The sequence below is a fragment of the Lotus japonicus genome, chromosome 6, assembly GCF_012489685.1.
Source record: "Lotus japonicus ecotype B-129 chromosome 6, LjGifu_v1.2".
NCBI classification, from domain to species: domain Eukaryota; kingdom Viridiplantae; phylum Streptophyta; class Magnoliopsida; order Fabales; family Fabaceae; genus Lotus; species Lotus japonicus.
Window position 1 is genome coordinate 17,715,284 of NC_080046.1, and position 71,628 is coordinate 17,786,911.

A 71,628-nucleotide genomic window follows, 5' to 3' on the forward strand; every position below is an offset into this window, starting at 1 on the left:
AGCGGCAGCGGGGCGTCAAAGTACCTCTCCCTTGTGAGGAAGCTGAAGGTTCGTTGTACTGACAAAGTGGTGAAGCAAGGCATGTCCATCTTGAACGATCCCTAACAACGATAATCTCTTGGCCTAGATGGTCCTTCCCTAGTTCTCTTTCTCGTCTCCTATATCGCACACTTGTTTCTTATTTTCATGACATGTAATTTTCTTAATTGTGTTATTTCAAATATGTGCTTCTTCATTTATACTGTAATTGTTGAGAGTCGACTTTATATGAATAATGATTGCTTGTTTCTCGATGCAGAATGGACTTTGTATGAGGAGGTTACATCAATGCATACATTTTTTTAAAAACTGTGTGGAGATATTTTTTTAAAATTTTATTATTATTAAATTAAAAAAGTATAGTTGAATTTATACATTGACATTTTTTTATTGGAAATCAAAACTCAAAAGTATAATAACCTCTGTTTTGATATAGTATCCAAGAAGAAAACAATCAAGAAAAACGGGTCTTATTTTTATACAAAAAGTGTAACAACCTCTGCTTTTAATAATTATTAGTGCTTTATTTTTTATGTAAATTATTGTGATTTATATATCATATAAATTATTTTACTATAAAAATTAAATACGGTTCAATCTAAATCCATAATTGTTTTAAGGTGGAAATAAATTAAATTTATAAGAATCATATGTGATTGTTATAGCTTATCCAAAAAAAAATATGTGATTGTTATAAATATAATTTATATGAAAAAATTATTAGAGTTTAATTGTGATGCACTTTATCATTGTAATTTATTTTTTGCTTGTGATAAGAAAAAATAGTGAAATGGAGAGAAAACCATCCAGGACTACTGCGCAGGGTGTCAGTAGCTTGCTAGGGAGGCTAGCAGAGACTCACTCCTTGTTCTTTTGTAGAGTTGATGAGATTGTCAATCAATTTAATTCAGAATAAAAAACTTTCATTTTTTTAAAACAGGTTACCTATTAAATTAACTTGAAAAAATGAAATAATCATTTCAAAAAATAATGATGCTGTAAATTAAAAAATACCTATTTGACTTAGAAAATAAAAATATAATTTTGAAAAAAAAAAAAAACTAATATTGATGTTGTAAATTAAAAATAAATATTTATTTGCTCATCTTACCCATTTTATAACCAATCTAATATTAATTATAATGTAAACAATTTAAATATCAAACGAAATTTAAATTTTAAATGTAAAATTAATATTGACTTCCCCTTTTATATCTTGACATATTTTCGGTTTTGGATCCTTGATTGGCTAGAAAAATAATTAATGTGTTATTATTTTCTATTTTGTTTTTATTTACTATTTACAAATTTCGTATACATTAGTGGAGATTTTATTCACGTAATTCATTAAAAAATATTTTGGAGTAATAATTGATTTTGAAATGTGTATGATGTGCAGATAAATATTTATAAATAAAGTCAACATTGTTTTTTAATTGATGGGATTATAAGAAGATGAGGAGGAAAACACTGGTTTCGTTTTGTTTTTCTAGAAAAAAAGCTCAATTTTGTTATGAATAAAGAGTACACAAGTATGTAAAGAGAGGAAGAAAGATGTATGAGAGATAGAGAAATAGTCTGATGGGGATGCTCTGCTAGGTGCAGACTCCCTTGTATTTATATTATTAGGTTTGGAGTGTTGAACAAGTATACATGTGGGTCTGGCCCATGGATTCTTAACTCAGATGGGCATCCATATATTCATAACACTCCCCCTTGGATGATCATCCCTTAAGAATGTGCCTCATTAAAACCTTACTAGGAAAAACCCAGTGTGGGATAAAAACCTATTGAAGGAAAAAGAGTACATCATTCTATAGTTCGTCTTTGTACATTGCCTCATTAAAAACCCTACCATGAAAAACTCAATGGGAAAAAACACGGTTAAGGAAAAAAGAGTGCAATGCATTTTAATTGAGATCTTTGAGCCGACGAACTCCCATATTCCGGACAAGCTTTCCAAATGTTGTAGTTTGGAGAGTCTTCGTAAATAAGTCTGTCAAATTATCACTTGAACGAATTTGTTGGATGTCTATGTCACCATTCTTTTGTAGATCATGAGTGAAGAATTTCGGTGATATGTGCTTTGTTCTATCTCTCTTAATGTATCCTTCTTTTGTTTGAGTAATGCATGCAATATTATCTTCATATATAGTTGTTGGCGGCATCTTTCTAGAGGACATATCACAAACATCAAGTACGCATTGAATCACAGATTTCAGCCAAACGTATTCTTGTCTTGCCTCATGTAATGCTAATATTCCTACATGATTAACTGAGGTGACTGTTACAGTTTGTTTCATAGATCTCCATGAAATAACCGTTCCTCCACTTGTAAACAAGTAACCTGTTTGAGATCTCTCATTATGTGGGTCAGACAAATATTCAGCATCTGCATAGCCAACTAGGTCAAGCTTGGACATATAGGGGAAAAATAAACCCATATCAATTGTGCCTTTAAGATAACGAAAGACTATTTTATGTATGACTAGCAATATACATTAATGATCTGATTGATCATTAATGACCAAGTAAAAATTCATCATCTTCATACTTGTCTTGCATGAGTATCTTGGAACAAAAATACCTTGTCATTTGGATACTCAATTGGTAAGGCTAGACAAAAATTTCATTCCCAATTCTTTTATCTCCAATTCTCTATTTAGCAAATCTGCAGCTTTTGGGAGCTTTTCTGGAGTCCCAATAAATCATTGTCATAAACATTAATTATGACATAAACAATCTCATATCTCATCATAAATATGCATGAGTTTGTTGGGTCATTTTGTGGCCGTCCTTAAGTAAATAATCATCTAGATTGCTTCAATCTAGTAATTTGTTCATTGTTGAGAACACGAATTGTGTGCTTTAGGCATCTTACAATCTTCAAGGAGTTTTATATAGATATCAATCTCAAGTGAGCCATACAAATAAGTTGTAACTCCAAGCATCCACCATGATTGTCACATGTGTCTTAAATATGACAACATTATTTCACTTTACCACAAAGACTCTTTAAGCCTTATTGTCTTTATACCTTTAGGGTATAGACATGAGGTCTCAAGACTCTTAAATTCAGCAAATGAATTTCTTCTTTCTATTTATGGCCAATTACACCCATTCATTTTCGGGTTCAAGATTCTTGCACGTATTTCTAATATTGAGTGCTACTTCATCATGTCGACAATTCTTCATGTTCTTGGTTCCTTGTTTTAACTTGTAGAGACATAATCATATGAGATCTCTTAAATAAATAATTGCAGGTACCTGAACCTCTTCAGGAGGAATAAACATTTTGTAGTCTCTACACTTTTCAAGATGGTTTGTCTCCTCAACAAGACCATCATCCTTCTCTAGGATATATCCTTTTGAACCAAGTTTTAGACATGCCTTAGTCTAATAATAAATTTTCCAACTGGGGTATTAAGTTAGAGAAGGGTATTTGCAGCATATAAGAAATTTAATAATTCCTTTTAGGTCAGAGAATGCATCTTTTGAACTTCTGGTTCATAGTGCGAGTATACATATGCATTCTTTACAAATTTTCAGAGCTGCTTAATTTCCTCTCCCCCTAATGCTGAGAAACAACAAGTAAGATATGAAATATCTATCGGTAATGGCTCAAATTGATTACATAATCTCAGCTTTCCTTGTGGTCCCACCTTAATGCGTTGTGGTGGAGCAATTCAAAATATATAACGCACATAGAAAATTCTTAGATGGGAGATATTAGGTTCCTGACCATGAACCGATTGCAATGGGGAGAATTCTAATGAATTGTTGGCTTGATGCGTATCAATGCTGCTAATTGCAAAATCACATATCCATAAATAAGGATATTTGTTCTCATATGTAATTGTGTAGCTATAAATAGGAGGCATTTAACTGAACAACTCAGCTAGATCATTTGAATACGAACATGTGCAACTAGATATTCAAAATCAGGTCATTTACCAACTTGATCAAGGTTGGAATTTTCACTCTATCAACATTGAGAGCTGATGGCATATTTAGCCATTTAGTCGATGCATCGATAAATTTATGAAATACTTAAATGACCTATAAAATGAGTGAATACGTGCACATGTATCGCATCAAATATACTCAAGAGTATGCGGGATTCAAACTCATATATTTTACCAATTATTAATTGGTCATGAGAACAATATATAAGAATTCATTATATTGAAGAATCTTCAGGTTCTTCGATGAGTGCTCATATGAATTCATATACTTTCGCATCATAAGACTCGGGATTGTCTAACCGGTCATGCCAATCACATTCAATTTGTTCCATATATAGAACTTTCTCATTCAAAATAGGACTTCAATGTTTGAAGTACAATTTTCTGGCATTTTAAATCCTTTAAGGATTTTGATATTTTCAACCCATAGTTTATCGTTACATCAATTAGATGTAAATAAAGTCCTTCAAGACTTTCAAATTAATAAGAAATATGTGTACATGACAGTTGTGTCACAAGATGAGTATTACATCTTATAATTTCCTTTAACTCATATCCATCGCATGGGAAAACGCAATAGGTTTGACACATTTACATGTTTGGATTACTACTGATCCGAGCAATATCTAGCAACAATGTTTATATATACTCTTTATATTTGTATACTTTGATATCAATTTAGGGGGTGATAAGGGGGGCAGAAAGCATGAGATCATGCGCCAATGTGAGACTCTAACTCACACTTCAATTGTCAACATTCTCCCCCGAAGTGTGAGTCACAACCATATTATTATGCTCCCCCTCAACAAGCTATTAGCAATTGCACTGCAATTCGCTTCATCACTGTGTCAATAGGACACGTCGTTTGACCACTACATTGTGTCAAGAAGACTTTCGATATGAGGCGTCATTATCATGGTCACATCAACCATTGATTCAAATACCATTTTTAGGATTGCAACCGCATCTGGGGTTGTTTCTTCAAAAAATATAAGATTATTGATCAATGAATCTTTTCAAGAGTGTCAACGATCCTTTTAAGATATTGCTTTGAAATTTCATAGGCTTCTTCTAGAGAGCCACCACAAAAGTTTCATTTCATGAAACAATATCATATATGCCATTGGATGTCCTTCAGGGACATTTAACCATGCGTTGATCTAAATGATCACAACTTTTATCATGTTTGTTGAAATATTCACTTCAGAGAATATCTCAATCCTTCCTTAATATAGCTACTTTTGTAGCTTACATGATAGACACATGTCTTTCAATCAACTTGATCATTTATAATCATAACGATATAGTTCTTCAAGAACTATAATGTATTGACAAAAGACTATAAGGTCTTCCTCTTTTGTTTATTTCAAACAGATAAGTTTGTTTGAATATTCTTTTATGATACAAGAAGGAATTCCAAATACATGTAAATAAATTTATTTATCATAAATAACTAAAAGAATTTTATGAAAAACTCATAGAATTATTCCTAAATATATATTCTTCATGATCTCATGAATATTTACATGAATAAAAAAATCCTTTAAGATTTAATAAAGATTTATGTACTAATTAAAATAAGTACATCAACATACAAATGTTTCTACGTGTATTTAAAATCAGAAATTACCATTTAATTCTAATTTTACTAAGACCACAAAATTAATTGATATTAGATAACATATTCCCCATATTATATTATCTAGACATAAAAACAAGCTTTGCCATGTTTTGAATCTTTACTAATAAATTTAATTATTATAATGAAAAAAAACTGGAAAAAAAAACTATTATATTGAAATAACACGGCCCAATATTTTGTTTTGTTTTACAAACCAAAACAATATCCAATCATGATCATCTCTATATATCTACAATTTGAATTTAAGATGATTAGCAATAACAAAAAGAAACATGATGATCATATAAGTATAACATTTTATCTGGTCATCGTGAAGATAGAAAAAAAAAAATTGAAATCGACACTAAACAAGAAAAAAAAAACCGTGATCTATTTTAAATTAAAATATAAGATATCACAATTTAACTTAATCAATTATCATAAAAAGATTTACGTAACAAACTATATAAAAAGTAGTCAATTCATTAAAGAGATCAATTCAATTTAAATAATTTAAATATAGTATCTTTTATGAATCTTTTCTTGATCTCTTCCCGTTATGATATATCTCATGACCTTTCTTTATCTCTTCCATTTCTAGTGGAAAGATTCAATAATATTTCATTCACGTCAAGAAAGGAATGAAGAATGATCAATATTCCATAATAGTTATCATATATCTCATGACCTTTCTTTATCTCTTCCACTTCTGGTGGAAAGATTCAATAATATTTCATTCTCGTCAAGAAATGAATGAAGAATGATCAATATCAACTAAATGATATGTATAGAGATATATAGTAATTTCTCTCATACATTCAAGTATCCAATAAATCTATTGAATCTTTTTGGGATTTAATATTCATATAAATTTCTAGTTCTTCATGAACCGTTCTTTGTGTATTCATGTTATGGTACTTCTTGACTCATAGCTCAAAGAGAATATCAGATATGATCTTCAGGAATCATATTTAAAAAAAAATTCTACTACGGTACTTCTTGACTCGTAGGTTATGAATCTTCAGATCCATATTTTAGACAATCAACTACGGTACTTCCAGACTCGTAGGAATTTTCAGGATTCAAATTTTTTTTTCTCAAAATAATTCAACTACAGTGCACTGTAAGACTATGAATCTTCTTGATTCATTCAAAATAATTCAACTACAATGTTTCTGGATTGTAAGGCTATGAATCTTCTTGATTCATGCAAAATAATTCAATTACAGTACTTCTGGACTGTAAGGCTATGAATCTTCTTGATTCATGCAAAATAATTCAATTACAGTGCTTCTGGACTGTAAGACTATGAATCATCAGGATTCATATTTATTATTATGGTACTTTTGGATTCATAGATAAATGATTCGAAGAAGAAGGAGAAGAAGAAAGAAGAAGAAAAGAAAAAAAGTATAACCTTCCACATGGATGTGATACTTACTCTGGAAGTGATACTTACTCTTTCACTTAGAAATTATGGAGAGACTATCGTGTTGATAACGTGTTATGAATAAAGAGTACACAAGTATGTAAAGAGAGGAAGAAAGACATAGTTAAGTTTTACCTCATCTCACCTTACCTCACCTCATCTAATCCTTATTTCTTAGTATTTTAGTTAGACTTTAATTGCAAGTTTAGTCCCTGACATTTACAAAAATTACAATTTTAGTCCTCTCTCCATAGGCAGTGCCATGTCCCCGCCACATAAGTCTCTTCCGTTAATTAATTAGACAAAAAGATTAACGTTGCAAACATGAGGAAACGTGAGTGACTAGACTTGTAATTAAATTAGGTGAAAGACTAAAACCATGATTTTTATAAACGTTAGAGACTAAAGTTGCAATAAATCCATGAAAGAAAAAGGGAAAATAGTTAATACATTTGTTCACATGTATCTATCTGATTTTCACCACATGAAAATCTTTTTCACATTAATTAAAATTAATGGAAAGTTAACTGCTTCATAATGTGTGATTGGTTGGTTGTCATAGAATGCAATGCATATCCGTTATAGTGAAAGAAAAAATCAAAAAATGGACAAGTCTTTTATACGTTTTAACTGAATAGGTATGGTGTAGGACCCATAAGATAATGCACCATAGAAGCAAGCAAGCAAGCAACCACAGTTTTAAACAACTTCTCTAATCAGCATTGGTCACCATTAATAACATTAAAAACTTACCAAGAAACTTAAAACTCCGGAAACCCGACCCGAATACGACACCGTCTACTGAAAGCGAAACTCAACTAGTTTATCTTGTAGGAGAAAGAAAAAAAAAAGAAAAACAAGAAGAAAGAACACGAGTTCTCTTTTGTACCGTCGCATCTCACATTTTCGTTCCCAAAATCCATTGCGGTCTTTTCACAAACACCTTGTGTGCGCTTCACGACGGACGCAACCTCAATCAAATTCAAAGAGGTATTGAAATCTTGTTGCTACCTGATTCTGATGCTTTTTTCATCACTGGTTGCTGAATTCACAGCTTCACTCCGATTCTTCTTTGTCTTCATTTGATTGATTTCCGATTTGCTAATTGAGGGTTTTTGTTTTTGTTTTTCTCGGAATGAACGATCGTGGGTTTTGCTGTAGATTCTGATGACTCCTGATTCTGATCGTTGTTGTTGTTGAGGATTGGTTTTGACCACGATCATCACCAACCAACCAACCAACGTTTGCCTGCAATTTCTGGGTTCTTGAGCTGAGCTAGGATTTTATGGTCGATAATAATAAGGACGAGTATGCTCTCTTACCACGTGATGATGGAGCATGGTTAACACTATTCGCCTTTTAAGGTGACCCATTTCTAACACTAAATTTTCTGTGATTTTGAGGTATATAAAGTACATTACTAGCTGCCTCTGTTTGTTTGTTCTGGTTGTGAAATACTGGTATGAAGTGTGTTATGAAGTACTACGTCAAAATTTCTGAAAACTAGGGTGTGACACAATATGATATGTATGTAAAACAATAACAATTTTGCCTTTTCCTACTAGTGGGTGGTTACATGAATCATATAACACCATAACTCCATAAACACCCTATCATGTATAAATTTTATAGATAGGCTATTTTCTCCTTTTACTTTCCACCTCTAATTATTAATATATCAAACAACAAGATATATTATATGTGAAAGTAAGAATATAAGCATTAAAGTGAATACATCATAAGAAATGTTTAAAGAAGACACAGGTTTTGAAGGAGTGAAGTAGCAGATACAGATTGTTTTTAGTTAGAAGAAAACCAATCGACTTAGTGACAAAACTTTGTATTCTACATGGACTGATATGCATTTTTGTGATAACTTACCCATATGTTTCGAATTAGCACTACATCTTAGATGTACGGCAACTGTTTAAGAATGCCTATTCATCATGGTTTTACGACGTTCATTAGCAAATGGTTTATTAGTACTGATCGTTCTTACAATGGTAGGCGTACTATTGCCTCAGTTGAGCCCTGAATTAAACAGTGACAAGGCATCGATTAGGTGTGTTATCAGTAGATTGGGAGAATTTGCTGAGCATATAGTTAATGAATTTTTTTTCTTAAACACTTTGCTTTGAACATTTTCATTTTCATTTTCGAAAATTTCTTTTAAACATGTTCTCCACTCAATGGCTGGGTAATCTAAACTAGCAAACGATTAAAGAGAAGATGAAAATTAATACAAGTTTCTATGAAAATTTGAATGGTCAATAGTAACATCCCTTTTGCAGATTCTGGCTTCCTAAGTGTTTGCAGATTGGTGTGTGGTCATTTAAACTTCATAGTGGTTGAAAATTGATCCAACCAAGATGATAACAGATTCGGGAAAGGGAAACAAATATAACTTGAAAAATATTTTAATTTTCCGGAGACTTGTTTGTGCATCATCTAAGTAGTTGTCTGATTAAGCTTGTAAAAACAACTTATGACCCATCTATAAATTCTTGAGTTTAGTTTAGTAAGCTTCTCAGATTAGCTTATGCCATAAGCTCTCATGACATATGCTTTCATGTGATAAGCGCTCATTAAATAAGCCCTCAATTAAAATGTTTGACCTAGTGTGGCTATGCCTCAAGGTCAAGGAGACCCTCTTCCAATACTTGTCCTTTTGTTTCTAGTTGAAAAGCTGTAGTTCTATAATTATACTTTTGGTCTGGTGTAGTTACTGTTTTGTGTACCCTTAGAGCAGCATTCTCCATAGGTTTTACTTGTTAACATTTTGATCAAATAGTTTGACGCATATGTGGGGCACTCATAAGTTTGAGCAGCATGGTGTGCCTTAAGCATGCTACTTTGCCTAAAGATTTATTAATTCTGCAGTTTTGGTTGCTAAATTCTAATCCATCATTTTTTATGGAATTAATGTATGCTAGATTTTCCTGCTCCTAAGTGTAAGAGGAGCAACCACCACACATCGATTTTTTGATTCGGAACATCTTCTGCGATGGCTTCCCTTCAGCTGTTGAAACTAACTCAGCATGGCCAGAGCTTTCTGGCTTCAAGGAGGTATTAAACTGCATATGTTTCTTCTTGTAATGATTAATTTTAAACCTAGCTTTGAATCTGACTTACCATTTTATTTACCACAATTTTGTTTGCCAATTGGCCTAAATACCAAGTTTACAGTTTAATCAGCTATTTTGTCCATCATGTGTAAGTATGTTCTTGTGCATGGTTTCCACCCGGATGGAGGTTTTTTTTAGATGATGCTTCTACTATTACAACATCCGTATGCTGAAATCTGTTAATGCTACTGATAGGTACTCACATATTACATGGTTTAGTTAGTTAGGTGAGGAAGTTATCACATAATTAGATAGTTAGTTAGAGGGTCAGTAAGGCTTGTTGCCTATAAATAAGGGGGGTTAGAGAACATGAATCATCTCGGTATTTAGTTGGTCCTGGGTTTAGGGAGAGTATTGGATCTCTCTCTTGGGTTTGGGAAGGGCGTAGGTCTCTTCTCTTGTATCTTCCTCTAAATCCCAATTGGGGGGGGATTAGGGTTTATCATCAATAATACATTCCATATTTCTGGGTTCTATCAGATACTTTTGTTTAAACTTTTAGAAACTTGTAATTATGAGGTAATTGCCATTGGGAGTTGGACCCTAAAGAATTGCATAAGTATGATTTGCAGTGTGTAACAACTAACATGAACTTAGGAAACTTGTGACGATGAGGAGGCTCCAGGAAAGAGACAAATCTTGTCTTGGCAGATGCATTAGTGCAAAGTTCCATATTGTATCTTAAAATTTCTTGTTCAATGGTTCTGCTTCTTTTTAAGGGAATACATGTTATTCTGGAATGATTTTGCATGAACTATTGAATTATCCTCTGCATTGATTGTTGCTATCTTTCCTTGTATTATAATTTGTATCCTCTCATTGATTGCAGGTTTGTAATCATTAAATCATTAGGTTGCTTAACAAATTCGCATATATACAGTAATATTCTTAATTATTTATGCATACGGTTAATGACAGGAAAGCTTTACTACTTGCATCTGGTATCTTAGTTGCTGGTGGAACAGCTGCATATATGCAATCAAGGTTTAGAGCCAATAAACATGATTTATTTGGCCAATGCAATGGCCAACATAGTGATAAAGAAGTCACAGAGGACGAGGTTATGAAAGAAACTACTCCGCCAAAAAATAAACAAAAGAAAGGGGGAGCGAAGTCACTTCAAGTCCTTGCTGCAATTCTTCTTTCTGAGATGGGAAAATTAGGTGCAAGGGATCTTTTAGCTTTAATTGGCATAGTGGTAAGGCTGTTTTGTTGTGGATGATTATGCTGCGTGTTTTTCTTCATTTTTTTTTTTATAAATGAGTCATTTGAATACATATTCAATTTTCCATCATGGTATTCGATTCCATCTATTTATCTTTGTGATTATTTAATCTAGTCCTGACGTAGTGACACCTCCCCTGCCACAAGTAATGTAATGATGCACTTCAGGTGAATGATATTGATCAAAATCAGATACTTCGTTAATTCTGTCATTCATATTTTGGGGCCAATGTAGACTCTGCTGTTACTCATACCTTCGGTCATTGTGTAGTCAGATATGCTTCTCCTGCTGCTACTCTTATTAAGGAGGAACAAGACTCTTATGTGTTGTATGTATGCTGTTGTTTCGTTCTAGTTAGACTGGGAACTGTGGTTGAAAATCTATGCATTGTTTTCCTTTTTCTTATAAAGAATTTGAGTGTTTCATGAAAGAGCAGAGTGGAAAATGGTTTAATATTTGTATGTTGAAAAAAGAGTGTTGGAGTTGAGAGGGTTTTAACTTTTGAAATATCAAAATAGCACTCATAAAGAGAAGATAATGAAAGATTAGCAACCGAAAAAGTTTTCATTATTCCTTTCACTGCAATGTATTATGTCTGTGGCTTTATGTTAGGCATGAGCCTGTGCATGATAGGGAGAATACAGTGTGAAGGTCGGGTATATTCCAGAAGGAACAGACAGCAGGGTGTCTAATGAGTAATGAGTTAGTTAGTAAGTACAAGGGGGATTTTGGTGACAATAAGAGTATTTATCATTTCTTAGTGTGCAGGGGCATTTCCTTTGTAATAGGATTTCTCCTCATGTGGCTCTATCACTTGAATCACATCACATTACCTATTAGTTGGTTCACTCCTGTTCTGTTTTTCTCTCTTCTATCTTCACATTCTGTTCATCAATAACTTTGGTGCATCTATCACTGCACAAAAGTTCCTAGTTTCTTTACCTTTCCTATACCTGGTGATAGCTACATGGTATGGAAGGAAAAACAGAAGACTTTCATTGTCAAAAGCTTAATTATTATCCTATGTGCTTGGTTCTGAATTTAAATATAAACATGGTTTGCCTGCTTTACTATTGTTTGTACTTGTAAAGCATATAAGTTTGCCCAGATTGCATCAGAATGCATTTTGCACTTTGGTACTGCCTACTGGTAGAAAGCGAATTCTTAGAATATCTGTATGTGAATGTGGAAGTAAATGAAGTTGAGGGGATAAAATAAAGATGGAGTGTTTTTAACATTTTATCTGAATGTCAAAACCACAAGACTGGTCTATTTTCCATACAAGAAATATATGAATGGGAGAAAATGTAGACAAAGAAATATGTTTGTTGAGTGCCTCTCAAGAAGTGAATAATAAATAGGTTAAATCAATTTTCAAATTTCATGTTCTTGCAGGTGCTGCGAACTGCTTTGAGCAACCGGCTTGCTAAAGTGCAAGGCTTCCTATTTCGTGCTGCTTTTCTTCGACGTGTACCATTGTTTTTCCGGTTAATTTCAGAAAATATTCTTTTGTGCTTCCTCTTATCAACCATTCATTCTACATCAAAGTTCATAACAGGAACTTTGAGTCTGCATTTCAGAAAAATATTGACAAAGCTTATCCATTCCCACTATTTTGAGGTATAAATTGTTGAATTGCATAAAGCTATTTTAGATTGTCTGTGTTAAACTATTTATCAATATATGCATTCCTAGTTCTGACTTCTTACTATCTTATGTAGTGTCTGTATTCAGTTATCAACTTTAATCTTTTCTTGATCTGTTGTTTTTCTTATTTTTATTGCTTTTACATGTTTATATGCTAAGTCTGTTTTTATCTCTATTTGTGATGTTTGAGAGTTCACTTTGGAATATTTTCAGAATTTGCCTGTTGGCGTCATTAGGTCTGTTGCTATGTTCTGCTGCTTAAAGAATATGGATAATAGTTGGTTTTCGACTGTTAGCCTGCTGGGTACTTGAATATGAACTTATTAATAATTATGAATTAATTGAAAATGGGAAAGACTTGATGGTCCGGCTGGTAATTATCTGTCATAGGTCTAAGATATTGGGCTGGTCCTGACCAAGGATCATTCTAGAATCTTTTCTACATCTTTGTGCATTAAGTGGAAGTTACTTGAGAAGGTTCTTTGAGCAGTTATTCTATCGTCTTAAAGTAGAATGAAAATTCAGTATCCAATGGATTCTTTAAATTCCAAATATGCAATGCCAGTACTCATATTTTTAATTGCGTGAGTCGTCTCAATTGTCTGAGTAATGTCTAAATTGTGTTTTAGATTTTTAATACTTAATTTAGTTCTTACGATGTTTTTCTGTTGATCATGTTTTTTCCTTCAGAACATGGTATACTACAAAATATCACATGTGGATGGTCGTATTACTAACCCAGAGCAAAGACTTGCCAGTGATGTGCCGAAGTTCTGTTCGGAATTAAGTGAAATTGTACAGGATGATCTAACAGCAGTGACTGATGGAATTCTATATACATGGCGGCTGTGTTCTTATGCTAGCCCAAAATATGTCTTCTGGATATTGGTATCTCTATAATTGAACTGTATTGTTTAATAGATTTCTCATTAGCAGCTTCTATTCATTTGTTGAGTTTTTGCTGATAGCTGGAGACTATTAGGATCTAGATCTGATGTTAGAAACTTAGAAATTAATGCATTTCTTCTCAATGTACTGTTTTTTCCTTTTCAGGCCTATGTACTCGGAGCTGGGACTGCGATCAGAAACTTCTCTCCTTCGTTTGGCAAACTTATGTCCAGAGAGCAGCAACTGGAAGGAGAGTATCGACAGCTTCAGTCACGATTAAGGACTCACTCAGAAAGTATAGCATTTTATGGTGGAGAGAGGAGAGAAGAATCTCATATTCAAGAGAAATTTAAGGCATTGGTTAGGCACATGAATAGAGTGCAACATGACCATTGGTGGTTTGGCATGATTCAGGACTTTTTATTGAAGTACCTTGGTGCAACTGTTGCTGTTATTTTGATCATTGAACCGTTCTTTTCTGGACATTTAAGGCCCGACAGTTCAACTTTAGGGCGTGCAGAGATGTTAAGCAATCTAAGATATCATACCAGTGTTATAATTTCCTTATTTCAGTCTCTGGGAACTCTTTCTATCAGTGCAAGACGGCTCAATCGTCTCAGGTATGTTTGATCTTTCATTTCTGGCTATTTTAGAAGCTGATGTAAAAGGCTTTGATCGTTCACTTCTTGCTGGGCATGCCTTATATCCAAGTCCTTCATAAGATTCATTTTGTCTTCCTACATGTCCTCACTTATCTGGTTGTATTACAGTGGGTATGCTGATCGTATTTATGAGTTAATGTCTGTATCAAGGGAGCTACACTTGGTGGATGAGAAATCTTCACTGCAAAGACAAGGGAGTAGAAATTGCATAAGTGAAGCTAACTACATTGAATTTTCTGGTGTCAAGGCAAGTATTTCCACTCAACTTTCTATCAACCTTGAATTCATATTGTGTATGTCATGTTTAGAAGTGATGGTGCACCCAAATTCAGGTTGTGACCCCCACTGGTAACGTCTTGGTGGATGATCTGACCCTCAGGGTTGAGCCAGGATCCAATCTTTTGATTACAGGTAGCCCATCTGATCTCTCTCAGGGTTGAGACAGTCTTGAAAATTGATGTTACTTTGTTATGCATTTCTTTTGTTGAGTCATTGTAAAATATGATCTGTGATGGTTGATTATCTGACATGTTATTGATGATTCTTTGGCTGAAGGTCCAAATGGCAGTGGAAAGAGCTCTCTTTTCAGGGTTTTAGGCGGTCTTTGGCCAATGATATCTGGACATATCGTGAAACCTGGCATTGGTTCTGATCTTAATAAGGAAATTTTCTATGTGCCACAACGACCATACACAGCTGTAGGAACACTTCGTGATCAGCTAATTTATCCTCTTACTGCAGATCAAGAGGTTGAACCACTCTCAGATTGGGGGATGGTGGAGCTATTGAAAAATGTAAAGTTCATATCTAACCCATGTCTCTCCATGTCACATAAATATGTAGCAGTTTATTGATTATTTTATTTGTTATTATTCATTGAAATTGCATGTGTATATGTTCTAGGTTGACCTTGAATACTTGTTGGATCGTTACCCGGCTGAAAAAGAGGTAAACTGGGGTGATGAACTTTCATTGGGCGAGCAACAGAGACTGGGCATGGCTAGACTTTTCTACCATAAGCCTAAATTTGCAATTCTTGATGAGTGCACAAGTGCTGTCACTACGGATATGGAAGAACGATTTTGTGCTAAAGTTCGAGCTATGGGAACATCATGCATTACCATATCACATCGTCCAGCGTTGGTTGCCTTCCATGATGTGGTTTTGTCCTTGGATGGTGAAGGTGGATGGAGTGTACATTATAGAAGGTTGGTATTTTACTTTGCTGTTTGTGATTGTTCTACTTTATTGTTATTGTTAACGAGATTAAGATTTCAATTCCAGGGAGGACTCTTCTACTGAAATGGGGATTGATACAATGAAGGAAACAGAAACCAAACGACAGAGTGATGCAAAAACTGTTCAACGAGCATTTGCCATGATCAATAAGGTTTAGATATTTTCTGGTTTTGGTTATTATGATGTCTTTATAGTTTTTTATTTTTCATTGTTTTGATGATTTCCACACTCTTTCCCCTAGGATTCTGCATTCTCAAGTTCAAAGGCACCGTCGTATATTGCAGAGGTGATATCTTCATCTCCATCTATGAGTCATACAATATCACCATCTGCTGTTCCCCAACTCCGTGGTAATACTAGGGCATTACCGCTGAGAGTAGCTGCCATGTGTAAAGTATTGGTGAGTACTTTTCGTCGATTAAATGCTCTGACAAAGCTTTTAGTTTCATATTTTTGGGTAATGTGTGTGTGTGTGTACTGTGGTTTGACACTTTCATCATAGAAAAGTACTTATTACTTGTAGATGTTTTTCTAGTTTATTATTTACAAAAATACTTAGATATTGATATTTTGCTGGTAATTATAAGCCCAAGCATTAGTGCATAAATAACTGTAAATCTTTAATGTACTCAAGTTAACCCATGGAACCTACAGATCTTTTATATGGTCACTGGTAGTGGAATTATGTTGAGAACTCAGGGAAGAGAAATGGAAAGTTGATAGGAAAAACAAAGTAAAGGAGCAGTTTTATTGAATGATCTAGAACAGAAGAAAGAATTATCCTCGAAGGGTTTCCCTTACAACAGAGCCTTTTGCTTCGTTTACCCAATGCTAACCAATCTGTATGATCCCCCTAATATTACATCCCCTTATGTAACTAATCCCCTCTAATTAACTAACTGCTGTAACTTCCCAAGCTAATTGATCTAACTTCCCTAACTACTTTTCCATCCCCTTCTGTTCTGACAAATTGTTGTTAGGTTGGCTAACTTTCTTAACTTCTTTTCCATCCCCTTCTGTTTTGAGTTTATTTCATAAGCTGCGCAGATTAGCTTATAAATAAGCACTTATGCCTACTTATAACCTATTTTGAGCTTATTTCAACGAGCTTTCCAAACTAGCTTATGAATAAGCCCTTATACCATAAGCACTTAATTAAGTTGTTTACCCAAACACACCCTTAATCTATTACTTCGATATATTTCAGGCGCATCTTTTTTATGTGGGTTGCTATCTTTCAGGTACCCACTGTACTTGATAAACAAGGTGCACGACTATTTGCTGTTGCTATTCTTGTTGTTTCTAGAACATGGGTCTCAGATCGTATTGCATCGCTGAATGGTAAATTTCAAGTCTTTGACTTTTCATGATTTGGAGATTCCTTGTGTATATAATGTTAAAAGAAAACTTATGTTCTCAGGTACTACTGTGAAGTTTGTTTTAGAGCAGGATAAAGCTTCCTTTATTCGGTTAATTGGTTTAAGTATTCTTCAAAGTGGTGCATCTTCTTTCATTGCACCTTCTATAAGGTAAACTGTACAGATCTATCTGGAATCTTAGTTTATTTTATCTCCTACTGGTAATGCTATTTCTTACATATGATTGCTGATGAAACTTTTGATTGGTTTCTAAAAGAAGTTTATCATTGTTTATAGTAATTTTTCTGATTTATAAAAGATTGAAAAGTTCAATAGTTAGTTTGAAGCATTGAAATAGGGTTAAAAAAAGTTAACTTGGTTGTTTAACTAGCCTTCCAAATAGCGAATTTGAATATAATATATCTTGTCCAGACACTTGACAGCCAAGCTGGCCCTAGGGTGGCGGATTCGTTTGACACAACATCTACTCAATAACTACTTGAGACACAATGCATTCTACAAGGTAATTGAATATCAAATATTCATTTGTTTTTTAAGCATATTTTTTATTTTGTGCTTCAATGATTAGTTGCTATTTGATACAAGGCAACATATTTTTTACTATTTAATGTGGAACTTTTTCTTGAAATAATTTTGTTAAAAGTTATGAATTTTGATAGCTCACAAGTAAACATATAATTAAATGAGCTACTCCATCTACTCAGTGATTGCTCTGTTGATTTTTAAACTTAAAAAAAAATTATAACGTAATGTTCATAACATATTTATGCTTTCTAAATTTGCTTATACTTTTCTCATGAGAATGAAAATTTTGAAGACATAATTAAATTAAAATCATGTTAATGTTAATTTGTGTCTTGTTATTTTCTTGTTATTTGTTTTTGTTTTTTCATTTACTCTAAACATTTAAATTGAACCCGCCAGTATATTCAGACATTTGAAAATTAATATTTGGCTTGCGTACAACTTAGTCCCTAACATTTAAAATTAAAAGTGTATTTATCCCCTCAAACTTATTAAAGTGTGTAAAAAACACTTCTGTTAATTTTTCACTTTTCTGTTAACTTTTAATAAAGTTTATCACATGACATGCACATGACATCTTTTTCTCCCTAAATTACCCCTCTAGGTTATCCACTTCTCCCTTACTCCAATAATGTACAACGTTCCATATTTTTTAATAAAAAATTAAAATATATTTAATACTTTTTAAATTATTTTTTCCATACGTAAAATAAATAAATGTGTAATATTGTGTTAACAGTTTTTACAGAAGTTGTTAATATATATAAAAAGATATTTTGAACTTAAAAAATATAGAATTTTTTTTGACTTAATATAATAATCAATTGAACTAAAGGTAAATATATATCATTTGTGATTCATTATTTTGTTGTCTTTTAGCGCCATGTTTTCTGTACAAATTGCCAATTCTACATTTGACGGAGATATGGAGATGCAGAATCCTACGTTTTATTTAAATTTCTTCTATCAAATGAGCAGCAACAAACAATTAACACACCTGGTGTCTGATTGCTAAATCCTACATCTTATTACACAACCACCTCCTTTTTCTTTTCTTTAAGATATTTTTTCTCTCGCACTTCCCATCCATTTACGTTAAAATGACTGTTATATTATGGAAAAAAATGTTTTATATTTGAAGTTCAAAATATCTTTTTATGAATATTAAAAACTACCGTAATCCAATATTAACACAATAATATTTTTATCATTTATTTATTTTATTGTTGGTAAAAGTAATTTTACATTTAAAATGTTTTAATTTTTTATTAAAATTGGAACTTCTTACATAAAGGACTAGGGGAGAGGGTGGGTAATTTGAAGGGGTAATTTAGGGAGAAAAGATGTTATGTGCATGTCATGAGATAAAGCGTTACAAGTTTATAGAAAAATTAACAGAAAGGTTTTTTTACACTCACTTCGTGAGCTAAGGGAAATGAAGGGATTTGCAGGGTAAAGGGCCAAGGTTCAAACCCTTGTGAAGGAACTAATTTACTAACAATTAACAACTAACATTTGCCTATAAAAAAAAAATTAAGTACATTTAAGGAGATAGATACACCTTTTTAAAGGCTAGGGTGTAGGGACTAAGTCGCACGTAAGCTAAACTTGTTAATTTGCTTATTCCCCTTATTATTGTTGGCAATTTTAAAAAATATTTGATGATAAAAAAATATAGGCTTAATTGCACTTTTGGTCCCCCAACTATCGCCTTTCTGCAAAATTGGTCCTTAAACTTCAAAATTAGCAAAACTGGTCCTCCAACTATACATGACGTTGCACTTTTGGTCTGCCGTTAGCATTCTGTGAGGAAACTAACGTGAGAAGCTGATGTGGCAAACTCACATGCTTCTCACGTGACTTTTTAGAGAGGACTTGATGACTGGACAACATGAGCGTGTCACGTGACACTATCAAGCCCCAACGGTCATCTCCTCCATCATCGTCTTCTTCACCTAAGCCCTTAAGAGAGGGGTTTTTCATTCCTTGCATCTCCCTCTGAATCACTACCTGAAAATCGAAGAAGAAGGATATGCGAGCACCTCCAAGGGAAGGGTGGAAGGAAATGGATGGTGGGTCTCAAAGTTGTGGTCCGCTTCTTGGTTCGCCACTGGTTTCTTCGTCGGGGTCCGCTTCTTGGCTCCAATGTTCTTGTTCGCTGTTGCTTCTTCGTCGACGTCGGCTGCTTCGCCGTTGCCTTCTTCTTCGGCGTGAGCTTCTTCGCCGTCTTTGTCTTCCACTCTCACTCTCTCTCGTTCGTTTTGGTCTGCTAGGGTTTTCTTGTGGCTGCAATTTTGGTCCCTTATCTTATGAAATTGAAAACCCTAGTTAGACCTAAATCCTCTTTTAGTGTCACGTGACACGCACATGTTTGTCCAGTCATCAAGTCCTCTCTAAAAAGTCACGTGAGAAGCATGTGAGTGAGCCACATCAGCTTCTCACGTTAGTTTCCTGACAGAATGCTAACGGCAGACCAAAAGTGCAATGACATGTATAGTTGGAGGACCAGTTTTGCTAATTTTGAAGTTTAAGGACCAATTTTGCAGAAAGGCAATAGTTGGGGGACCAAAAGTGCAATTAAGCCAAAAATATATTGAAAATGGTATTTTAAATTTGTTTGCCTTTTTATCTTTCCTTGATGAAAAATAAAAACTTAGATTATAATATTTTGACTTTTGTTTCTACTTTTATTCTTAAATTTTAAATTAAACCAACAAATGTCTAACAAATATATTGACCATTTTACATGGACTACGATCATACTTAATGTTATACATTCAATTTTTCTTTCTCTTTTAATTTTGAAATTAAACTAACAAATCCCTGCTTATTGCATGTGTAGTTTTGTGACATATGAAACTAGTCAAAAATATTTTGAATGACTAAATTAAGTGATTAAATATCATTTTAATGATAATAAAATAAATTTAAATTATGATATTCATATTTTATTAATGTGAAATTATTTTGATGATTATTCATGTACCCACATTTTAAAATTTGCGTTGCCAGCACAGGGCACAAACCTAGTATTCACCTGGTTTTAAATATCAATTTGCCTACGAATTTGTTCGACTCCAAAACTACCCGCGAGTAAAATTTCATAGAAATTGTTATATTTAGTTAGGTATACTTTAACTATTTCATCGTTGTCATTCATAATGGATTGAAATGCACAAACTTTTTCTCAAGTTAAGAAACTACAGACCACATTTAAGGAATTTGAATTAAGGAAAAAGTATGATTAATTTTTACCTAAGAAATACGGAGTACATTTGCTTTAGCTGAAAGGATTCTTTCATAGCTGAAGAGTGAGTATTGGTGAGCAAGTAAAGGGTAGGTGGATATTAGTAGATGTGATACAGTGTATTATACTTCATTCGCATGGAAATGACAGATATTCATCCTTCAGGGAGGAATCATATTTCCACAATGCGGGAAGATTAGCCTGGAACAAAATGTACCTTATGTTAAATTTTCTAAACTTGGGTATTTGAGATTTCTAGGAATAACTTGTGACAGCTTTGAATATGTTTTTCACAGAAACTTTTTGACTTATTCTCTAGTTGTTATATTATGAATGATTAGAATCTTTCATTTGGCTCTGAAGCTCTTCAGGCAGTTGTCTGGGACTTGTTCTCAAATTTTTGTGACATGCATATCTCTGTAGGTCTTCCACATGGCAAGCAAAAATATTGATGCAGATCAGAGGATAACTCAAGATTTGGAGAAGTTAACAGCAGACTTGTCTGGATTGGTTACTGGATTAGTAAAGCCATCTGTGGATATTTTATGGTGAGTAGCTCATTCATAAGATTGAATTATTGTATAACTAGTGTGTATTTTAATAGGTCTTGAATTTTTTCTTTGGTTTGTACTTTTGACTACAGTACGTACTTCTATTTTTCTTTTCTTCTATTGACCTTAGCACACATTTTTGTTTTTCTAAAGGTTCACATGGAGAATGAAGCTTTTAACTGGTCAGAGAGGAGTTGCTATACTCTATGCTTACATGTTACTTGGCCTGGGATTTTTAAGAACTGTTACGCCGAATTTTGGTGATTTGATTAGCCAAGAACAACAGCTTGAAGGAACCTTTAGGTAAACTGATCATGGTTTCTTCTGCCTTAATCATGGCATGAAATTAAGTGTTTTGGAAATGATTCTGACCTTTTTCAACTCTAGGTTTATGCATGAAAGACTTTGTGCTCATGCTGAATCTGTTGCTTTCTTTGGAGGTGGTGCTCGAGAAAAAGCTGTGAGTATCCCAACTCTACAGTACTTAAATGTCTTTTCTATTATGTTGAGCTTATTTGAGAAGCTGTAAAATATGGATTGGAAGTTACATTACTCTTTCTCGGCACTGTCAAAATAAAATGAGGAATCGTTACCAGTAGAATGAAGTGAAACTCTTTCACTCCAACCCTCAAATTTCGGACACACCACTGCTTGACTCTTCAAAAATCATGAAAAAGTTTTAATCAAAACTGTTCTTTTCCACTGTCTTTGCTGCCCTCATAAATTTCCAGTTTCTCATTTACTACTTCCGTGAACAAGCAAACCCAAAATACACAACTTGTGCATGTTTTTGTGTGTTCCACAGTTTTATTGGTTTTAGGCTTTAATATGGGGCATGTGATGAGCTTTCAATCTTAAAAGGAAATGTGTGACTTATTTACTTTTCTTCAGCTTACAGTTTATACATTATTATTATTGCAAGCTCTAAATTTTACTCTGTTAATATTGTGCAGATGGTTGAATCAAGGTTCAGAGAGCTTCTGACCCATTCCAAGTACCTTCTAAAAAAGAAGTGGTTGTTTGGTATACTCGACGATTTTATCACTAAGCAACTCCCTCATAATGTGACTTGGTTGCTTAGCTTGTTGTATGCTATGGAACATAAGGGAGACCGTGCCTCAATAAGTACTCAGGGTAAGATTAAATTGACTTTTCTCTGTTACTCTATTTCCCACTTGTCCCACACTAACATAGATACTGTGTTACAGGTGAGCTGGCACATGCATTGAGGTTCTTAGCATCTGTTGTTTCTCAAAGCTTTTTAGCTTTTGGTGACATTCTTGAGTTGAATAGGAAGCTTGTAGAGCTTTCGGGTGGCATTAATCGTATTTTTGAACTTGAAGAGTTCCTGGATGCAGCACAATCTGGTATTTCATTATCATTACTTTGGTCTATGAGCAAACATACAATATAGTATCTTGCTATTTCCATTGCTGTAATTTTTTATAATAGTCAATGTCATGAACAAACTATCTCAGAAACTTAAATTGTCAGGTCCACACATGAATGGTTTTATTTTGAACATGTCTCTAACAGAAGAGCCCATTGGGCTTTTAAGTGTGGACAATGCACATGCCTACTTTACTTGTGCTAAGATAAAACTTTTTACTAGAATAATTGGGGGCAACAATAATCAAACTTTTGACTACTTGATAATAGAGACTCTGCTACCATGTCATATCATGAACCATCTATATCAAAAGCTTAAGCTGTTGGGTTAAAACATATGAAATGCTTTTATATTTTCTCTACCAGTCATTATGTGCTAATCATATCTTTTATGATACAGAGAACTTAATCAACGGTGGTGCTGTACATCCAGTGAGGGACAATCATTCTAAAGATGTTATTTCATTTTCTAAGGTTGATATTGTAACTCCTACCCAGAAGATGTTGGCCAGAGAGTTGACTTGTGATGTTGAGCTTGGGGGAAGCCTGCTTGTTACTGGTTGGTGTAGCTGTTATTTTACTAAATTTTCCCTTTTAGAAGGGGGATTCTATTCTAATTAGAATTTAAATCTTTTGTGGCATATGATAAAAGGTCCAAATGGAAGTGGAAAAAGTTCAATTTTCAGGGTTCTTAGAGGACTCTGGCCCATTGCTTCTGGAAGACTCTACCGACCATCTGAAGATATGGATCAAGAGGCTGGATCAGGTTGTGGCATCTTCTATGTTCCTCAGCGGCCATATACATGCTTGGGAACCCTGCGGGATCAAATTATATATCCCCTGTCCCGTGAGGAAGCAGAGTTTAAAGCATTGAAGTTGTACGGAAAAGGTATCTTGTGTCCATAAAATGACAGGCTCCAGAAATGCCTTTATTTATTAAAAATGATCTTACCGAAGCAACAGTTGTTCATTTGACTACACTAAAGCTTAAAATGATTCCACGTGCTTTGCTTTTGACTTCGGAGCACTTCTACAGTTGTCATTATGCATGAAATTTGTTGGGACTTATTAGTCACATTGACTGTGTTGAAGATTTCTCCTTTTAGTTTGTGCATGATTACTCTGTATAGTTTTCTTTTGCGAACCCAGGATAATTTTTTCTCTTTAATCATTTTAAAAGTACATTTGTTTTTTTTTTTTGGTGTTTCCTCTGATCATTGTAACCGTGCTGTTTCAGGTGAAAAACATCCTGTTACTGGAAATTTGTTGGACATGCATTTGGAAGTTATCCTAGCGAATGTTCGGTTGAATTATCTTCTAGAAAGAGACGCAAGTGGCTGGGATGCAAAGCTAAATTGGGAAGACATTCTATCACTTGGAGAACAACAGAGGCTAGGCATGGTATGTGAATTAAATCAATCTCAATTTTCGAGTAATTTAGTTAAATTTCTTCAACAATTTTTTAATATAGTCATTAAACCTCCATCCCAGTCCTTAAAAGTTAAAACATGTTCAATAGTATTTTTCTGTTTGAATTTTAACATTTACCTCATGTTCTGTAAGGCGCGCTTGTTCTTCCATAAGCCTAAAGTTGGTATCCTCGACGAGTGTACCAAGTATGTATCATCTTCAACTTTTCTTTAAACGAATTGTTTGCTTTCCATATGTTGCTAACCTTGTTCTATACTGTACCTGAAAAAAATTAATGGCAGTGCAACTAGTGTGGATGTTGAAGAGCACCTATATGGACTTGCGAAGCAAATGGGAATCACATTTGTTACTTCGTCACAAGTAAGACTATTAGTTGTGAAAAATGAAAATTTAAAATTTTGTCTTCGCAAATATAGAGAATTAAGAGCCGCTCACAAGTTAGATTTGTGTTTCACAAAAATAGTTCAATTGGGTTTTGGTAAGCATTTTGAACTTGCCTCATTTGATGAGAGTTCTTCATGTGATTTATAGATAGATGTATTACATTCCTTCTCTGCACATAACTATTTGATTTTTATTTAGTTCTAGCTGTGTCAGTTAGTAACTTCTCTAAATCTTGCCAAACTAATTGTCTTTGTTCTTGTCGTCAGCGTCCTGCACTAATACCATTCCATTCCACGGAGTTACGGCTGATCGATGGCGAGGGTAATTGGGAACTTCGTCAGATCAAGCAATGATTTTCGTAAGGTAGAACTGCCAGCAGACTCCCATTTGTTACTATATGAGATATGAGATGTGCCGAGCCGTGAAGATATTGTAGCAGATTGCAAAGTTGAAATTAGGGTTGCCAATGATGGTATTCCTATTATCTTTCATTTTGGGTTTTACCATATTCCCCAAGCTTCAATTACTGCTCCATAGACTTCTGGGGACAAACAAACCGAAACAGCATAACGGCCAAAATAGTTGGTAGTGAGTTAGAACATCTTTGTCACGATCTTGGCAGTGTATGAAGATCAATCATGTACAGGTCATTTTTTAGGTGGTTAATATTCATTCATATTTATAACCATTGAATGTAATAAAACGGCTTGAATCAAGAGTTGTTCCTGGAGATATTATCTTCGCCTGAACTATTCCATCGTCCATGTATTTTTGTAAGCTTGAGTTTCTTTCTTTATTACATGGCCAGCTGAAATGCTTTTAACTCGCTTGATTATGATATCATCAGAGTTGTCGAAATCAAGATTCTACAGGAAGAAGAGGTTTGTCGAGTAATTATAGCGAAGACTGTAAAAGCATAATGAAAATATACAAATATTATAACAGAATTCACTAATTCCAGATGTAATGTAAATAATATTTCAGTATATATCTAGTTCATATCTAGGATTGATTAAATGAATCTACGAACAAAATGAGGGGTAACCACCCACCTGACTACCGACTCCAACCGGGGTATGAACACTAGTAAAGCAGAAAATAATAGTACCCAAGTCCGTCTACTTAAACAACTTCACAAAGCATCAACATGGACAAACTTGAAACGGACTTTCAAATAAACCCCACAACTCAAACCCAAGGACTAAGATGCCGCAGATGATGTAAAGGCTGTTGCCAAACGGCGACCTTCCTCACGGTGGCAATGGCAAGGGCCACTGAGCGAAGGCAGTTGCCAAATTGCGACCTTGCTCACGGTGGCAATGGTAAGGGCCACTGAGTCAAAGGTGTGATACGTATGAAGAGACTAATGTTTTAAGGGTGTCAAAAGATTGAGAGAAGGATAATCTGGTAGGGACGAAAGCCAGCGTGAACACTTAGGGGAGAGTGTTTAGAGAAATTAATGCGAGGTAAGAGATCAGTACAACCTAAGTACTTCATTTAACATTAGTGTTAGTAACGATGAGCATCAACCCAAGGATTGAGCTTAGCCGTCCTTAATTAGCATCGATCTGGATGATGTTGTCGATGAATTTTTTTTAAATTGATTGTCTCAGCTATGCTGAAGCTTCTTAGCGTCGGGTCAAGACCAACGCAATAGGACATAACTAAATAAGTTGTTTCTTGCAGTAAACTATATTTGGGCATGTGATTTTTAATCACTTTTTTATTTGAGTTTACTTTCCTTATTACTTTTACCATGTATATTTTGTAAGTGAGAGATATATTTCATGAACACAAATTAACCGGAAAGTCCACACAACCTTGCTTATAAAACTGTGACACAAATAAGCTGGTATTGGATAAAGAAATCATAGATTGTATAGAGAATTCCAACATTAAATAAAAAATAAACAACCAATACTCATGACTAGCTAGTTAAGTTAGTGGATCTATGAATTGTTTGCTCTACTTTTAATCAAAAAGCCTCTAAAGCAGCACCAAAAGAAAAGACATGATAATCTTCAGCGCTGCACCATGCATGATGATCATGATCATGTTTACACCCACACTCATCCGACTTGTTCAATCTTTTTGAGCTATTGTCTTTCTTTTCCGAAGCCACTACTTTTATTTTGATCTCCACTTGCACTTCTGGTACACTGAAGGTGGTGGAAGAGTCTCCATCACAAGAATCAATCTTCACCCACTCTTTGAACTCCATGTTTTGTGATTCAAGAATTGCCTTCCATGGAATCTCACCCTTCCCCACGAGACGTGACCCTCCAAAAATCCTCCTTAACACTTTTGTGGCTGCTCCGTTGCTTTGTCTTAGCTCTAAGACAAGGCTTTCCTTCTGAAGGGTCTCAAAGAATTCTTCAGGACACGAACAATCTAGACTGAAGGACTCGTTCCAAAAAGGGTTGGATTTGGAAGATACCATTTTGCTGTTGAGTTGAATGCTTGATCTGTTGTTTCCTGCAGGAAGATACAACCTTGCAAATAAGTTTTTCGTGATCCCAACATTTTGGGCTTGTATTATTCTTATCTCACAGCTGAAAGATGGAAGATCCATTAAGAATTGGAGAGTTTATCTAGTACTTTTATGTTTTAGCAATTTAGCTGGGAAAATGAAAGGGAGGTATGCTAAGACTTCAGAGTTAAGAGTAAGAGGTTTATTGTTTGAGTTTGAGTTGTTCTCTATGGACGGTTATGATATATATAGTGCATATTGTACATTTAAAAAAAGGGGAAGTTGGATATGCTTTCTAGGAAGATGATCTTATCCTAAAATACTTTTATATGGTAAAATTATAACTAGCCTATCACAATTGTTATTTGTGCATACTAGCACCAACTTAGCTTGATCTTAGATTGTGCACCCAGGGGATTGTATTGGAGATTTTATCTTATTAAACAAAACCTTTAGAATCTCGAAAGGCTAGATTTTCCAATATGACTCTTGCGAGTTGCAATGACATTGGGTTAAAACTTACAATCCAACCATGGATATCTAGATCAGAATATAATTCAAGATGCTAGTGTCCTAATTAAATAATTAACTACTACAGGATGGCTTGAATGCTGCTAGCTTCAACTGACATAGCCGTCAAAAAAGGACCCTCGATGCTATAATACAAGTTCTATTGTTCTTAAGTTTTAATTACGGTTAGCCCATTATTAGAAACTCATATGTATCATATTTTTTTAGGGTTCAGGGTATTAATTTTTACTACATGTACATGTTGGTTCACAAATAGTTTTAGTGGACTAAGTACCCGTTTAGGTCACCTGAGAAACCAACATAACGATTCCCTAATCAAGCGATTACTTAAGGAAGGGACTCCGTTCCTCAATGCAGGTTTCTAAGACACTCCAAAAAGCACTTAGAAATCGCTTTTGAAGAACTTATATGGACTGGGTGGCTGCTAACTAAGGCTAGATAAAAATGGATAAAGAAAAGACTGAAAATAAAAAGGGCATACAAATGAATAAATAAAGTGATTGAAAGGTAAATGACCGAAAAACTGTAAATGAAACTTAAAGATTGAAATGTAAAAGGCCTTGAAAAGCAAAGGAAATGTACATGTGGTAAATTTGTAGTTTGATTGATTGATGAGTTGTGTGTATTACAAATGACCATTCCTCTATTTATAGTGTAAAATTCGGCTAACCTATAACAGTTAATAACTCCGGCCACTACTGCATTTCCCGGGATAATTACATTTCGTGGGGATGTTTGAAGTTATTTCCTCTGATAAACCTAGAAGCTTTTGGTTAAGCTGAGCTTCTTCAATCGAATTGTTCTTCAAGCTTTAACTACTTTCCCTATCTTTAAGGGATGAACCTCTAGATAAATTTCTGCATGTGCAGGCCTGTTAGAACCCCTAGAAATTATCTCCTTCATGGGTCTGAGGCATGTGCACATTTATCTCCAATTTTGTCGAACTTCAAATCTTTAGCAGATCTCTACTTACTTCAATCGGCCGCTTGCTCTCTTCTGCCAAAACCTTCATCGGCTAGTTTTCCATACTGGCACGTGAGATGATTCAATTAATTTCTAGTCGTTGCGCATTTTTGGGTGTTAACACATTGTCCTCTTGCATTCTTGAGTTATTTGTTGCTCGATGACTCAAAATGTAATCACTGACCCGCATCTCGTGGCATTTTGTTTAAAATAGTCCATGTGAAGCGACCCGATTTTTTCTTCATTTAACTCTTAAAGAGAAAGGGAAGATTATTCGTCTGATCATCTCAACTTTTTGTTGTCTTCTGCCTTTCGTTGCATCAAGATGTTTTCCACAAGCGATTCAAAGCCAAGGACTAGGAGGCCACTGTGGATGGGAAGGCAATAGGCAAACAACGATCTTCCTCACGGTGGCATGGTACGGGCCAAAAGTGTGATATTTATGAAGAGACAAACGTTCTAAGGGCGTCTGAAGAGTGAGTGAAGGATAATTTGGTAGGGACGAAAGTCATCGTGAATATTAGTCATCCTTAATTAGCATCGGTCTAGATAACATTGTGTCGAAGCTTCTTAGCGTTGGGCTCGTCATCAATCCAACAAGAACTACAAAAATTCGCTACTTTTACATAATTACATCGGTTAGATTGCGAAATTTCTAGGAAACCGTCGTTTTATATGCATATTACATCGGTCAATTCAGCCGCCACAATCTTCTAAAATAATACGTCGGTCGTATGTAAATTACTGTCGGTTTAAACCGACATATTAAATTTTTTATTTTATAGCGTAACTAAAATTTCACTTTCGCACTAGGGTTCTCTCGGTCTTCTGAATCTCGACCTCGAGTTGTCTCTCTTCTACCATTTCCGTGGAGCTTTCTCTCTTCTACCAACACCTTCGATCTTGAGCTCTCTCTCTCTTCTACCATCGTCGTCGATCTATCTCTTCTACTATGGTCTGGATCTCGTCCTCTCTCAATTTCTTACGGTTCTAGAACCTTGATCCCTCTTCTTAACTGTTATTCCTAATCCCACCACCGTCTTCAATCTCTCTTCTTCATGGCGTCCTGGTGTTTGATCTCTCTTCTTCACAGTCTCCTGGTCTTTGATCTCTCTTCTTCGTCGCGTCCTGGTCTTCGATCTCTCTTCTTTACCTTCGTACGTGTTTTGTTTTCGTTATTTATTTTGATTCCGACTTCATTTTGATCTGGTTTTTTTACACTCCAAATAGATTTTGATTCTAATACTAGTATCATTTTGAATTCCTCCAAGTTCCACATAAAAAACAATGGTGGTCCGTCATTTTATACCTTGCATAATACGTCGGTTGTTGTGCGGTTTCATGCTATCCATCATTTTATACCAAATGTAAAAGATAATAACGTTGGCCGGCTAAACTAACGTTTTGTTAAATTACGTCGGTTAAAACCGACATAATTAACAAAACATAACTCCAACAATTAACATTTTTTTAGTGAGGACATAACTAAATAACTCGTTTCTTGAAGTAAACTATATATATTCGTGCATGTGGTTTTTAATTACTTTTTATTTGAATGTACTTTCTTTGTTACTTTCACCATGTATATTTTGCAAGTGGAAGATATCTTAGCATGAACACAAATTAGCAGGAAAGTCCTAACAATTGTGACACAAATAATCTGGTATTGGATAAAGAAATCATAGATTGCATAAAGAATTCCAACATTAAATAAAAAATAAACAACCAATACTGATGACTAGCTAGTTAAGTTAGTGGATCTATGAATTGTTTGCTCTACTTTTAATCAAAAAGCCTCTAAAGCAGCACCAAAAGAAAAGACATGATAATCTTCAGCGCTGCACCATGCATGATGATCATGACCTTGTTTACACCCACACTCATCCCACTTGTTCAATCTTTTTGAGCTATTGTCTTTCTTTTCCGAAGCCACTACTTTTATTTTGATCTCCACTTGCACTTCTGGTACACTGAAGGTGGTGGAAGAGTCTTCATCACATGAATCAATCTTCACCCACTCTTTGAACTCCATGTTTTGTGATTCAAGAATTGCCTTCCATGGAATCTCACACTTCCCCACAAGACGTGACCCTCCAAAAATCCTCCTTAACACTTTTGTAGCCGCGCTGCTTTGCCTTAGCTCTAACACCAGGCTTTCCTTCTGAAGGGTCTCTAAGAATTCTTCAGAACACGAACAATCTAGACTGAAGGACTCATTCCAACAAGGGTTGGATTTGGAAGATACCATTTTACTGTTGAGTTGAATGCTTGATCTGTTGTTTCCTGCAGGAAGATACAACCTTGCAAATAAGTTTTTCGTGATCCCGACATTTTGGGCTTGTATTATTCTTATCTCACAGCTGAAAGATGGAAGTTCCATTGAGATTTGGAGGAGTGTATCTATGTACTTATATGTTTTTAGCAATAATTTAACTGGGAAAATGAAAGGGATGAAAGCTGAGTTTGCTTGAGTTTAAGTTGATTGTGTTGCTCTATATGGAGTTTTGTACATGGACGGCTAGCTAAGATATATATAGGCTCTATATGTGTATGTATTATAATAAAGGCCATTGAAATTAAGGGAATTGGAAATGCTTTACACGAAGTTGTTTTATCCTTAAACACTTTTGGATTCTATTGTATATACAAATTTATAACTGGCCAATCTCAGTTGTGATTAGTGATTACTGATTTGTGAATATTAAGGCCAACTTACTCGATCTTGGATTTTGCACGCAAGAGATTGTGCTGGAGATTTTATCGAATTAAAGAAAGCCTTTAGAATCTCCAAGGGCTAGATTTTCCAATACGGCTCTTGCATAATTCTAATGGTGTTAAGTGGCTAACAATTCAATAGTGGTTAATTAAGATCAGAATATACAGATTCTAGTGTACCAACTACGAAAGGCAGGCTTGGATGCTGGGTTGGCTTCAATAGCCGTAAAAAAAGGGCACTCAATGTATGCCTTTTTTGAACAAAGGAAAACCTCAATATATATGCTACTCCCTCGTAATTATAAGATCACTTTGAGACAATTGTGTTTTGTAAGAAAATATGCAATGAAATTAATTAATGCATTTGTTTTAGAAAAGTTATACAATCTTTGTATTAACACTACTACAGAAATGACATTTTGCCACGCCTCAATTGCCACGGTTATAGGCGGAACCGTGGCAAAAGCTCAATTGTCACGGTTATAAACGGAACCGTGGTAATAGGGGACAATATTTTATTATTTTTTTAAGGGACCGTGACAATAGATACCCCTAAACCTTCTCCCCTCTATCCCACTCTCCACACTCCAACCCTTCAAAACGACGGCGGCAGACCCAAGCTCTCTCTTCTCGAGGTCGACCTCGCAGCCTCTCTTCTGTTCACGACGACGGTACCATGGTCTCGCTTATCCTCTTCGTGAGGTCAAGCTCGTTACTCTTCCTCTATCATCTACAGGTCTCTGTCGCGTCTTCCTCCTTCGTTCTTTTGTTCTCCATCGCGTCGTTCTCTGTGGTTGTTCTTCGTCGCGCCATCGCCCATCATCGTCATGCTAGAGTCGTTTTAGGTATGCATTTCTGTCTCTCACACTCTCTCCCTCCCTCTATCTCTCACACGGCTATTTTATTTGCTAGCTAGGGTTTCAAGGGACCAAGGTTAGAGAAGGAGTGAAGGAAATTTTGTAATCTTTTTTGAATATGATGATATGAGTAGTTGAAATTGATTGTATAGGTTCCAATGTCATAGATATACTTGGGAATTTCTTTGAATCAATTCAGTCGAAAAGTGTTTGGTTTTTGAAACTACTAATCAATTTCTTGTAATTTTCTTTTTTATGAGCAGTGGCTGCTCTCCAGGACCTATACAGAACCTTGAACTACCCACCAGAGCTTCAAGGATGGAATGGTAGTGATCCTTGTGTATAACTGATGGACTGGGACACCAGGCTCAAAATTGCGATTGGATCAGCCAAAGGACTTGCTTATTTATATGAGGATTGTAAGTGATATGCATGCTTATCTTCTCTTAAATAATCAATTTGTGTAGACTTTTTTTTTGTTAAAAGGATGAAATCATTGTTATTAACTTATGGGAAACATCAATCAGGTCACCCTCGCATCATTCACCGAGACATAAAGGGTGCAAACATTCTAATTGAAAACAACTTTGATGCCAAAGTATGTATATCAAATTTCATGAGCTAGAGATATTTTAAGAATTGTGGCTCTTGATTCCTATTGGTAATCATTGGTTTTATCTATTCAGGTGGCAGATTTTGGATTGGCAAAGTTTAATCAAGACACTAACACATGTTTCTACTTGTGTGATGGGAACATTTGGGTAAAATACTAATAAACCAAACAATTCACAAAGTTTTATATCATTATATGTGTATGTTTCTGTCTGCTAATACCAAATTGGTCTAATCACTTGGTTTCTTATTCAGGTATTTGGCTCCTGAGTATGCATCAAGTGGCAAATTAACTGTGAAATCTGATGTTTTCTCATTTGGTATCATGCTATTGGAGCTCATTACAGGACGACGACCGGTAGACAACACTGGTGATTATGAAGAGGATAGTTTGGTTGATTGGGTAAATTACTTCAAAGTTCTGAGCTCATTTGCCATTCTTGTGTGGAGTCCTTTAGCATGCTCTATAGTGTAGAGTAGACAAATTAAATTTTATCTATATTGGGTTTCATCCAACTAAATTTAATGTGAAATCTCGAGTCATCAACCAAATTTTGTTTGAAGGAGCAGCCAAATAAGTGGGGCTTTATGAGTTTCCTAGTTTACTTTGTAACTTCGTCCTCATGCCAAATTATATTGTTTCTAATTCATCAAACTTGCATTTCCTTTGGGGAAGAACTGTGACTTGTTCAGAAATATTTTGACTTTATCTTTGCTGGTGAAGCACGTTGTGTGTAACCTCTTGTTCTCATTTTCTTATAAACTTCCGTTCAGAATCACATTGACTAATATTTTCTAGTTAGGTGTGCTCTTGTGTTTGTTTTCATTTTCATTGGACTTTTGTTCTGAAGCACATTGTCTCTATCTTTACTAGTAAAGAACATTTCATGTTTGTAACCTCTTTCTGATTTTCATTAGACTTGTGCTACCTTTGGGTAAGAACTCTCCACTTGTTCAGAAGCATTACTAGTAAGGCATGTCTTCGTTATCCCATTGCTCATGTTTTCATTAGACTTCTGTTTCCATATAGAGCAGATCTCTTGCTTGTTCACACTATAGATACTTACATTTAGAACTAGCACCCCAACTCTTGCTTGAGCATTTCATTTTCCTCACAGGATACTGAGTGCTCATGTTCCATTTCCTATAGAATGGTCTCAAGTCCTGTACTAAAACAGCTCTTGTTTTCATGTTTCATAACTTGAGAATAACATGCTTTCAGTCATCCAATCTTAGTCTATTTTATTGTAAATTTGCCAACATTTGGGTTTTCAAATATGAAAGTTTAAATATTTGTGGTCTGATTTTATTTTAAGAATTTCTATTTGAAATTATTTGAGCTGCAATTGTGCACTTTGATCCTAAATCAGCAAGCTGAAGCCCTTAAGCAACTGGGTCAGAACTTCAATGGTAGTTCTATCAGTTCTTCCCACAGTCCTGGTAATGATTCATTCAAGAACATATTTTTTGTTTTTCGTTTTTTTTTTCACTTTGATATGGCTTTGGCTTTTTAGTTGTTGGGGAAGCTTTGAGTTTTAGCATGTCATAGTAAATTTTGCATTTATTTATAATATGTTTCTTTTGCCTATTCGGATGAAGGAAGGTCCAAAATGGAGAAAGGCAAGGGACAGATGAAAGTCATGAAACAGACATAGCACAGAATGTTGTCTCTCACAGGGGACAGAGATTGTTAAAAAGTGTGGTTGCTGTTGCAGGGTTCTAATTTGGATTCTGCAATGATGTAAAAGATGATAGCATGGTAAACTTCTACACCAAGGTGATCATATTCATATTACATCTCAAAAAGTGTTCAAAATTGAAGTACTTAAAATGATTATCACGTTCAGTTAGATCTAAGCAGGGTACATTCACATCCTAGTAGAGCTAGCGCTCCTTGCTAGAGTTTTACTTTTATTTATACACAGGACTCAAACATAAGACATTAAGAAGATGGAAAAGAAACTGCCTGAAAAAAAAACTGTGAAGGTGGGTAAGAAAAGGTCTATGGGGATGGCTATGAGCCTATGATAGTGGCTATGCTCATGGGTTTGACCATGGTGTTGGCTACGGCAGCAGGAAGGATGTATATAGGAACTATGATGACAACAACATCAGTAAATACTCTTAAGCATGGCCATGGCTCTGAGCTTGGTCATGACTGCATTGACAGTGGATATGGCTACTATGAAAATTATGGCAGTGAATATGCTTTTGGAGGTTATCATGGTGCTTTGGAGTGTGTTAGAGGAAGTAATATAGTTAGTCTTCACAGTTATGTAATTGGTTAGGAAAGCTATTACATGTTAGTCTGCTAGTTGATCAGTTTGGTTTAATTTCGTTATTATGCTCCAACTAATTCTGTTTTGAGAGATTAACTTGTACAAGGTTTATAATATACCCTTCATTGCCACTAATTAATGAACCCCTTAATTACCTACTTTTTGTCTTTATGCAGCAAAATTCAAGGATTGAACATCACTAGGTATCTCGGAGGCTTGCTTCACAATCTACAAAACTTGAAGCATATGTAAGTAATTGTGTATATATTTCAAGTTGTTCTGTTTCACTGTAAACATATGTGACTTACTTGTTTCCACATGGATGTGATTTCTAACAACATAGTTGGTGAGATACCATATAGTTTGCCACCCAATGCCACACATATGTAAGCCTATTGTTCTGATGATTTTTTCCTTCATCAGTGAATTCTATTTGTTTATGTGACCCTGTGTCTTCAGCAGTGAGTTTTTCTGATGAATCTTCTTTATTGCAGAAACATGGCTTGCAATTATTTGAGCCAAAATATCCCTCATTCTTTACCAACCATGAAGAAACTGAGACTTCTGTGAGTCATTTTCTTATTGATTTTAGTCCACTAGTTGCTTATTTTGTCTTATGTTCTCATTTTTGTTGAGTGAGATATAGTGATTCAGTTTTACAAATGACTGTGAGGTGTGAAAACTTTCAGGGTCTTGGAGTTTACTAGTGTTTTTTTTATCCTATTCATGTATAATTTGTTTCAGTGTTTAATTTGAGCCCATGCCATTTTCCCCATTTTCCACATGATTCATGGCATCGGGGAATTGAAAGTATGTAGTGGTTTACAATTGGATCATTTCTTAGATGGAAAAAACAATCTATAGTCAGGGAATAACTTGGCCATGCCATTTCCCCCATTTTCCTCATGGTTCATGGCTTTTCTACCATGTCAATCAGTTTGCTTGCTTGCTTCACCATTTTTTTCTCCTTCTTTTCCGAAATGTACATACATAACTTCCCTCCCTCTTACCTCGTGTGTTGCTTTTTTGAAGGCTTGGTCCCTTGGAAAATCAACTCAAACAGAGCAAAGTAGCAACACAAGGATATACAACTCATAGCCCTACAATAATGACAAGGCCTAAACAGGTGACATGCATTTCCCCTTTTTTCCATGTTACTTCTGGTTTACTACTTAGTGCTTTGCATTTAACTAATATACATTCCTCCCTCTCAAACGACCCGTTTCCATGATTTATTTGCTACATGTTTCTTCCTAGAACAAAAAGGGTTTGGTTATTTTTAGCTTTATCAAAGTGCATGTAAACAAAGTAGTGGCTTTGACATAGTGTTGCTCAATTGTGTTTGCACTGTTTAAATTTGGCATTGTAGTATTTTTGTTTCGGCTTCTGCTGTGCTGTTGGTGATGGACTGCTGTTTTTCTGCTACAGTGTGCATTATGGCAAGTTGTTGCAGATGCTCTACTCTCCCTCGCGTCTTTCTGGATGCAGCTAGATCCGATTCTAATTCCAACAAAACTTTGTTAATTCATGCTTTTAACTGATGTAGCTTGCTTTAATTTCTTGAGAGAGTATGTTCTCAACAATAATTAGTATTGTTTTAGACAAATTAGTAAAGTGACATGGATTTTAGTATTGTTTTGTTATTCAAGGCTGGAATATTTGAGTAATTCTGTTAGAATATGTGAATGTTGTTCTCAACATGAGATTTTATGAAATTTATTTTTCTTGAAGAAATGTACTGCAATTTATGCATAGACCAGATCAAATAAAAAAAAACATAAATCTGGCCGTGGTAATTGCACAGCCCAGGTGTACAACATATTGCCACGGTTAAAAAACCGTGGTACAAAAGCCTCATATTGTCACGGTTACGTACTTGACCGTGGCAATATGTGGACTCTATTGCCACGGTTGAGTGGGTAACCGTGGCAATATGTGGACCCTATTGCCACAGTTATCCTTTACCGACTGTGGTAATAGGCGAATCAATTGCCACGGTTCGCCCTTGAACCGTGGCAATTGAGCAATTACCACGCAAGCTATCGCCACGGTTAAACCGTGGCTAAAGGGCGTGCGGAACCGTGGCGAAAAGCCTTTTCTGTAGTAGTGTAACTGTATTTCTCTATATCTTTAATGTTATCTGATGACCCTAGTTTAGTGGTGTTTTTAGGGTCATTCCTTTGTTAGTTTTGCGTCTTTTTGTTGAGTCTCATGTAGTGTTTCATGCATTATCATGTTTTTTTTATCTTTCTTCCTGTCTTTACTTTGTTTTGGTATTTTTGTAGTTTTATAGAGACCTTTCCTGCATTCTGAGTAGCTTTAGGACTTGCATATCTTTTCTATTTTAATTGAGGGTTTTCTTTGCTAATTAACTCTTTGAGTTTCTAGATTTTTCCTTTGCTTTGTGCCTAAGTTACCAGGTCTGAAACTGATGAATGAGGAAGGTCAAGTGGCTTGGTGTATTGAAGAAAGGGTTAAAGAGGCTTGAAGAGGAGTTAAGAGGAAGTTCTAAAGGTTTTCCACCGAGTCAGAGCGCCTAGGCGTGCTCCATTGGCGCCTAGGCGCCAATTGCTATATTCCAGGTTTTGGAATTGGCGCCTAGGCGCCAATTACCTTCCAGAGAGCTTGTTTTGAGATGGAATTGGTGCTCATGCGCTCTGAATTGCGCCCAGACTCGCCTGTTTTGCCTATAAATTGGTTTTTAGACATTTCTCTTTGAACCTTTTGTCAATTTCTCATATTGTAATAAGTTAGAAGAGAGGGTTTGAGTTCTGGAGCTTGAGGAGCTTTCTTCTAAGCCTTATGTTCCAGGTTTCATCTTTGCTTTCTTGTATGGATTTCATAGCCATGCTTGGCTAAAACCTCTTTTGCTTTGGGTTCTTTGTAAGACTTTGGATGTTTTAGCTATCATTCCTTTTCTATTCATGTTGTTCTGAGTAAACCCTTGAATCTCACTCCTATGCTTTATCTTTCAAGCTTGAATGCATGCTAGCTTTTTGCTTTTCTATAATCATAACGAAAGTTTGTTGTAGAATTGGGACTTGTTGTGAGATTACCTCTTCTATGCTTGTTGTTAGGAATAGAGGAAGGGTTGGGGTTTGTTGGCCTGAATTGTATGCTTAGTGCTTCTAGCAAATGTTTAGGTTGTCAAGGAATTGAACCTATCTTTTGATTAGAAAGGGTTATTTTTGCGAGGCATCGATAGATGACTACCTAGGCTAGAACATCAAGGAGAGACTCTGAACTTTGTGAGTAGGAAAGGTTTGCTAAAATTGAATGAGTGGAGCAAGAACCCAAGGCAATCACATCTCTGATTTTCAATCGCTTTTGTACTTGTTCATTTGTCTTCACATAACCAAAGTAACAATCAACCTTTAAAACTGAATTTTACGTGCTTTTTGACCTTAAACTTGAATCTTAAACTAACTTTGCAATCTAATTCCCTGAGGTTCGATAATTTAAAACCGGGTTGATTCTGTACACTTGCAGATTGACCAACAAGTTTTTGGCGCCGTTGTCGGGGAATTTTTTTGCGATTTTTGGTTTAAGTTTTTAGTTTGTGGTTTTATTTTTTGTTTTGAACTTGTCAAGAATTGGTGCTACTAATCTTTCTCTGTTTTAGTGTCATACTTTCAGGTTGCTTTCGAGAGAAACACCGTCATGGGTGGCCATATGAAGGAGGAGGAGATGCAAGCCCATATTGAGGCAAGAATCCAAGAGCGTATAACCCTCTGAATGCGTGAACAAGAAGTTGAGAATGCCAACCGATCTCTTCGGGAACTCACTTCGGGTCCATGAGTTTTGACTATCCCGGGAGTATTGTCATCCCCGAAGGAGTGGGGAACTTTGAGTTGAGACCGGCATTCATCAACTTGGTGAGCCAAAGCCAATATGGTGGAGGTTCCTCGGAAGATCCACATGCTCATATGGAAAGGTCCATCCGTAATTGCAACACTTATCGGGTGATCAATGTTCCTTCTGATGCAATTCGGTTGAGCCTATTTCCATTCTCTTTGAAGGACGCAGCAGAGGATTGGCTTAACTCACAACCTCATGGAAGTCTCACAACTTGGGAAGACCTTGCAGATAAATTCACAACGAGGTTCTTCCCAAGGTCCCTTTTGAGGAAATTGAAGAATGACATCATGACTTTCGTGCAATCCTCAGATGAGAATCTTTATGAGGCTTGGGAGCATTTCAAGAAGCTTTTGAGGAAGTGTGCTCAACACAATCTCACCCAAGCTGAATTTGTTGCAAAGTTCTATGATGGTTTATTATATTCATCAAGGTTTGGCTTGGATGCAGCTTCAAATGGGGAGTTCAATGCTCTTCCCCCACAAGCGGGGTATGATTTAATAGAAAAAATGGCAGTGAGAGCCATGAACTCCGAGAATGAACGCCAAATCCGAAGGAGTGCTTTTGAAGTTGAAACTTTTGATAAGCTCATAGCCTCCAACAAGCAACTCTCCGAGGAAGTAGCGGAAATCCGAAAGCATATAAAGGAGACCAAGTCAATTGGAGCAAGAATGACTTGTTCGAATTGCGAGTTTTGTGGTGGATCTCATGCTAGTAACCAGTGTACTGTCAATGATGGTGATAGCGAGACCCGAGCATTAACTCAAGGAAGAAAAGCTCCAACCACATAACATGGGCCTTTTGTCCAGCCGCAAGTTGTTGGGAAGATGGTTGGCAAGAGGAGTCTAGAGGAGCTGATCGAGAGATTCATTGATCATTCAGCGAGCAATTACAAGAGCCAAGAGATGGCTATAAAGAGCTTGGAGAGTCAATTGGGACAGCTAGCAAAGCAAATGTCCGAAAATCACCAAGGTAAGTTCTCTTCCGAAACTTTAACTTTGACTGAGCAAGAAAATACTGTTGTTGTTTCTACTAGGAGTGGAAGAGTGTTGCATGAGGCAGAGAGAAAAGTTGAGGGAGAGAAAAATGAAGAAGCTGAGGAAGAGAGAGATGAGGATGTCATGGAGAAAAGAGCGAGAGAGCCCATTAGAACTAGAGTTGTAAATACTCATATTCCTGAGCTCCGCAAGATTCCATTTCCCAAGGCTTTGGTGAAGAAAAATTTAGATAAACAATTTTCTAAGTTCTTGGAAGTTTTTAAGAAACTCCATGTTAATATTCCTTTCTCTGAAGCCTTGGAGCAAATGTCAATCTATGCTAAGTTCATGAAAGATATCCTCAGTAAGAGAAGAAACTTGAGTGAGGTTGATGAAACTATCTTGATGACCGAAGAGTGTAGTGTCATTTTGCAAAGAAAGATGCCTAAGAAGAGAAGAGATCCCGGGAGTTTTACTATTCCGGTGGAGATTGAGGGGTTAACTGTGGTAGAAGCCTTGTGTGATCTAGGAGCGAGTATCAACTTGATGCCGCTTAGTATGTTTAAAAGGTTGAACTTAGGTGAGGTTACCCCAACTATGATTTCTTTGCAAATGGCGGATAGGTCCTTAAAAACCCCTTACGGGATCATTGAAGATGTTGTGGTTAAGGTGGATAAGTTTGTCTTCCCAGTGGATTTTGTCATTCTAGACATGGAAGAGGACTCAAAAGTTCCTCTCATACTGGGGAGACCATTCTTAGCCACTGGTGAGGCTGAGATTAAAGTGGCTAAGGGAACTCTAACTTTGAAAGTAGGTGAAGATGAGGTCCTCTTCAATATTTTTGACTCGTTGAAACACCGAGCGGATGAGGAAGTTTTCCGATGTGAAGTGGTGGATGAGCTTGTGTGTGAAGAGTTTGTTAGGATACCTATTAAGGACCCCTTGGAAACAACAATCATGGAGGGGCTAGAGATAGAGGACCAAAATCTTGAGAGTGAACTTGATTCTTTGTACCATGAGGTGAATGCTACTCTAACTCAATTAGAATTTGTCTCGTCCCTTTCCACCAAAAGGATTTGGAAAGAAGAATTAATTAGGGATGAGGAGATTCTGATTGAGGAGAAGAGTGAGCTCAAGCCACTCCCTTCCTCTCTCAAGTATGCTTTTCTTGAGGAAGGTGAGAATAAACTTGTTATTTTAAGTAGTGCTCTCACTCCCTTGGAAGAGGAGAAACTCCTCAGAGTTTTGAGGGATCATAAGTCAGCTTTAGGTTGGACTATTGATGATATCAAAGGTATTAGTCCTGCGATATGCATGCATAAAATTTTGCTGGAAGAAAACTACAAACCTATAGTCCAACCTCAAAGGAGACTTAACCCTTCCATGAAGGATGTGGTGAGGAAAGAGATAATTAAATTGCTTGATGCAGATGTTATTTATCCCATTTCGGATAGTAAATGGGTAAGTCTTGTTCAAGTGGTTCCCAAGAAAGGAGGCATCACTGTGGTTGCCAATGAGAACAATGAGTTGATTCTCACTCGTCAAGTGACGAAGTGGAGGGTTTGTATTGATTACCGAAGGCTGAATTCGGTAACTAGAAAGGATCATTTTCCTTTGCTTTTCATAGATCAAATGCTAGATAAGTTGGCTGGGCATCAATACTACTGTTTTCTTGATGGTTATTCCGGGTACAACCAAATTTGTGTTGCACCGGAAGACCAAGAGAAGACGGCATTCGCTTGCCCTTACGGCGTGTTTGCTTATAAGAGAATGTCATTTGGGCTTTGCAATGCCCCAGCCACTTTCCAAAGGTGTATGTTTGCTATTTTCTCTGACTTGATAGAGACTTGCATCGAGATTTTTATGGACGACTTCTCTTTTTTTGGTCCAAATTTTGATGTTTGTCTAGGGAATCTAGCTTTGGTTTTGAAGAGATGTCAAGAGACCAACTTGGTCTTAAATTGGGAGAAGTGTCATTTCATGGTTAGGGATGGCATAGTGCTTGGACACAAGGTGTCGGAAAAGGGGATTGAGGTTGATAGAGCTAAGATTGAAGTTATTGAAAAGCTCCCTCCCCCGACTAACATCAAGGGTATTATGAGTTTTCTCGGGCATGCTGGATTCTATAGGCGGTTTATTAAAGACTTTTCCAAATTAGCTAAGCCTATGACCAATTTGCTGGAAAAGGAAGCACCTTTTACTTTTGATGAGAATTGTTTGAAAGCTTTTGAGTCTATTAAAGAGAGTTTGGTGACAGCCCCTATTATTGTTGCTCCGGATTGGTCTCTACCATTTGAGATCATGTGTGACGCTAGTGATCTAGCTTTAGGGGCTGTCTTGTGTCAAAAGAAAGAAAGAGTGTTGTATGTGATATACTATGCAAGTAGAGTGTTGAATGAGGCCCAAAGGAACTACACTACAACTGAAAAATAGTTGTTGGGTGTAGTCTTTGCTTGCGAGAAGTTTAGGCCTTACATCTTGGGTTTTAAAGTTATTGTTCATACTGACCATGCTGCTTTGAGACATTTGTTTACTAAACAGGACTCTAAGCCAAGGTTGATTCGATGGGTCTTACTCCTTCAAGAGTTCGACCTTGAGATCATTGACCGGAGAGGCAAGGACAATGGAGTGGCAGACCATTTGTCGAGATTAGAAGGTGGGGCGTGCAGCTCAATACCTATTCAAGAGGAGTTCCCGGATGAGAAACTCCTAGTTGTTTCCACTGAGGAACCCCTACCCTGGTATGTACATTTTGCTAATTTTCGTGTTGCTGGACTTATTCCCCATGACTTGACCTGGCAGCAGAAGAATAAATTTCTGCATGATGCAAAAACTTACCTCTGGGATGACCTTTTCCTTTTCAAAATTTGTTCTGATGTAGTCATAAGAAGGTGCATCCCAGATGTTGATTTTGAGAAAATTCTTTGGCATTGCCATGGATCAAGTTATGGTAGACATTTTAGTGGGGAGAGGACCGCTGCTAAGGTTCTCCAAAGTGGTTTTTATTGGCCTACTCTGCATAAAGATAGTAGAGCTTTTGTTGAGAGTTGTGATAGATGTCAGCGGACTGGCAGCATTTCTAGGAGAAATGAGATGCCCCTGAAAAATATTTTGGAAATTGAGTTGTTTGATGTTTGGGGCATCGATTTCATGGGACCTTTCCCACCTTCTTTTGGTTGCCAATATATTTTAGTGGTTGTTGATTATGTTTCTAAGTGGGTTGAAGCCGCTGCACTCTCAACAAATGATTCTAAGGTGGTGGTTGCTTTTCTAAAAAAGAACATTTTCACTTGGTTTGGTGTTCCTAGGGCGATTATAAGTGATGGGGGTACTCACTTTTGTAACAGAGCTTTCGAGTCTCTCTTGGAAAAATACGGTGTTAAGCACAAAGTGTCTACCCCCTATCACCCCCAAACTAGTAGGAAAGTTGAGATTTCTAATCGGGAGTTAAAACGTATTCTTGAAAAGGTGGTAGATTCTTCCAGAAAGGATTGGTCAAGGAAACTTGACGATGCTTTATGGGCCTACCGAACCGCTTTTAAAACTCTGATTGGTACGTCTCCTTTCCACTTAGTTTTTGGGAAAGCTTGTCACTTACCAGTGGAATTAGAACACAAGGCCTATTGGGCCATAAAAAAATTGAATTTTGATTGGAAAGTTGCTAGCGAGAAGAGACTCTTGCAATTGAATGAGCTTGATGAGTTTCGACTCCGAGCTTATGAGAGTGCTAGCATCTAGAAAGAAAAGACAAAGAAGTGGCATGATAGAAAGATTTTGAATAGGGAATTTGTCTCAAGGCAATTGGTGCTGCTCTTCAATTCTATATTGAGACTTTTCCCTGGGAAACTTAAGTCTAGATGGTCTGGACCTTTTGTGGTCAAGAGGGTGCATCCTCATGGCGCTGTTGAGGTTGAGAACCTAGAGACCAAGAATACTTTTACTGTGAATGGGCAGAGGTTGAAGGTTTACCAAGGTGGTGACGTACTGAAGTTGGAAACCATGTTTTTCAAACCTCCAGCTTGACAAGGAGGATAATCTACCTAAGACTATAACAATAGGCTGCTTGGGAGACAACCCAAGTCTTGTTTTATTTTGCATGTTTGGTTATTGCATTTTGCAGGGAATGGGAGCCTGAAGTTTAGAAATAAGAGGTGGATCCGAGGCCTCTGTTGTGTTTGGTAAAAGAGGTTATCCCTACTCTCTTAGCAAAATTCATGCATTTTTAGCATATTTTTCCTTTGTAGCGTTTCTTTATCTTCTCAATCATGCATTTTTGTAAATAGAGTCTTTTGTGTCTGGGTTGTTATTTCCCTATACTTAGATGACATGCTTCAGAGTTTTGCTCTCTCACATGATGCTTGTTTTGAAAATGTTTTTAAGAGGATACTTTGTGTTGTTTTTTGGGGAGTGTTTGTATGTTGGGAAAGAGAGGATGAGACTTCGGTCTTCTAAATATGTCTTGATGATTGAGTTGATGTGAGTCCACAAGGTTTCATCTTTGACCCTTCACTATAAATCTTCCTGGAGGATCCTGACTCACTTGCACTTCTTGGTTCTGTGTTGAATTCATTCTTTGCATGCTTTAGGAGACTTGCATTCTTGAGACTCGTAGGTTTTCTTGGACTTCAGAGCTTGTATTTTACATCTTTATCCCTAGTCAACCTTATTGAGCCTTTTGGAGAATTCTTTGTTATCCTAGTTGTGTGGGCTGGCTGTTTGGTTGGAGAATGGGGAGTTGTGGTCTTTAAATTGTTTTGGAGCTAAATAAAGTTTGAAATATCTCTTGCCCCAAGAGTTAAAAAAACAGAAGAAGAAAAAGGAAAAAAGATCCTAATCAAGTTGGAGTTGCAAAAAGAATAAAAAAAAAAGAAAAGTTGAAAAAGCGGGGGTCAAGAGACTTGTGTTAGAAAAGTTTGTGTTGAAAGCTCCGGGGTGTCTAATAAGACCACACTCAAACTTGTGCAGTCATAGTTTTCCTTAGGGACCACCTACCTTGTGCTTCACTTAGCCAACATTGCAACCTTTTTGAAGTCTCATTGATAATGCATTGTCAACTTTAGTTGCTCTTGAGTGAATGATTCCCATAACCTATGAACTTGCTTGTGTGCTCAGTGCACTAAACCATTTTCTCATGCTAGGATGTTAGTTCTAAATGCTTCTCATAGTGGACTCTAATTCTTCTTTGTGTAAAAGTTGGATGAAGTTGACTGTTGAATCTTTCTCTTGGAACTAACTTCATTCACTTGATCCCCCGGTTTTCTGAAAATGTATCCCTCTTCTGGCATGTGTGTTGGAAGCAATTCTTAGTGCTTGAGGGCAAGCTAATCTTAGTGACGCTCAAGGGTGAGCTGTCGTTGAGTATAGTGGTGTGATGACCCTAGTTTAGTGGTGTTTTTAGGGTCATTCCTTTGTTAGTTTTGCGTCTTTTTGTTGAGTCTCATGTAGTGTTTCATGCATTATCATGCTTTTTTTTATCTTTCTTCGTGTCTTTACTTTGTTTTGGTATTTTTGTAGTTTTATATGGACCTTTCTTGCATTCTGAGTAGCTTTAGGACTTGCATATCTTTTCTATTTTAATTGAGGGTTTTCTTTGCTAATTAACTCTTTGAGTTTCTTGATTTTTCCTTTGCTTTGTGCCTAAGTTACCAGGTCTGAAACTAATGAATGAGGAAGGTCAAGTGGCTTGGTGTATTGAAGAAAGGGTTAAAGAGGCTTGAAGAGGAGTTAAGAGGAAGTTCTAAAGGTTTTCCGGCGAGTCAGTGCGCCTAGGCGTGCTCCATTGGCGCCAATTGCTATATTCCGGGTTTTGGAATTGGCGCCTAGGCATGCTCAATTGGCGCCTAGGCGCCAATTACCTTCCAGAGAGCTTGTTTTGAGCTGGAATTGGTGCTCAGGCGCTCTGAATTGGCGCCTGAGCGCCCGGACTCACCTGTTTTGCCTATAAATTGGTTTTTAGACATTTCTCTTTGAACCTTTTGTCAATTTCTCATATTGTAATAAGTTAGAAGAGAGGGGTTGAGTTCTGGAGCTTGAGGAGCTTTCTCTAAGCCTTATGTTCTAGGTTTCATCTTTGCTTTCTTATATGGATTTCATAGTCATGCTTGGCTAAAACCCCTTTTGCTTTGGGTTCTTTGTAAAACTTTGGATGTTTTAGCTATCATTCCTTTTCTATTCATGTTGTTCTGAGTAAACCCTTGAATCTCACTCCTATGTTTTATCTTTCAAGCTTGAATGCATGCTAGCTTTTTGCTTTTCTATAATCATAACGAAAGTTTGTTGTAGAATTGGGACTTGTTGTGAGATTACCTTCTATGCTTGCTGCTAGGAATAAAGGAAGGGTTGGGATTTGTTGGCCTGAATTGTATGCTTAGTGCTTCTAGCAAATGTTTAGGTTATCAAGGAATTGAACCTATCTTTTGATTAGAAAGGGTTATTTTTGCGAGGCATCGATAGATGACTACCTAGGCTAGAACATCAATGAGAGACTCTGAACTTTGTGAGTAGGAAAGGTTTGCTAAAATTGAATGAGTTGAGCAAGAACCCAAGGCAATCACATCTCTGATTTTCAATCGCTTTAGTACTGGTTCATTTGTCTTCACATATAACAATCAACCTTTAAAACTGAATTTTACGTGCTTTCCGACCTTAAACTTGAATCTTAAACTGACTTTGCAATCTAATTCCCTGAGGTTCGATAATTTAAAACCGGGTAGATTCTGTACACTTGCAGATTGACCAACATTATCTCACTCTCTTTTAATAAATACAGTTGGTAAATATGGAAAAAGATTTTTTTTTAAATTAGTATGAGGTCTTATATTAAAGAAGGCTTAAATGCACTTTTGGACCCTCATGTTTTCACTTTTTGCGATTGTCAACCCTGATCTTTTTTTCTACGAATGGGAACCCTATTCTTTCAAAACGCTGCACCGTTTACCCTTCAGTCCAAATCCGTCAAAAACTTGACGGAACACGCTGATATGACCTTCCACGTGGATAAAAGGGGGATTTACAAAAAATGGCTTAAATGCACTTTTGGACCCTCAAGTTTACATTTTTTTGCGATTATTGACCCTGATCTTATTTTTAGTTTGAATGGAGACCCTAATCTTTCAAAACGTTGCGTCGTTTACCCTTCCGTCGGAAGGCCAGGTAAGTGGGTTCCGTCAAATTTTTGACGGATTTAATTTGGACGGAAGGGTAAACGGTGCAACATTTTGAAAGATTAGAGTCTCCATTCGTAGAAAAATAAGATCAGGGTCAACAATCGCAAAAAATATAAACTTGGGGGTCCAAAAGTCCATTTAAGCCATTAAAGAATTTACTAAATAAAATTAATGGGTCTTATAATTAGGAACGGATTGAGTATCATTTTTTCAACGAGAAATACTTACAAATATAAAACAATAAAAGTGCATGTGCCTTTCTTTAATTAAGCACAGGGTCGACCCATGGGTAAAGTCACTCAAGCAAGCGCTTTAGGCCTCCAATTTTTTTTTTACTAAGTAAAAAAGCCTCAAAAAACCAAACATGATTTAATACTAAGTCAAAAAGGCCCCAAAAAAAGTCTCACTTTAAAGTTTGTTTTAGGTGCGATTTAGTGTTAGGGTCGAGCCTAATTAAGCACAACACATATCAATCGTCATGAGTTTCTCTTATTTAACATCAATTCGTGTGTTTCGTTTCGGTCAATATAGCAAAGCTCTTTTTTAACTCTCTTATGGTGTGATTGGAATAAAACAACAAATTACTCAGGAGATCGACTGTTTTGTTTAGTGGGGAATGAGGATGATTATCTGAGTTCGTGGTGCTTTCATGTTGCTCCTTAATTATGATGATGCTTTGGTTGGGGCATAGAATTAATGACGACCATTTATACGGGAAAATATTTTCTTCACACCTCATTTTGAGGTGGAAGGAGGTGGTGGAGGAGAGAGATAGGAAGAAAAGAAAAAGTAAGAGAGAGAAAGTATTAAATGTGATAGATGATAAGAGGAGAGAGATAAAAATAAAAATAAGTGAAAATGAAGTGTTTAAAAGATGAGGTGTATATTAGCAACAGTATCTCAATAATGAGTCTATGGGAGTAGCCCTTGAACTCCGCAACACCCTCCGGCCATAGCGAACAATACAACCATCCCAAGGCATATTCAGGAGTTGGAGTATGACTGAGTACACGTGGAGGCCCTCAAGGCTAGCCATAAAAGTCAGACTACTATTGGTGATAGATTTTTGCCATATATGGATATTCCGATAAATAATCATGAGCAAGCATTTTTTGTCAAGATGAAGGTCACATACCTGCCTTATCAAAGTAGTTCAAGAACCAAGACAATGACATCAAAAGCCGAAAAGGGAAAACAAATCGACTGTATAAAAGAAATTAAACCAGAAGGATATGGCCTTGAGTTTGCGAGCTGAGGTTATACGCAATGAGGACTCCATCTTAGGTCCCAGAAGTACATGATAAATAGGGCCAAAGCTCAATACTGCATCGGAAATTAAGTACGCTAAACCTGATGTTCCAAGCTGCAGAAGTACGTAGAATAGAAAGTATGGAAGATGGAGTGTTGGATATGACTCTAGTATATCAAAAGAGCCAAAATGTGATTAAGTGTTAATTGTTAGAAGTCCCACATTGGCTAGAGATAAGGCCAATCAAGTGTTTATAAGGGTTGTGCAAACCTCAACTCTTGAGCTAGCTTTTGTGGTTGAGTATAGGCCTCCCAATTTCTAATATGGTATCAGAGCATATCCTAGATCCATTTGTTGTTTGTTGTGGAGACCTCCCATATTTGGGCCACCCGTTGTTGTTCCCACGTTCCAGTCTGTTCAATCCTGGACGTGAGGGGGTGTGTTAGAAGTCCCACATTGGCTAGAGATAAGGCCAATCAAGTGTTTATAAGGGTTGTGCAAACCTCAACTCTTGAGCTAGCTTTTGTGGTTGAGTATAGGCCTCCCAATTTCTAATATTAATCCCAAAGAAGCTGTCATCTGTATAAAGATTAAGCCATAAGAAAATATATGTCAGTTCGAAGATCTAAGGGAACACCAAACACTACTCATGCTGATACCAAATACAAAGCAGGAATCGACGGGTGGCCGAAAATGGAAGACTTAGGGCCTGTTTGGTTACAGTTTTGTTTTCAGTTTTAAAAACAATTTTCAAAAACAATTTTTAAAAACAGTTTTCAGAAGAAGAAAACATGTTGAATGACATGCTTTCCAACATTTAGAAAACTGATATCTGAAAACTGTTTTGAAAACAGAAAACGAACATGCCCGATTTTAGGAAATTGCTAATTAACTACGGATCCCAGAAGCATGTAGTTTCTACATGGACAATTTTAGCATTGCTAAATCGTTACCAACAATTTCGAAACGTTGGTTCTGGAAGAGGCTCACAATTCAGCCTCATGAAGCATGTTCAAGCGCGCCATATATATGTACAGCTCTAGTTAGAATTTGAATTTTGAGCATCAAACCAGCTTGCTGTCTTCTTCTTCATATATTTTATCGGGCCCCATTTTATCGCGAGCTTCTATGTTAGTTTTTAGTCCATTTAGTTTATAGTGTAAATTTAGTTTATTGTTTATGATCTTCTCCTTCATCGGCATATATTCATGATGTGCATCGGAATTCATCATTAGGATATATAGTTGACATCGTTTTCCAATTTTCTTCCGTATTTTCTAAACTTAAGCAGTTTTCCAATTCTTTCTTTCTAAGAAAGGGAATCTTGGATGATATACTTTCGCGGAAGTTGATCTTATCCTTAAACATTTTAATCAATGATATATGTTATGAGAGATGAAAAATGGAAAAATAATTTATATCATTTATTGATTAAACAAGTACATTATATACAAATTGACTAACTAGGTTAGGTTAGAAACTAACTCTAACTGACAACTAACTATAGAAACTAATTCTGACTAAACTATGGTTACTGTTAGCTTGCTAAGCAAGTAGCTAGATAAATACAAGCTGGAATTAACAAGTTAATTCCATTAATATATACATACTTCACTTTCTCCTCCATCTCATTTCCACACATTTTTCTTTTATATATCTCTCTGCATTTCGTATCAGATTATAATTTATATCACTTATTTATTTCTTTCTTTTTATTTCTTATTTACCTTAAGTAGAGGTGAAAATAGATTGTTAAGATAATATTATTCAACACTTTTACATGGTATGATATATAATTTGGGTTTAAAACATGAATTAATCCTCACCATTAAAATTTAAAATTAATGCCTCAGATTTTGGATGGAGAGGAGATGGAGAGAAGCTGGATGGAGAGTATCCAAATTCATAAATTTTTAAGTGGCCTATCACAATTGTTATTCGTGCTCCAACTTATATAGATCTTAGATTGTGCACGCAGGGTATTGTGTTAGAGATTTTATCTTATTCAAGAAAACCTTTACAATATACAAATAGTAGTGGTTAAGATCAGGATATACAAAGATTGTAAGTGTACTAAAATAAAGGGTGCTTGAATCCTGGCTTCAACTGAGATCGTCAAAAAAGGAACCTCAGTGCTATAATACAATTTTCTATTATTCTTAACTTTTATCTCAATTTTAGAAAATAATTTCGCTCTTCTAGTATTAATTACAACCCCAAATTTGTTTGAAACTACAACCACCAAATTGTTATCACGTTATTTTATTATTACATTATTATTATATTATTTAACTTTGTTCATGAAATCTTACTCCCAAGACAAAGTGCTCGTAATTGATATATAATAACTAGTGTCTGTGCGCCTGGGAATATTTTAATTAGACGTGAATACGGGTTACTTGATGAAATTAGTCCATGATTTTGTAAACGAGTTTGATTTTAGTTTATATGAGAAAAAATGACTTTTAGTAGTAGTAAAAAATCGCCAGTTATTATAAAAATGACCGTCATTAAACGTTATTTTTCTTCAGATAGACTAAAATCAAACTCGCTTCTAAATTCAGTGACTAATTTGACCATTAGGTTGCTTTATGAGTCAGTTGAAAAACTAATGTCATGATTTCCTAAATAACCGAAAACTCGAAAATATTTGACTTTGTTTCTCAATACATGTTCTTGATATACTCCAAAATTCTCTAATAGACTGTTAGCTGCTGAGAGGTTGAAGACGAGATAATTAAATGTATCTAAAGTGAGTGAGAAAAACAGCAAAATAACTAAAAATAACTGAAGAAAGAAGCATAAAACTTAAAGTAAAAGCTTGAAAGAATAAATAAAGACTTATATAAGTAAATAGTGGAGGAAAATAAATAGTGAAATGAAAGAAATTTGTATATTTGATCGATATTTTTTATTGTTTGTTGTATAAATAATATTAACCTTATTTATAGCTAGATTAAGCTGATTATAATTGTTTCTTAAGCATGTAACCACGAACGCATGTCCTAGATCCAATACAAAGCACAATAAATTGTGGGATGTTAATGCCTCACTCCTAGTCAACTTGGAAGACTATTCTAACACATTTTCCTTTTATCGGCAAGCTCCTGTGAATTTATCTGATGACTTCTTGGAAATCGTCAAGGTGTGCATCTGATGACCCGGATTTAGTAGTGTTTTCAGGGTCATTTTGTAGTTTATTTTGAGTCTTTTTCTTGTGTCTCATGTAGTGTTTCATGCATTCTCATGCATTTTTACTTTTATTTGTGCATTTGCATTAGTTCAGTAATTATGTAGTTTTATAAGGACTTTAGTTGCATTTTAGTATAGTTTTGAGTCTTTTGTTAATTGTCATTAGTTTTGAGTCCCTTGTGCAATTAAATGGTTGGTATTCTTGATATTTTTCCTTGAGCTTTTTGATGAGAGTCATCAGGTTTGAAACTGAAGAAGAAGGAAGGTCAAGAAGCTTGGTGAATTGAAGGGAGGCTTAAAGAGGCATAAAGAGGAGTTAAGAAGAAGTCCAACAAGCTTTCAAGCATGTAGAGAGCGCTCAGACGCTCGTGTTGAGCGCCTGAGCGCCAATTGGGTCGTTGTTTCTGTCATGCTAGAAGCAAATTGGCGCATGAGCGTCAATTACCTTCCAGAGGCATTTTTTCAGCATGGAATTGGCGCTCAGGCGCTTTGAATTGGCGCCTGAGCGCCCGGAACAACCCAAACTCGTGATTCTTGCCTATAAATAGGATTCTAGTCATTTTCTTTTGTAATTTTGGATATCTTTTCATACTTTGTAACATTCAGAGGTAGAGGATCATCTAGGAGAGTGAGAGAAGGCTTCCAAGCTTGTAATTCAGGTTCTTAGCCAAGCATGGCTCTTGTCATGCTTGGCTAATCTCTCTTCTATTGCTTTGGTTTTCATGTAAGACTTTTCATCTTTAAGTTATAATCTTAAGTTCTTTCCCACATGTTCTTCTTCTACCCTTGAATCCCAATTTCTGAATATCAATCTAAGCTTGTATGCATGCTTGCTTTTTGCTTTTCTATAATCAGAATGGAAGTTTGTTATAGATTAGGGAACCGATTTGGGATTACCCCTTCTATGCTTTCTGCTAGGAATAGAGGAAGGGTTAGGGTTTGATGGCCTGAATTTGCATGATCTAAAACCTCATATAAATGACTAAGTACACAAGGAATTGGGCTTGGCTTTTAGTATGGGAGAATTGCTTATGTGAGGAATCAATAAGTGAGTAACTAGGTTATATCATCAAGGAGAGATTCATGAGTTCATGTGCTTAGAATGATGTGCTTGAATTGACTAGTTGAACAAGAACCCAAAGCATGTTATTTTCTGAGTTTATGTTTATTTTCCCTTTTTACTACTTCGACGTTTCATCATCTCAATAAAACAAACCTTCAAACTCAAGGCTTAAGCTGAATTTAGTCACTCACAATCCCTGTGGTTCGATATTTAAAACCGGGTGGATTCGTACACTTGCGGATTTACCAACAGCATCCGTCGAGCCTGACTTCACGACCATTTCGTCATTGTAGAACTCGATGTTCTTGCTTATCTTAGCGGTGAAGACCGTTGTCCATAAGCCATTCGTACATGAGATTTTCCTTTTTTAAACCTAACAATATTGTCATGTAGAAAAAGTTAGATCGATCAGTCATACAGGCGGTACAATATTGTCATGTAGAAAAAGTTAGATCGATCAGTCATACACGCGGTTTTATCTTCGTCCATTTAGTACATTGGGATCTTGTTGTATTCTGAGTAATCGTGCATAAAGCTTAGTGTCGGGAAACCGCAGACACCTTTGACCAATCGATCAATGTTGGGTAAGGGATACGAATCTTTCAAGCATTTTGCCTATTGAGTTTGGTGTAGTTTATGCACGTCCTCCACTTTCCGTTGGACTTCTTCACTATCACCACGTTAGCCAGCTAAGTGGAGTAGCCTATTTATCGGATAAACCCGACCTAATGGACTTTATAAGTCTCTTCTTGGATCACTTTCCTCTTCGTTTCCCATTTTTCTCTTACTCTGGGCGACCGGTGGTGCATTCAGGGTTTACCGCTAGCTTATAGAAAATGAAACTTGGGTTCATGCCCGGTATGTCGAACATAACCCAAAAGAAGATGTCGAGGTTTTCCAATAATAATCGGATGATCGAGTCAATGCCTTTGTGACTGAGACTGGACTCGACTTTCAAGTGTCTGTCTAGGCGCACACCCCATATAACCAACATTAAATCCTCCACCGGTTGGAGTTTCCTCTCTAGTGCAGTGTCTCGAGGATCTATGAAACTGTCCCACTGGTCAAGCTCGGTTAGGCAACATCTGCGAGGCTCCCTAGCTCCCTTAGATCCATAATTTTTTGCATGCCTATGACTATCCTTGTAGCATACGCATGCTGCTTCCTAGTCTACTTTTGAGATTCTGATACGGTTGTCCCCCACCAAGTAGTTCATGGTGTGGTGGTCCGTTGAAACTACAACTCTGATCTGGTTTAGAGTGGATCTATTAATTATAACATTGTAAGAAAAAAATACATTGTATGACAAAAACTTTACCAACAACATCAGGGCGGATTGACCTTCATCAATGACTACATTTAGTTCAAGATACCCCTGGACGTAAATCACCTCATTCGAGAAGCTGACTAAAGATCCTTTCAAAGGCTTCATCTGCTCACTTTTCACACCCTACCTCCCGAAGGCGCTGATGTAGATTACGTCTGGGGAGCTTCCTTTATCAATCAGCACCCTTCGGACGTCATAATCATCGATGGGAGCACAAGCACCATGGGGTCATCCTCATGCGATGCAATACCTTGGAAATCCTTGTTACTAAATTAAAGGTTATCTTTTTCTTGTCGAGATGATGGGTGCTCAGCAGCAAAGATTTTACGGATTCCACCTGTTTGACGAGTGAACATATGATTTTTGAGCATAGCTAGTCATTTCCCTCTTGTGAACCCTCTAGAAATGAAACTTAATAATCCTTTGGGTTCTCCTAGTGAAAGGGGTTTGTTGATTTCACAATCACCTCCTTAGTGGACTCCTTGCTAGTGTTGCTTGACCTAGTCTACCTCGAATGTTTGATGCACTGGCTCTTGCACCGAATTTTGTGAGCATGTTTCTTAAAGTGACAATTTTGAATCGACTATTCAATGTTGCATTTTAAGCTCCATAAGTCATCCATATTATGGCCTGATTTTTTGAAATTCGCACTAGATTGACTTATTTGCATGTTTAGGCACATTAGATGGCAAATGAAATTTAATTATATTTAACTTTGATTTCATTACTTCCCTCAAGATCTAGTAGTGAGTTGTGTTTAATGGATGTGAAATTGTTGTCCTTTCTCTTAACCCACATGTTAGTTTGGTCTGTTCGTGAGAGAATTTACCATGATCTCTTATGGGTATGATGGCCTTTCTTCTAGTCAGTCATTTGTCACATCAACCTTACTCTGAGGTTTTGCAAACAACCTTGTCGCTTCTTCCTCGTTTGGGTGGTCTTTAAATTGTTACTCTCCTCTATGATGATGAGCAAGGCTGCTCTCTTGCGTTTCATCAAGAGACTTGGCATGTTAAATGAATAACTAGCTATTAAAATCACCCGCTCTTAGACCATTCTCAAATGACTCAGTTCGTAGCCTCGAGTTTTGGTTCTTTACCAGCATTACCACATTAGTAAATCTAAGCAAATAATTTTCCTATAAACTTTCACCTGCGCCCTAGAAAATGTTGTAGAGGATTGCCGACGTTATTTGATGAGTTTGTTTGGTGGAGAACTAGGCCAAATATTGTTGGGAGAAGTCTAGCTCCAAAGGTCACAACTGGTCTTTCAGGGAGATTGGTAGACCACGTCATGCAACACCTCTTTTTTTAGAGTTTGGGGAAACATTTTTCACTGTAGTTGTTTGGTTGCGCCATTTATCAACATCTTTATGTTGAAAACAAACCATATGTTCTTATGCGTCTGTCGTTCCATCGAGGTGAAGTTGATCAGAGTAGCACAAGAAAAGGAGGGTTTGAATTATGCCCACTAAAAACTTGGATTTTCAAACAATTGAAGGATTCATCATCCTTGTTGAATCGTTAGATGCAGCGGAAATATATGGCAGGAAACTAGACGATGCACACAAGCAATTTTATCTTGGTTCACCACTAGAACGATAGGGCTACGTCCAATCATTGGTAGCACAAAAAATTTACTAACAAGTATCAAGGACTTCTCCATACAAGTATTAGACAGGACTTCTCCCAGCAAGTATTAGACATGATTTCTCCCAACAAGTATTATTATACCTGCCTCTTCAGGCATAACGAGTATTCGTTTACCTCTGCCTCTCTAGGCATAACGAGTATTTTTTTAGCACCGCCTCTCCAGGTATTGAGTATAAGTGAAAGCCTCTCCAGGCTAAGTATTGTTTCAGCACTGCCTCTCCAGGCATTGAGTATTGATTTGTCCTTGCCTCTCCAGGCAGACCAAGTATTCTTTGTCCCTGTCTCTCCAGGAAGAACAAGTATTCTTTGTCCCTGCCTCTCCAGGCATACGAGTTTTCTTTGGCCACTTCCTCTCCAAGCATTGAGTATGGACTCCTCCCACTAAGTATTAGAAGGACTCGTCCTTACAAATATTATACATGACTTCTCCCAAAACAATCTTTCTCAAGATTGCTTTCTTCTACTCTAAATCTCTTCTTCTAAGAGGGATAGTAGATTAATTAAGCGTAGGAACTATAAATTATTGTTCGTAAAATTTGATTCTTAAGAATATACTTTATGTTCGATTACATGAGAGAGTTACAAAAAAATTGAATCTAAATACAAACTACTCTCTATGTTGAAGCAGATGATATTGATGATCATCTCTTGAGGTTTAGTTCTGAGGCTTCTTTTCACGCTTAAGTGATTTGAGCATAAAGCTCAATTTGTGTGAGCATAAGCGCTACCTCTTCAAGTCTTCACTTCTTCCCTTTATACTCTGAATCTTCTATGAGTGAGATTATAACTGTTGGAGCTTGTTGGAGCGTGTACTTCACAGAACTTATAGTCGTTGGATCAAAATTTACTTGCGTCAGAGCGTGGTACAATTTGATTGAGACCTTATGTCGTAAAGATGTAATTTGTCATGTAGCAGGTAGCATAGGTCTGAGTTTCTTTCCGTTGGTGTAGAGATATGGAAATCTGATAGTGACACCACGATGCTTTTCTCTTCATCATAGCATTGTGTCAGATATTTGAATTTTAACTTGAAACTTCTGCACAAAGCTTCCTTGGTTTTATCTTCAACGAGAAGTTTGTTTGATTTGACTTTGTAGCTTTCGTTGAGTGAAAGCTTGATCCTTCTTTCTTTCTAAAGCTGCAAACTTCTTATCATGATAGACAATGTCATTCTCTCAAGTTCTGCTTCCATCGTTCAGTAGCCTTCAGACGATGCTTCTAGCGTTGTCCATTCTTCGTACTAAAGATTTATCAATTCAGCGTGTGCTTTATTCCTTTCTTCAGTTTGGTCATTCATATAACAAATGATAGCTTTCGACCAACTCTTCTTCTTCTTCTTCAGAAATGGATTGTCTTGTGTTGCCTAAATCAGATTGTTACTTGTAGGCGTAGACAATAAGCTTTGTTCCATTTCTTCATTCCTTGGCATGAGAGAGAAAGAGGAAACTTTGATGTTGAAAGTTGTAGTTGTTTCCTTGGTCAGTGTGCTGTAAAGAGTATCACGTGATTTCATAGCACTTAACTTTCTCCTCAAGAATGTCAGAGATATTTCCATTTGAAATATGACACTCTTTTCTTTGAACATTTCTTTCTTTGATCAACCTTGAGATAGACGACATTGAGTACAGTCTTCTCAGACGGTCTGATAGCTTGACTTGATCTTTCATGTGTGTAGTCCTGAATCGTGATACCTTAACTCTCTCCTTCTGAAGACGATCTTGTTGTGTAGATGTGTCTTGACGCTTGATAAGTGTCAATTTTACCTAACTTTGATAAGAAATATAAGCACTTATCTTAAGTAATTCATGAGAAATCCTTATTAGTTCCCCTCATCTTGATTGGAATTTGTTAATTGATTGAGAATTAAGCTCAAATGTGTTTTATGATTGATTATATTCTCAAATATGATGTAGGGTTTAAGTTCTCAAGGAAAAAGACATATTTTCATGAGACTTAGAGAATTTTTGGATCATCAGAGTGCCCAGCGCTTGTCAGTAGCCGCCGAGAACCTATGGCGGTTCCAGAAACCCAACCTTGAAGAAACTAGGCGCCCAACGCCCATAAAGGGCCGCCCAGCACTCGACACAGATGAAAAATCATTATAAAAGGGTTAACTTGGACCAAAACTGAAACCTATCGGTTAGGGAAAGATAGAACTCGAAGGAGAGCATCAAGGGAGGTATAGGAGACTAGAGAGAAGGCTTCAGAGCTGATTTCATTGTCGGGGAACCGTCACGGATTTGGTTTTTCATCTTTCTTCTTTTCTTTTATGATTGTAAAGAATTTCTCATTTGTTGGGATTAGAACTAGTTGTTTTGATGCTCATGTAATCTATTTGATTTCCTTTCATGCTAATTTCATGTTTCTATGTTGAAGAGTCAATGGTTTTCTCTTTTGCTTCATGCTATATCTTAGGTTAATCCCCTTGGGTATTTTGATTGATTCAAACTTGTGTAGGGAACTCACACGTTCTTGAGTCTGAACTAGAGTTATTCATATGTATCTTTTCCATGATTCAATGATTTTTACCTTGTGCTTCATGCTTGTTTTGGATTGATCACCTAGAACATGAATTTAGATTTAATAGGATGGTGGGAACTAGCTATTTAAATCTGAAATAGGTAAAATCATCTAATGATTCTAAGGTCTAGGGATAGGGTTAGATCATTAGTCTATTCAAACATTCATGCTTAATGCTACTCACTATAGTTAATCGATCAAGGGATTGAAGGTTAATATAGCTGAGTTGATAATCTTCTACGCCGGGGGACTGGGTAGTTAGATAAGAAATGGTGGGAGGAATCAATTTCATAGAACAATATTTTCATGTGAATCAATAGCTTAAACAACGCTTGAGCTTTTCCTTTGTGAAGATACTCTAGATTATTTGACTCTTTCTTGATTTCCTTAGCTTGATTGTACTAGCAGATTTGACATTTCCTTGCTGGTGTTGTTGCATTGCAATTCTGATCATCCTTAGTTTATCCAGGATATACGTTGAAGCTTTGATTATTCTTCTTCTTCTTCTAGTCAAACTATTCAGTAGATAAGGCGTTCCTTTGCTTGTATAGTCTGCCTTGATGCTTTGACCTTCTTGCATAGACGATGAAGCATGTATGATTTTATTTTTCATTGTGTCGTCTGCCTTTGTAGCTTTGTCCTTTCTTTGACTCCTTCAACTTGTCTTGTCTTCCTTTGATGCTCTTGGTCTTCTCTCTTCTTTGCTTGAGCGTTTCATCTTCTTGCGTTGCTTCTTTAGACAATATGGTCATAGATAGGGGTATAAGAGTGATTTCCTGAAATACACATGATATATTCAATTAGTTCATTTACACTCTTGAAAATTGTTATCACTCAAAACATGATAGATGATACGATTGACGTTTGAACTTAACACGAGGGCCAAGATTTTCAAATTATCTGGAATTGTGACAACAGACAAGGCCTCCGAGAACGGTTAGAACACTACCAGGTCCTCTCCTAGAACATCGTCTCGCTTCTGATCACTTGTCAAATCTGACACTTGAGCTTGCAATGTAAAGTTCAGTTGACGTAATTCGTCCATCCCTACCATCCTTGTTTGCATCTCCGAATTCTGTTGTCGCAACTCCTCAATTCCGGCTATCGGTACTGCATCGCCTGATTTTATTGCTATATTTGAATCATCGTGGCTCATGATGTACGATAATTATGTAAAGGGTTAAAGGTCTAATTAGTCCCTGTCTTTGAAGTGAGTTTTGAATCTAGTCCTCCCCGGAAAATACTAAGCGATATCTCCCTGAACTTTCACGCATTTTTGTATTAGTCCTCGCCGGAGGGCGGAGCTCTGGCGAGGTTGCCTAGTGGCAGAATAAAGCTGACGTGTAATTTGTAATTAAAATTTTAATTCCACTTGTAATTTTGATTTGAATTAAATTAACATAAAAAATTACACAAAAAAATATCTCAAAAAATTCTGCAAATGGTGGTTTCGGTGGGTTTCTGGGATTTTGATGGTTGGGGTGATGGTGGTAGGGGGTTGCGTTTGGGTGGTGGAGGTGGGGGCAGTGGTCGTTCCGGTGGATGATGAGAGGGTGAAATGGTGAAATGTTGAAGATGGTGAAAGGGTGAGATGGTGAGATGTTGAAGATGGTGAGAGAGGGTGAGATGTTGAAGATGATCAGATGATGGAAATGATGATGCTTTTTTTAAAAAAATTGTTTTTGATTAATAAATTTTAATTAACTTAATTAAAAATTAATTTTTTTAACTATTAATTACACAGTGGAATTATTAAATTTAATTAAAAAATACATGGATTATGCCATGTAAGTGTTGATATGCCACTAGGCAATCTCGTCGAAGCTCCACCCTCCGACGAGGACTAATAGAAAAATGCGTGAATGTTCAAGGAGATATCGCTTAGTATTTTTCGGGGATGGACTAAATTCAAAACTCACTACAAAGACGGGGACTAATTTGACCTTTAACCCTTGTGTAAAATTTATATTCAAAAGTTAAGTTTGCGGAATGTATGATTTTTATGTACCGCTTGCTGCATTTAAGATTGGGGAATAGGAGTACAAATTATACATCTCGCAATCAGAAATATGGAACATTAAAAAAAGAGAGGATGGTGATGGTATGTAAAGGGGTGGTGGTGGCTTTAATTTGTCACCCCCATATTGAGGGTCCTTTTTTGACGATTGTAGTAGTTGAAGCCAGCATTCAAGCCTCCCTATAGTAGTTAATCAATTAATTAAGGTGATTGCTGTGGTACCTTAATTTAAATGAGAGTATGGTACTTTAAATGATGTAAAACCTCTTTATATCCAATTTTTTTTATTTCTAAAAGCCTCTAACACCATCATTCATGAGCATTTTAGTAGATTATCTTATTATCTTGTCGTTCGCCGGACACCAATTTTCATATCTCACCTTTATTGTGGTCAATAACTCTCTTGTTCTTACATCGCATACATTTCCACTTCCACCACTAGATTCTGACTTAAAAAGAGCTGCAACAACCGGCATGACGTCTAAGATTCCAAGCAAAGTTAAAAGGTCTAATCTTCTTTGTTTTTCTGCCCTTCAATTTTACAATTTCATCTAATCGGGGTACTGTACCCAAAAGAATTTCAGGGTACGATAGAATTTCTCATTAATTAATTAGTTACACTAGAATCTTGTATTATATTCTAATCTAGATTTTAGATATCCACCATGTATTGAATTGTAGTAACCCAAAACCATTGCAACTCGATCGCAAGAGTAGTATTGGAAAATCTTGCACTTGGAGATTCTAAAGGTTTTGTTTAATAAGATAAAATCTCCAACACAATCCACTGCGTGCATAATCTAAGATCTACATAATGCGCTATATATATTCACAAATCATGATTGTGATAGGCCAGTTATAAATAATTAATTAGACCATGTGGTTGGCATTTAATAAGTGTTTAAGGATAAGATCGATCAGAAGCATCCAAGTTCCCCTTATTTAAACATGTAATACACTATATATATCATAACCGTCCATAGAGAAGAGCAACTCAAACTTAAACAAACCTCTTACTCTTAACTCCTAAGTCTTAGCTTACCTCCCTTTCATTTTCCCAGCTAAATTGTTAAGTCTTAGCTTACTCTCCAATTCTTAATGGAACTTCAATCTTTCAGCTGTGAGATAAGAATAATAGAAGCCCAAAATGTCGGGATCACGAAAAACTTATTTGCAAGGTTGTATCTTCCTGCAGGAAACAACAAATCAAGCATTCAACTCAACAGTAAAATGGTATCTTCCAAATCCAACCCTTGTTGGAACGAGTCCTTCAGTCTAGATTGTTCGTGTCCTGAAGAATTCTTAGAGACCCTTCAGAAGGAAAGCCTGGTGTTAGAGCTAAGGCAAAGCAGCGCGGCTACAAAAGTGTTAAGGAGGATTTTTGGAGGGTCACGTCTTGTGGGGAGGGGTGAGATTCCATGGAAGACAATTCTTGAATCACAAAACATGGAGTTCAAAGAGTGGGTGAAGATTGATTCTTGTGATGGAGACTCTTCCACCACCTTCAGTGTACCAGAAGTGCAAGTGGAGATCAAAATAAAAGTAGTGGCTTCGGAAAAGAAAGACAATAGCTCAAAAAGATTGAACAAGTGGAATGAGTGTGGGTGTAAACATGGTCATGATCATCATGCATGGTGCAGTGCTGAAGATTATCATGTCTTTTCTTTTGGTGCTGCTCTAGAGGCTTTTTGATTAAAAGTAGAGCAAACAATTCATAGATCCACTAACTTAACTTAGCTAGTCATGGGTATTGGTTGTTTATTTTTTTATTTAATGTTGGAATTCTATGTACGATCTATGATTTCTTCATCAAATACAAGCTTATTTGTCTCACAATTGTTATAAGCAACGATGTGGACTTTCCAGTTAATTTGTGTTCATGCAAATATATCTTTCACTTAAAAAATATACATGGTGAAAATTGGGTTGTCTAAATTACTCATGATAAAGTTTGGGTTAAATAACCCATCATCCAATCACATTGGAGATAAATAAGTTGGAAATAAATTAATAAATAAAATATAGAAATTCCAACTCACTTATCTTCAATGTCATTGGATGATGGGTTATTTAACCCAAACTTTATTATGGGTCATTTAGACAACCCGGTGAAAGTAATAAGGAAAGTAAATTCAAATAAAAATTAAAAATCACATGCACGAATATAGTTTAATGTTTAATGTAAGTAACAACTTATTTAGTTATGTCTTATTGTGTTGGTCACTAATATGACGATAAGAAACTTCAGCGTAGCTGAGATAATCAATTTAAATTGATACAATAACAGCGTCATCCATAACGATGCTAATTAAGGATGACTAAGCCAACTCCAATGGTTGACAATCATCATTATTGACGCTAATGTTAAATGAAGTACTTAGGTTGTACTGATCTCTTAAGAAAGACTAGCTCAAAAAGATTGAACAAGTGAGAGGAGTATGGGTGCAAACACGGTAGATTATCATGTAAAGATTACCATGTATTTGCTATGGGTTCTGCGTTGGAAGCTTTTTGATTAAAGTAGAGCAAATAATTCATTATTTCATGACTAACTTAACTAGTCATAATCATTGGCTGTTTATTTTTTATTTAAATGTTGGAATTGTATATAAATTAGTTTTTAACTCGTGCCTTGCACGGGGAATTTAATTGTGAATTTTTTTTTGTTGAACAATTAATTTTCTTTTTTATTTATTCTATATAGGTATGTGGTTTTTTTTTATCGTTTTTTGCACATTTGTGCTGTAGGTGTTTTTTTTTTTTACAAAGTAATCTGTTTAAGGGTCGAAAACACATTTAAATTGATTTATGCACGAAGATTTACAAACATAAAACGATTTATTGAATATTTGACAACCAACCATAGTCAATATACGAAAAAAAAATGTCAAAATGATTGAAAGTGACCACCGAGGTCAATTTACCAAAAAAAATTGTCAACGTGGGTAAAGACATAAAAGTGAAAGTTTAGCACAAAGGTTATTTATTTGTAAACAATCTTAGGGAAATGTTATTAAATCTTTGCAACCTTGATCTTTTTCAACATTACTGCATCTTTACTTCTAACAACTTATGTTATGGAACCATCGTCTGAATGACGTTTAATAGGTGTGTTGGAGTCTTCAACTATAGTTGGAGGTGTGTTTCCTTTACCACTTTTAGTACGTGATCGTCTGCAAAACAAACCTATGTTACAATAGTGATGACCAATGTCTAAAACAAACTTATTTTACAATAGTTGGAGGTGTGTTTCCTTTACCACTTTTAGTACGTGATCGTCTGCAAAACAAACCTATGTTACAATAGTGATGACCAATGTCTAAAACAAACTTATTTTACAATAGTGATGACCAATACCTAAGTCATAGGTAGCGTTTGGTAGACAGGTGAGAACGGAACAGAACGGGACATATGGGTTATGTTCTGTGTTTGTCATGTTTTTTTTATAAAACGGAACGGAACGGAACGGAACAAAACACCCTCTTAAATTTTTTAAACTAACAAAATTAACCCTTATATTTAAAATCTCGCTAGACCCCTCCACTAATTTCTCGTTCTTCTTCACGAAACAGGATTCCATGTTAATCCTATGAAAACCTCGATTGAAACATGAAACAAATTATAAACTTTGATTGAAAGTCAAATTATATATTATTCACATTGCATTGATTCCATGTGAGTCAATAAACTTAGAGACGTGCCCTATGAAAGCATATGAAAGAAAGAAAAATCCAGAGAAAAAAATTAAAAAATCAATTCAACAATTCACTTGGTTCACATCTGTGAATTGAATTCACGCCCAGATTGAAAGAATTTGTGAAAGAATTGTAAAAGAATTTGAGCCAATAATTCAAACAGAGAAAGAAATCACGCAAAATTGAATTTTGATATTTTTCAAACGAATCCAATAAATTTTGAACTGTACCTGTGCAGTAGTGAAACCTTGGGAGGAGGAGGAAGAGGTGTTTCAGAGGAGTAGCGAATGGAGAAGGAAATAGATGATAGGATTTTCTGGAAATTTTAATTAAAAATATAATTTTGAACATTAATTTTAATCCAATGATTGTTATATATCTGTAAATATAAATATGAAAAAATATTATGTTTTGTTTGTCATTTTTTATTCTCAAATAAAATATTACATATAATAGGGTTATATGTGTAATTGAACTAATAGTTCTGTTCTAATGATCTAGAGTTACCAAACACAACACACAGAACATTATTGTTCTGTTCCTTCCTGTTCTGTCCTGTTTCGTTCTGTTCTGTTCTGTTCTGTCACCAAACGCTACCATAGATTTTACATTTGAATCGGAAATATCAAAAATCATGATATAGATATAAATAATCATTATTTAGTAATAAGAGTTTAAAATTTTACCTTTGTTTTGAATTTTCAAATTATTTATGGGTCCTTAAAAATTTTCAAGACGTTAAATGCTGATTTAAACCACCTTCCGCATATATCCTTCCCTTCAACCTTAAAAAGAAATTTCTTGTGCACTAAATTTGCGTCATGCTAGGGTTGGGAAGCAGACCTTTCAGTACGTTTTGGGAAAGGCTAGTCAGCGTTTGTCCAATTGGAAGGTTCGTAATTTGTCATTTGTAGGAAGGTTGACTCTTACGAAGTCGGTTTTGGTTGGTCTGCCTACTTATGTTATGCAATATTAAATTTGCACAACTTTAAAGTAGTGCATATAAGAAAGTCTTTTTTTTAAACCAATAAAATAATTTTTTTGAACAAAAAACCAATAAAATAATTAACTTCATTGCATATTTTCTTAATAAATACTCCATTTATTCATTATTATAAGGTCATTTTTGAGTGTTTTTCTTGTTCCTAAATATAAGTCCATTTACAATATCAATTGAGTATTAATTATTTTATTCAAAAACTATCCTCATATTTAATATGAAAGAGACAATGAGATTTTGAAATAATAACTTGGAGAGCATAGTTTTAAAACTCGGCTCGGACCGGCCGGTCCGACCGGTTCGACCGTGACTCGGTACCTTGACCGGTCCGAGCCGCTTGTTGGATCGGTTCTGCAATTGGACCGGTTATGATGTCATCAACTCGGTCACGACTCGGCAACTCGGTGAAGTCAAACCGAAATAAATTCACGGTCAAAGATAATTAATTGGTCAAACAACGTTATATCATACAAAAGTTCATAAATAATTATTTATATTATAAATTTTATATTTTTTTAATACAAACCGAGTCAAGTAATCGAACCAATGACTCACTGGTTCGACCAGTGACTCATTGACTCACTACCTTGTCCGAGTCGATCACCGAGCCGAGTTTTAAAACACTGTTGGAGAGAGAAATATATAAGAAATTAAATAAGGGTAATCTAGGAAAGTGAATAAATTCTTTTACAAATTTATTGCTTGTAACAACTTTTCTTAATCTAAGAGAATTAGAGCCTGTTTGATAACCCTTTTCAAAAACTGTTTTCAATTTTTAAAAATTAAAAAACTGAAAAACTTGCTTGGGTAATCAAAAAACTGTTTTCAATTCTAAAAACTGTTCTCAATTTTGCTTTTTAAAAACTGAAAAACGGAAAGAGGTAAAATATGTTTTGCTTTTCAGTTTTGCTTTTCTCTTTCCAAAACTGAAAAAACACGGAGAAGTGGGTGTTTTCAGTAATGGCAAACTTGGTAAATATTATCAAAAGTATCAAACGCTTTCTTTTCACCTAAATAGGGTTGAGCTCTCCTGGAACGTGTTCATCCCAAGCACTGCTAGAACCTTCTCATCCCAAGCACTGCAGCGCACAACCAAAGCACCGTGGCACACAACCCTCAAAATCTCAAGTTGGTTCATTTTTTTCATTCTCTTGAAAATCTTAAATTGATTTGATTTGATTTCTTTTGATTTTGGTTTCTTCTGGTTCCCTTGTCATCTTCAATTTCTCCATTCTCTATGGGTTTTGCAAACCCTAGATTCGAGCATGGCTAACTGGGTGTTTTGTTGGGTTTCTTGGGTGAGTTTTGTGGGGTTGTTGGTGGGTGGGGGCTGTTGTTGGGTTTGATTGTTGGTAGGCTTCGAAATTTTGGTGGTGAGGAGGGGGTTGTGTTTCAACAGTGGTGGAAACCAGATATACACCTTCAATCTAAGGTCCACAAGTACTAGTATGGCAATATATTGATGTGGGTGTTATGGCTCACCTTAATAAGATGCTGTTATGGCTCTTATTTTTTTCTAGACAATTAAGTTCAAACAAATCATTCAAATAGTGTACAATACTCAGTTCAACAAGCATTTTTATACATGCAACTTTTCTGATTTGGCTGCAAATGAACTTTTTAGGACTGATGACCAATGTCTCAATGAACTGATAGCACATGTTCTTTCGCGTAAAAAGTGATCCAAGACAAAGAATTTATCTGCATTTGGCATAACTTTTCAAAATGTGATCATAATATTGCTCTGTTCCAATTGCATCCCTCAAGGGATATATTAGGCACCATTGTGTATATATACTTATTGCTGGCGTTCCATGTACCGGAGGTTTTCTTCCACCTTTCAGGGGTGAAAGATATCATGCACAAGAATATAGAGGCCAAGGTAGACAACCTAAGAACCGTGAAGAGTTATTCAACTATAGGCACTCATCCCTACGAATGACAATTGAGCGTTGCTTTGGAGTTTTGAAAAACAGGTTTCCTATTCTAAAGTTGATGACTTCATATAAACCTTGCAGGCAACGACTTATAGTAACAACATGTTGTGCTATTCATAATTACATACGCAAGTGGAATTTGAATGATGAATTATTTAGGATGTGGGAAGAACTGGATCCCGCGGAATTTGATAGCATGAATGAAGGTCCTAGCACTACAGGAACAACCTCACATGATGACAATTTAGCAAGACTATCTGATGAAGGTGCAGCTGAAATGGCAATGCAAAGGGATCAAATTGCAGATTCGATGTGGGCACATCATGACATTGATAATTGACTCATTTTAACTTTGTTTGATATTAGACCGCACTAGTTTTAAATATTATCACTTTGACTTTGTTATCCAGTTGTAATATGATAATATGACATTTTTCCTAGTTATTAGATTTTAATTGACTTTAACGTATGTAAGTGTTTTTCTTAGTTTAACTTATCTAAAAAATGCATTAATATTCCCATGTTCATAAAATAAGACAAGTTCTTGTTCCATTTAAATATGAAGTTCATTTAAATCTCATAAAAGAAAACAACACAATCAAACAAGTTTTTAATTTTTTAGTTTTCAAAACAGGTTTTCAAAATGATTTTTCCAAACAAGTTTTCTGTTTTTTCATTTTAAAAACAGTTTTCAAAACTAAAATTATCAAACAAGTTTTTCTCCAATCTCTTCCCAAAAACAGTTTCCGAAAATTGATTCATAAAACAGTTTTGAGAACCCTTTTTGAAAAGTGTTAACAAACAGACCCTTAGGTAAAATAGACTTATATATAGGAATCGAGGGAGTATAATTATCATTAATATGCTTTTATAGGTGTAATTAGGAAGCGGGATAATATGACAAAAATGTCTGAAAATCCTAAACTTTTTTAAGCGGGTAGGCAGAAAACAACGCCTAATTTAATTAAACTAAACAAACACACTTTCTCAATTTCAATTCAAATATTATGAGTGACTAATATCTCCCACCCTTCCACATTCACACTTCCCACAGCACAAGAATACCAGACACAATGCACGGAAACACGCCGGTGAGAAAGCCACACACCTCCACCTCCGATCTCCTCACCTGGTCTGAACTTCCTCCGCCGGACTCCGCCGCCACCGCCTCCGCCTCCGCCTCCTCCGGCATCCGCTCTCGCCAGGTTACTATTCATCAACTCTCTCTTCCTTCTTCAATCTCTCTTACTTCCTTTTCTGAATCACTCACTGTCACTGCATTGACTTCATTCACAGCCTTCCGATAGAATCAGCAAGGTTCTCCATGGCGGCCAGCTCACTGAAGAAGAAGCTCAATCTCTAACCAAGAGGTATCCTTCTCTCTCTGCAGTAGTAGATCAGATCTACTAGTACTTTTCTTTTCCAGTTCATTTCTTCGTTCTTCGATCTGATTCAATGCATGTTTCGATCTGTTTTTCCATTTGAGATTTTGTTAAACTCGTTACTGTTCAGGGTATAGGGTTTTAGCCTCTGCATCTGCTTAATCTGGTGTGCTAACAGTTAATTAGTAGAAAGTTGTTTTGCATATGCATGTATGATAGGGTATCAATTTGGGAAATTTCAGGTTATTTTGTGTAATGAAAATGGTGAATCGATGTTGTGTGTGCTTAGCTAATTTTCAAGTTTTCATTTTTTTTTGTCTAACTTATATCCTTCCATTCGGTGTCAGCAAGCCGTGCTCGGGGTATAAAATGAAAGAGATCACTGGAAGTGGTATATTTTCAGCCAATGCTGAAGATTCAACATCAGAAGCAGGTTCTGCAAATTCAAATGGCAGAACAAGCAGACGCTTAGTTCAGGTATGTTTACTATGTGTTTCGATTTCTGTTGAACTCAACATGGATCCACATTGACTTCACCATGGAAAAATCTAGCTACTTAGATCCATGTTAAACTCAACGTGGTAAATTTTAGCTTCTTTGTTGATACCTTGAGATACGTGAAATCACGTTTGCGTTGGCCCTAACGCTAAAACAAACATAAACTTAGATGACTGATTTCCTTGGTCTGGGGTTCAGTTTGACCATATCAGCATTTCTCAAATATCAAACCAAATTCTATTCTGATGACAATTTACTTGTTTTCTTTTGTTTTCTGTGGGATGTGACTGGATTGTATCTCAGCAAGCAGTGAATGGAATTAGTCAGATATCATTCAGCACTGAGGAAAGCGTTTCTCCTAAGAAGCCTGCCACTATACCTGAGGTTGCAAAGCAGCGCGAACTGAGTGGGACACTGCAGAGTGAATTGGACAGTAAGAGCAATAAACTAATCTCAAATGCCAAGACCAAGGAGCTCACTGGAAATGATATATTTGGTCCTCCACCTGAAATTGTGCCTCGTTCAGTGGCGGCTGCACGCATTACGGAATCAAAGGGAAGTAAAGATATGGGAGAACCTCTTCCCAGAAATTTGAGAACATCAGTGAAAGTTTCAAATGTAAGTGTCTTCTAGGCCTGCATGTGAATTGTGATCTATCATTTTATGTTGGATGAATGGCTAGAGACTTTTTAGTTTCTGTCTAATCCCTTCTCATAGCATGGTTTTCAATGTGGGTTAACCTGCCTAGCCTTCTGTGCTATTTGTGGGCCTGTATCATCTACATGGTTCTTCATGGTGATGAATTTGACCTCTGATGATCCACCAATATTACCTTACACTTTCCTTTTTTTTTTAGGCAAATGTTAGTTGTTAATTGTTAGTAAATTAGTTCCTTCACCAGGGTTTGAACCCTGTTCTTTCACCCTTCAATACCCTTCATTTCCCTTAGCTCACCAAGTGAGCTTCCCATCCCACCCCACCTTACACTTTCCTCAAATACAAAATTAAGATGTAGGTCGATTCAGATTTTTGCGGTAAGAAATTTATTTAAGATATAACTCAGTTGCAGCAGCTATAATAATACTACCATAACAGCTCTTGAGGAATATATATGTATATAATGTGGATATATTACTATTTTATCTCACTAACTTGGTTCCTTTTTATCTATCCTATTTGGAAGAAAAATACTGTTCCTATTTAACTTAGTAGTAGGATAATATTGCTCCTATATATTGTTCCCCTATTTCTGAATTAGGATGTAGTAGTGCTGTCAATTCCTTGTATGTGTTTTAAACTTGGTTCATGTGTTTTTTCTTCCTCCTGCAATGCCACTACTGCATTTTGAGCTGAAAATCTGATTTTTAACATTCCCTCTCGGTCTCATCATGTATATTGCCCATTAAAGAGTGCATCTGACCTTCATTTTCTTATATTTGTAGCCTGCAGGTGGCCAGAGTAATGACTTATTTGGTGAAGCACCCGTTCTGAAGACATCAAAAAAGATACATGACCATAAGTTAGCAGAGCTGACGGGCACTAATATCTTTCAGGGAAATAATCCTCCAGGATCAGCAGAAAAGCCTCTGAGCAGGGCCAAGCTTAGAGAAATGACTGGAAGCAACATATTTGCTGCTGATGCAAAGGCAGAAACCAAAGACCCGATTCGAGGTTCCCGCCAACCCCCTGGAGGAGAGAGCAGCATTGCCTTACTTTAAGTGACGGCATTCTACAAATCTGTCTGAACTCACACGTTTTTAGGTACAAGGTTCAGTGTGGTTGTTCCGTTATCAGCATTGTAATTTGTCAGTTTCAACTTTTAGCTAGAACGGGGCATAAGTCACTCTTAGTTAGCACTTAAATAAGCAAAGGTGAAACCGGTCTCACCTGGATGATGTTTCAGTGTTCACTTATCCCCACCCTGCTAATTGCTAAAGAAAACTTCAATTATGCCTCGTTTTCTTGAGTAATCAAGGTCAAGGAACATATTTGATCCTGCTGTTGTATGACATAGACTTGAGGGTGCATTAATCTTCCAAGGTAGGTACGTGCAAACAAACACTCCAGTGCAAGTCATGTGATTGTAGAATCTGACTTCTATGTGTATTTTATTTTTTTAGTTTTTTCTTTTAATGTTTCATGCAAACTTGTTCGGCCTATTTCTCCTTTGCGGCTTGGAGAATGGTGATTATTGTTAGTTGAACCCATTTATGTGTATATCCAACAAGTTAATCTTTTGAAATAATTGATTCATGATAATCATAACTTGGAACGTGACAGGTATATAAATTAGTTTTTTTCTTTTGTTGAAAAAACTAGTTAACATGGTAAGTCTAATTGAAATTGGGAGATATTCAACTTTTTTTAACGTTGGGGATATATCAAACTTCAGATGTAAGGTATTGACCAAGATTCCACAATGCCTTATGCATTGGTTAGTCTAATTGATACTTAAGGATTAGATATTGACCTCCTTGACAAGTGCCATACACATTGGATCAAAGAGGATTTACAATAGTATTTCCAATGCAAGGTTCTTAACCATCGGAGGGAACTGACTTGAAGTTCTTAGTTCTTATTTTACTAATTTTTAGTTTTACTTTTTGAGTTCTTAGCATAAAAAATTAATTTTTTCTCTCTCATTTATCAATTGATTTAATTTAAGTATTGAATTAACATTTAAATTAAAATTAAAATTATATGAAAATAAAAAATATTACTACTATAATAGTATTGTGGGACCAGATGAATAATGTTAAGAACTAAGAACTCATGGTTGGAGCAAAATCTGTAAAGAGTTGCTTAAGCACATGTGAAAGTACGATCCCACATGAATAGTGCTAAGAACTAAGAATTAAGAACCTACCATTGGAAATGCTCTAACAAAATAATAGTTTCCTTTAAAATTTATATATTTTTATTAAC

The 71,628-nt window shown here is 36.0% G+C and overlaps 5 protein-coding genes and 1 long non-coding RNA gene across 6 annotated transcripts; 4 read left to right on the forward strand and 2 right to left on the reverse strand.

Moving 5' to 3' along the window:
* Nucleotides 1-7,852: 7,852 nt before the first annotated feature.
* LOC130724640 (ABC transporter D family member 1) lies at nt 7,853-25,542 on the forward strand. Its single transcript, XM_057575919.1, has 27 exons — nt 7,853-8,044; nt 8,216-8,418; nt 9,988-10,120; nt 11,098-11,377; nt 12,800-13,024; nt 13,742-13,939; nt 14,105-14,559; nt 14,710-14,848; nt 14,934-15,012; nt 15,157-15,395; nt 15,505-15,809; nt 15,886-15,991; nt 16,082-16,240; nt 17,082-17,181; nt 17,261-17,369; nt 17,631-17,721; nt 21,415-21,539; nt 21,696-21,845; nt 21,930-22,002; nt 22,496-22,676; nt 22,751-22,909; nt 23,332-23,490; nt 23,584-23,820; nt 24,169-24,332; nt 24,495-24,547; nt 24,644-24,722; nt 25,013-25,542. Exons 3-27 carry the CDS (start codon nt 10,059-10,061, stop codon nt 25,097-25,099), a joined length of 4,014 nt encoding a protein of 1,337 aa, XP_057431902.1. The 5' UTR covers nt 7,853-8,044; nt 8,216-8,418; nt 9,988-10,058; the 3' UTR covers nt 25,100-25,542.
* A 1,040-nt stretch (nt 25,543-26,582) lies between these two features.
* Nucleotides 26,583-27,446, reverse strand: LOC130724641 (uncharacterized). The gene has a single exon (XM_057575920.1). The coding sequence runs from the start codon at nt 27,316-27,318 to the stop codon at nt 26,722-26,724; it is 597 nt and encodes a 198-aa protein (XP_057431903.1). The 5' UTR covers nt 27,319-27,446; the 3' UTR covers nt 26,583-26,721.
* Nucleotides 27,447-30,354: 2,908 nt separating this feature from the next.
* Nucleotides 30,355-31,267, reverse strand: LOC130723442 (uncharacterized). The gene has a single exon (XM_057574496.1). It carries the CDS (start codon nt 31,088-31,090, stop codon nt 30,497-30,499), a length of 594 nt encoding a protein of 197 aa, XP_057430479.1. The 5' UTR covers nt 31,091-31,267; the 3' UTR covers nt 30,355-30,496.
* Nucleotides 31,268-35,490: 4,223 nt separating this feature from the next.
* On the forward strand, nt 35,491-36,821 carry LOC130726736 (uncharacterized). The gene is made up of 3 exons (XR_009014969.1): nt 35,491-35,739; nt 36,206-36,299; nt 36,602-36,821. It is a non-coding gene; the product is annotated as an uncharacterized LOC130726736 (long non-coding RNA).
* Nucleotides 36,822-61,156: 24,335 nt separating this feature from the next.
* Nucleotides 61,157-62,027, forward strand: LOC130723472 (uncharacterized). Its single transcript, XM_057574543.1, has one exon. The coding sequence runs from the start codon at nt 61,290-61,292 to the stop codon at nt 61,881-61,883; it is 594 nt and encodes a 197-aa protein (XP_057430526.1). The 5' UTR covers nt 61,157-61,289; the 3' UTR covers nt 61,884-62,027.
* A 5,788-nt stretch (nt 62,028-67,815) lies between these two features.
* LOC130725833 (uncharacterized) lies at nt 67,816-70,948 on the forward strand. Its single transcript, XM_057577023.1, has 5 exons — nt 67,816-68,028; nt 68,120-68,193; nt 68,553-68,682; nt 69,007-69,321; nt 70,146-70,948. The coding sequence occupies exons 1-5, from the start codon at nt 67,897-67,899 to the stop codon at nt 70,419-70,421; spliced, it is 927 nt and encodes a 308-aa protein (XP_057433006.1). The 5' UTR covers nt 67,816-67,896; the 3' UTR covers nt 70,422-70,948.
* Nucleotides 70,949-71,628: the final 680 nt, after the last annotated feature.

What these genes read in the sequence shown, in the direction of transcription:
- LOC130724640 (XM_057575919.1), top strand. Translation starts at nt 10,059, where the DNA reads ATGGCTTCCCTTCAGCTGTTGAAACTAACTCAGCATGGCCAGAGCTTT. An exon ending in GGGAAGCCTGCTTGTTACTG is followed by an intron (nt 23,491 to 23,583) that starts GTTGGTGTAGCT and finishes ATATGATAAAAG; the next exon opens with GTCCAAATGGAAGTGGAAAA. An exon ending in ATCCTCGACGAGTGTACCAA is followed by an intron (nt 24,548 to 24,643) that starts GTATGTATCATC and finishes AATTAATGGCAG; the next exon opens with TGCAACTAGTGTGGATGTTG.
- LOC130724641 (XM_057575920.1), bottom strand. Translation starts at nt 27,318, where the DNA reads ATGGATCTTCCATCTTTCAGCTGTGAGATAAGAATAATACAAGCCCAA.
- LOC130723442 (XM_057574496.1), bottom strand. Translation starts at nt 31,090, where the DNA reads ATGGAACTTCCATCTTTCAGCTGTGAGATAAGAATAATACAAGCCCAA.
- LOC130723472 (XM_057574543.1), top strand. Translation starts at nt 61,290, where the DNA reads ATGGAACTTCAATCTTTCAGCTGTGAGATAAGAATAATAGAAGCCCAA.
- LOC130725833 (XM_057577023.1), top strand. Translation starts at nt 67,897, where the DNA reads ATGCACGGAAACACGCCGGTGAGAAAGCCACACACCTCCACCTCCGAT. An exon ending in GCTCAATCTCTAACCAAGAG is followed by an intron (nt 68,194 to 68,552) that starts GTATCCTTCTCT and finishes ATTCGGTGTCAG; the next exon opens with CAAGCCGTGCTCGGGGTATA. An exon ending in CAAGCAGACGCTTAGTTCAG is followed by an intron (nt 68,683 to 69,006) that starts GTATGTTTACTA and finishes ATTGTATCTCAG; the next exon opens with CAAGCAGTGAATGGAATTAG.